This window comes from Nicotiana sylvestris, chromosome 12, assembly GCF_000393655.2.
Source record: "Nicotiana sylvestris chromosome 12, ASM39365v2, whole genome shotgun sequence".
Classification (NCBI taxonomy): Eukaryota; Viridiplantae; Streptophyta; class Magnoliopsida; order Solanales; family Solanaceae; genus Nicotiana; species Nicotiana sylvestris.
Window position 1 is genome coordinate 62,174,129 of NC_091068.1, and position 72,089 is coordinate 62,246,217.

A 72,089-nucleotide genomic window follows, 5' to 3' on the forward strand; every position below is an offset into this window, starting at 1 on the left:
GCCATGACATGGTGTTCTCGGGCTAAGAAGATGGTGCCTCCGAACGATGACGCCTTTGGATGAGTTGGCGATATTTCAGCCCATGAAGGATACAGTAGTATGATGCGAACAAGACAGAGCCCAGCCTTCCAAATTGAAGGGCGGAGCATAGCCCGTAAGAGGAGCGAGATAAATAGTGTTTAGGATAGCGCTTAGTTTCGAAGAAAATTGGAGGCAAAGTTTAGCCTCGGAAGGCAGAATGGTAGCCTTATGCAGATTGGAAGGCAGAATAGTAGCCTTATGCAATGCAGATGCAGCTGGAGGTAGAGCTTAACCTCGGAAGGCAGAATGGTAGCCTTATGCGGATTGGAATGTAGAATAGTAGCCTTATGCAATGCAAATGTAGATGGAGACAACGTTTAGTCTCGGAAGGCAGAATGGTAGCCTCGTGCAATGCAGATGCAGATGGAGGTAGAGCTTAACCACGGACGGCAGAAAGGTAGCCTTATGCAATGAGATGCAGATGGAGATGTCATTTAGTCTCGAAAGGTAGAATGGTAGCCTTATGCAAAAAATAAGATACAAATGACAATAGAGTTTTCTTAGCTGATAGTAGATTGCGGCGTTGTGATTACTAGGAGCATTATGACTACGGAGCATTACTTGTGTGTGCTGATAGCAAATGTTGGAAAGTGCAATTTCTGAGAATCATATTTTGAATAATGTTTGTCCCGTGGGCGTACAGTATGTCTAATGATTTCACAATCCTAGTGCCTGCATCCAAAGAAAAATCGTAAGTTTTGTAAGGGGGAGGTTAGTTCGTATCCCCGCTGGCTTTTGCTTGACTCTTTTGACTTTGATCTGGTGATATTGTCTGTATTATTGGGGTGGCGTTGCTAAACAAAGCAGTTTCAATAATAACATGCATGATTTTGTAAAAGTATGACATAAATTAAATATAGATTTTAGATGAACCAACGACTACGACGCAGTTCAGGACATTGCAACCTCTCCTGCTATGGAATTTTTAGGGTCCTCAAAATTCTGCCCTAGTTTGATGGGCTGACATTTTTGATTGTTGCTCGTGTGGCAATCGGCTGAAATTACTTTGGAATTTTGAGGGTCCTCCTCAAAATTCTGCCCCAGTTTCCAATTGCGGGTGGGGGGGAGGGAAATGAAATTTTATTGAATTGTGACAGAACCCATAGGGCTGCCAAAATATCCCCTCTTAAACGAGCATCGGGTCGGGCATAGTTTAGTTTACATCATATAAGGAAAGCATAAAGATTACACATAGTAACGCTTGACTGCATCTGAATTGATCGACTTTGGCCAGACTTCTCCGTCCATTTCTGCAAGTATGAGGGCTCCTCATGTCAAAACCCGGTGAACCATGTATGGACCCTGCCAGTTGGGAGAGAACTTCCTTTTGGCTTCATCTTGACGCGGAAAAATTTTCTCCAACACAAGCTGCCCTGGTGTGAACTGTCTTGGCTTGACTCTTTTGTTGAAGGCTCTGGACATTTTGTTCTGATAGAGTTGACCATGGCAGACTGCAATCATTCTCTTTTCGTCTATAAGGGCTAGTTTTGCATAACGACTTTTTACCCACTCTGTGTCGTCGAGCTCAGCTTCTTGTATGATCCTTAGGGAAGGAATTTCCACCTCAGCGGGAAGACAACCTCTATACCGTAAACCAGCATATAGGGGGTTGCTCCGGTTGATGTACGAACTGTGGTACGATATCCTAGAATAGCAAATGATAACTTCTCATTCCACTGTTTGTGATTCTTTATCATTTTCCTCAATATCTTCTTGATATTCTTGTTGGCGGCTTCTACAGCTCCATTCATCTGAGGCCTGTAGGCTGTGGAATTCTTGTGTTTGATCTTGAAAGTTTTGCACATAGCTTTCATCAAATCGTTGTTGAGGTTGGAGCCATTATCAGTAATAATTGACTCTGGAATTCCGAATCGACAAACAATACGGTCGCAGACAAAGTCTGCCATGACTTTCTTAGTCACTGCTTTGTAAGATGCTGCTTCGACCCATTTACTGAAATAGTCGATGGCTACTAGGATAAACTTGTGTCCGTTGGAAGCAGCAGGCTTGATTGGTCCAATAACATCCATTCCCCAAGCGGTGAATGGCCATGGTGAGCTTGTTCTATTAAGCACGCTTGAAAGTACCTTTATCATGTCTTCATGTATCTAACAGCGGTGGCATTTCCGGACATACTGGATGCAGTCCGTTTCCATATTCATCCAAAAGGAACCTACCCGGAGTATCTTCTTTGCTAAGACAAAACCGTTCATATGTGGGTCGCAAGTCCCAGTATGAATTTCCTCTAGTAGCATGGATTCTTCCTTTACATTGACAAATCTTATTAATCCTAAATCGGGAGTCCTCTTATACAGGATTCCTCCGCTATGAAAGAAGTTGTTGGACAATCTTTGAAGTGTGTGTTTCTGAGTAGGATTCGCAAGCTCCGGGTACTCTCCTTTTGCTAAATATTCCTTCATATCATGAAACCAAGGCTTTTCGTCTGATTCCTCTTCAACATGGGCACAGTAAGCTGGCTGATTATGGATTTTCACCGGAATGGAATCAATGAAATTCTTGTCGGGATACTGTATCATAGATGATAGGGTAGCCAATGCATCGGCGAACTCATTCTAGATTCGGGGAACATGCTGGAATTCCGTCTTCGTGAACCTCTTTCTCAATTCCTGTACGTGATACAGATATGGGAGTATATTGGAGTTCTAGGTTGTCCGTTCCCCTCGTACCTAATGTATAAGCAAGTTTGAATCTCCAATCACTAGCAGCTCTTGAACATTCATGTCAATGGCCATTTTGAGTCCTAAGATGCAGGTTTCATACTCAGCCATATTGTTGGTGCAGGGGAACCTAAGTTTGGCAGAGACTGGATAATGCTGAATGGTTTCTAATATTAGGACTGCTCCTATGCCAACTCCTTTGAAGTTTGATGCTCCATCGAAGAGCATTCTCCAACCGTCATAGGATTCTGCAATGTCTTCTCCTATGAATGATACCTCTTCATCAGGAAAATACATTTTCAGGGGTTCGTATCCTCCATCCATGGGGTTTTCAGCAAGGTGGTCTACCAGTGCCTGTCCCTTGACCGCTTTCTAAGTTACGTAATCAATGTTGAACTCACTCAACAGGATTTACCACTTGGCTAACTTGTCGGTGGGCATGGGCTTTTGAAAGATTTACTTCAGGGGATCCATTCTCAATATGAGATATGTAGTATAGGTGTAGAAGTAATGTCTCAGCTTCTGAGCTACCCAAGTCAAAGCACAACAGGTGCCTTCCAATAGAGAATACTGGGCCTCGTACGGGGTGAACTTCTTACTGAGATAATAAATTGCTTGTTCCTTCCTCCCTGTTGCATCATGCTGCCTCAAAATGCAGCTGAAAGCTCAATCTAACACTGCAAGGTAGAGTAATAAGGGTCTACCTGGCTCGGGCAAAACTAAGACTAGTGGTGTTGACAGGTACTCCTTGATTTCGTCGAAGGCCTTTTGGCAGTCATCGGTGCATTTGGTGGCAGCGTCCTTCTTTAACATCTTAAAGATTGGCTCACAGATAATCGTAGACTATGATATGAATCGGCTGATGTAGTTAAGCCTTCCCAAGAAACTCATCACATCCTTCTTGTTCCTTGGTGGTGGTAGTTTTTGAATGGATTTGACTTTTGATGGATCCAGTTCTATTCCTCGGTGACTCACAATAAACCCAAACAATTTCCCAGTAGGAACCCCAAATACACACTTTGCGAGGTTTAGTTTCAGGTTGTATCTATGCAGTCTATTGAAGAACTTCCTCAGATCTTTTATGTGGTCAGTGGGCTTCTTGGATTTGATGATAACATCATCCACATATACCTCTATTTCCTTGTGTATCATATCATGGAAAATAGTAGTCATGGACCTCATGTAGGTGGCCCCTGCATTCTTCAGGCCGAATGGCATCATCTTGTAATAATACACTACTCACGGCGTAATGAAAGCCATTTTCTCAGCATTTTCCTTATCCATCTAGATTTGATGATAACCAGTGAAGCAATCTACAAATGATTATAGCTCATGCTTGGCACAATTAACAATTACGATGTGTATATTTGGCAAAAGGAAGTCATCTTTCGGACTGGACCGGTTGAGATCCCGGTAGTCGACACAGACTCTGTCCTTCCCATCCTACCGAAATATTCTGTCATTGCACTTTTCCAGGATCATTCAACGTATTGCGTCTTCTCATTCTCCAAGCCATAATTTCGTCGTAGATTCAGCTTCCAGGGATGCATTAAATGTTCTTGTCGTTACGTTTTTTGAGGGCGATAATGGCATCGTCGGTTATGTTGCCCCCTTTTATATAAAGGGGGACTCTTGGGATCAGTCTTTTATCCAAGTACTTATCCGTTCCTCCTTTCTCGTTATCTTTATTCTTTGTCGTTCACCATGTTTGAGGCCCATGGCCTCAAGACTGTATGGCGGTACTTCTATTAGGAATGCCATGGCCTGTCTCATGGACCTTCTCTGGTCGAGCGAGATTTTGCCATTTTTTTATTGTTGTTGTTGTTGTTGTTGTCATCATTGGCTCGGGATGATGAAGCAGAGGGCTGATTTCCTCCGACCCGAGGAAATATTTGGATTATACACCGCTGCTTAAGAGGGGCTCGGACTATACACCGCTACTCACCTCCCCTAATTATCCGGTGCGGCTCCCTTTGTTTTCCATGGAGTGAGGTGGTACTATCTACTAACTGTTGCATACCACACCAGGCCAACGCCTCAAGAAGTGGCTTTTCAATAATAGCCTGGCAAAATCCATCCTAGCCAGATTTTTCACCCAGCCACTTCTTCGTTCCTTCCTGCCTCTTTTGTGTCACTTTGCTCTTCTTCATCACTTTCCTATTTGTCATCTCCCCTTTTGAATATACCATTCAGTGGAATGGAGATAAGACTCCCGAGGGGATCGTGCTTGGAAGATATTGTCTTTGAGGACGCGTGCCTGAGGAGATGATGCCCAAAAATGTTGTTGTCGAGGATGCACCTTTGAGAATAGACTAGGCTCTTAGGCTTTTACTATACGTACACTTTCCTGCTTCTTTGTTCCCATGTAAGGACCCCTCTTGGGATTTTGTAATCATATGTAAGGACCCCTCGTGGGCTTTTGTAATCGAATGTTTCATGAATACAAAAATATTTCTCCAATTTGTCTTCGATGCTTGCTATATTCTTTTATGTTTATAGAGACTCTAAATGTATGACTCTGTCTGCTGTTGCCAACATCAAGCCCAGGTGTGAGCATTCTTTCTGGCCTTTGGTCGATTAATATGGCCTTGCGCGGAACCCTTTGCGATCCCTTAGATCGAACCCAGATTGGGCCGATGAACTTAGGTCGCCGGGACATTGACTTCGAGTAGAATGAAAGTAACGTTTTGGGCCTTGGAATCATTGTTTATTACTTAAAATTTGTGGTAACCTTTGAGAAGAAATTTGCTCGGAGGCCTGTAGATAGAGACTGCCTTTGATCTCTCGAGGGTAGTCCCCGAGCGGAGGTCGGTCAAATTTGGACCACATAGAAACTCGCTTTGGGCTTAGTGTAAATAGCCTTAGGGCGCTGTAAATAGGTCTTGAAAGAGGGTTTGTCCGATCTCACATAGTACCCCGGGGCCAAGCCCATACGGGTGGAGTTTAAATAATTATTTCCTTGGAGCCTGATTCCCTTTTGACAAAAGACCCCCGAGGTCGGGTACCACCTCGGGTCTCGTAATGATACCATTGACTTCCTGAAGCCTAACCTTTCCTTTGATGGAGATCCTCGTGGTCGGGTACCATCTCGGTGCTGGCGAAGGCGTCGTTGGCTTCCTAGAGCTTAGCCTTGTCTTGATGGAAGTCCTCGAGGTCGGGTACTATCTCAGGACTGGCAATATTGCCGGCTCTCTGGAGCTTAACTTTCTTCTGGTGGAGATCCTCGAGGCCGGGTACCACCTCATGACTGGTGATGGTGCTTTTAGCCGGTTTTGAGGCAGGCGGATTGTCGTCATTTTTTCCATATATATACATGGATGTTTCTTTGCCTTTTAGGGGATCCCACCACTTTAAGTCATTGCCCTTCTTTTTCTTCCCTGGCCTTTCGTTAATCTAGCACTAACGCACTTGCACATATCCCCACTTTAGTTTTCTAATTTAATCATAGTCATGGCTGCTATGTCGGGGTCTATCCGATACAGAGGAGAGAGCTCCGCCTCCAGCATTCGGGGCCAATGAAAGTATGCTTTGCAGGTTGCTTCTTCGATAGGAGAAGAACATCTCAGGTTAGTGAGAAAAGACTACGGATGGGGGGAAGAGGTAGCATTACAGATACTTTCCCCGGGTGAGGGCATCATGAATCGTGCTGATGGATTCTTGAATGTGTACCATCGGAGCCTAACCTTGCGATGCCGATCAACCACGCCCTTTGTTGTTGACGATGAGGAAGATAGATATCGGGGGTGGATGAGTTGCTTCATCCGGGTGCGAGCCGCTGACATTATCCCCGTGGAAATCATGTCATTCCCTGAAGAATGGAACTATACTCGTAAGCGGTGCATTTCATGCTTTCTCAGTTCTGTCTATGACGAAAGCCTATTTCATAATCGTGCCTTCTTTTCTCTTCCCTCAGCGATTTCATGGGCGCCAGGCGATGTTCCTAATTTGCCAGGTTGGGTCCAAAAGTTGGCGACCTGCTCGACTTGTGACGAGCGCAAGTGGCGAGCTGTGTCCCGGGGCAGATGGGAAGCGAAACATCATGGTGAACGATGTGTTATACCTTCCCCTCCCTTCCTCCATTTGAAGAGGCATTATCCCTTTATGTGTATTAAGCTTGCTGTTGTAGGCATTGAAGAGCCGTTCAAGGTGAGGCCGCACTCCTTCGGAGAGTGCGAAGGGTTGCCAGCTCCTGGGATGAAGAGTGACAAAAATAAGCGAGAGATGCTTTTTCAGGGCGATGGCGCTCAAAGCAAGTCAAAATGGGACCGTGGCATCGGAATGGAAACATTGTCTGAGTCGGCCTTGTCTGCGGTTCCTAGTTCTAGAAAGAGGGTCGCTCCGTTGTTGTCGCCTTCCTTTTCCATCAGCATTACTTCGGGAGATACTAGAAACCCGGGGTCGCATACATCGAGCGACCGCGCTTCGACCGGGGTTGGATCTTTCAGGTCCGAAGGGACTGGATTGACAGGTGTGTGCTCGGCCTTCAATGAAGCCCATCGGCTTCACTTTGCGGTGAGTTTCAGCACAAGTCTTCTGAGCTTCGTGCCTTCCCTTCCTTATTGGGTTTTCATTTGTAGGCCTTTGACAAGCTTAAGTCTGGTCTGCTTCATTGTGAATCCAGATACGTAAATCTCTAGATGAGGAGAGATCCCTTAGGCTCCTTTGTGATGAAAAAGAAGTCGAGTTGGTACATTTGCATTATGAGGTGGGCTGGAGCTTGAATTACGAGAACCACCTGAGGAAGCAGGTAGTTTACTTTTCTGGGTGAGCGTGAATTTTTCCTCTTGGTTCTAAAGGCTAACGCGTAGTTTATTTCAGTTGCAGAAAAAGATGGAGGCTCTACAGCGCCTTCGAGATGAAGTTGTCCGGGCCAGGCGTGAGTACAATGAGCCGAAAACTCGGGCGGAGGCTTAGGCTTTAGAGGGGAAGGATGCCCTGGCTAAAGTTCTTGCTTTTGAAGCTCAACTTCACTTAGCTCGTGATAATGCTTCAGTTCAGACAGAAATGATTGTGAAACTCAAATCCGAGCTTTCGAAAGTCAGGGATGAGATCATTGATGCCTAGATAAAAGCTGCAATGAGTCGGACTAAGGCTGACCAAGAGATGGCAATCTATTCAAAGGATGTTGTCGATGCTCAAGTCGAGCTGACAAGGATCCTCGACAGCGAAGGGAGGATTGAATAATATGCTCACTATAAGTCTCGAAGAAAGACCCTTGAGGAGATCTGTGCAAGGGGTTTCACCCTTTCGGAAGAATTGGTGGTAGCAAGGGCGGACGAGCGTGATGCTCGGTTGCTTTTTCCCGACGCCAAAGAAAGCGAAGTTGAGGTAGGCAGGCCGTAGCCCCCGGGAGGGCATAGATTTTGCCGTCTGTATGTAACATTTTCGTAGCATGTTTGTAGATGGATATTGTGCTTCTTTGCATATGTGTATGAGAGGAAACCTCACAGCTTTATTTCTTTCGTATATTTTTCTGTCTTGATTTTGACTAGGCGAGCTAGTTTTTGCATTGGTAGGAATCCTTAGAGTAGTGATGTGGCCCCGGGGCTCATTAGACTGGTCCGCAGGCTCTTACGTACTTTCGCTCTTAGGCATATTTAGGCCATCTTCTTTGGGCGCAGTCCTTCAGTCGGGCATCGACTCAAGCTTATTTGGCCTTTGAATGGCTGAAATTTAGGCTGGCGACAGTGGCTCTTACACTTTTGGTCGATGCAACCTTCTAGTATGTGTGGGCTAGCGATAGTGGCCCTTACATCGTGGTCCAATGCGTCTTTTTAGTGAGGGATGGAGACAATAGATCTTACGTCGTGGGCCGATGCGACCTTCTAATGTGGGCTACCAATAGTGGCTCTTACGTGCTTGCTCTTAGGCATATTTATTTAACTGTTTTAGGTCCAATCTCTGAATTGGATTACGACTCGAGCTCATTTTGACCCTCAAGTTTTCAAGTTTCAATCTGGAGACAGTGGCTCTTACGTTTTTGGTCGATGCGACCTTTTGTGTGTGTGGCCCTGAGGCTCATTAGGCTGGCGACAATGGTTCTTACATGCTTGGTCGATGCGGCCATTTATGTACGCTTTTTTTCCTCTCGTTACGGAGTTTTGAAGTAATTTTTACCTGAATCGTCGTCCGTTCGGGAAGAACCTTGATTTTCGGTAACTTGCGGCGATGTTCAACCACCTCGGGAGGTTTTGCTCGGAGGCTGAGTAGCTCGAAGCCTGTGATTTGTAGCTGATGTGGTCGAAGCTCTTTTGCTTATGTTGTGGGTAGCCTATTTAACCGGTTCTTTCCGAAGTAGATTCGGAGTAATTGAAGGCCTGTGTGGGTTGATGATAATGGCTCTTACTCCTTGTAGCAATGGTCAAGCATCAACGAGTCACGTTAGTTCGGCTAGTACAGCCATGTGACCGGGGTCATTTGTGTTTGGCCAAAGCCTTTGAGTCCCGAGTGAAATAGTTTCGGCATCTATATCGAGGGTATGTCTTTTAGGGGTCTTACAAGTTCGATATATAGCCGAAACTTTAAGTCAGGTTTATGCCTTTAGTAAGGTCTTACAATTTTCTCATGCCTTTGAGGTCTTACAGGTTTTTCATGTTGTTGAGGTATTACAGGTTTTTCATGCCTTTGAGGTCTTACAAGTTTTTCATGCCTCTGAGGTCTTACAAGTTTTTCATGTCGTTGAGGTCTTACAGGTTTTTCATGTCGTTGAGGTCTTATAGGTTTTTCATACCATTGAGGTCTTATAGTTTTTCATGTCGTTGAGGTCTTACAAGACCGAATCTGCCCGCTCAGGGTCTTACGTCCTCGGGTTTTGATAAGTCGATAGAGATGGCGCTTGACGGCTGTCCCCGAGTTGTCGAGGGTTTCTTGACTCAGGATCCATTATTTTCAAACTTTGTATTGCCTCGTCGGGGGCTTATGATTTTGGAGATCCAGACCCTGAGGTCATGTGTTTTTTGAGATATTGATGCTAGTCCCCGAGTATTCGGGGTACTTTCTGGATTGGAGATGTTTTGAGATTTTCACGTTGCCTTATCTGAGGGCTTATGATTTTGGAATCTCAACCTGGAGGTCATTCAGGTGTTGAATCGTGGATGCCAGTCCCTGAGTATTTCGGGATGTTCGGCTGAGAAGTAGTTTTCACGGAGGTGCTGAGCTTCTTTTGGAGTGCGAGACGCTTGATAAAAGATATTCTTCAATTTTTTTATACAAGTGTACATGTTTTTGCTGCCCTGGGCCCAGCTATACGGACACGGTTCGTTTGACCGTTTGGCCCGGTACATCATTTTCCTATAAGAACCCCATTTGGCGTTTCTTGGATTTTCCGAGCGGATGGCCTTCGGGGGGAATGCCCCTCGGTGTTCGAGGTTGATTGCAAAAGAAGCCTCGAACACTTGTTGAGTCTCCCTTAGGTAGCGTGCGGATGTTGCCTCATTAAAAACCTTACCGGTAAAACCCTTTTCGGGATGAAAACTCGGTCGAAGGAAAAGACTACAATGGATGCTTTGAAACTTTAAGGTCTTCGAGCTGGATTAACGCTCTGACTGCTTCGATCGGGTGCATGCATAAGGGTTAGTACAAAATACAAAATGAAAAAGGAGATGATTATACCTTAGTATAGGATGTGTCGGCGACATTTCGAGGACCGATGCATCCTAGTTACTCGAGATGAGGACGTGGTATGGTCCTTTACTTTGTCTGATTAGGTTTAGTCGAAGGTCTGGCTTGATTACCCTTTGGCTCTTTGGCGAGCGGATGTACTAATATTGGTGCCACGTCATGCACTGCGAACATCTATCTTGTTGTATGCTTCTCACCGTTGACGGTTTTGATCCCATCCTGTGTCAGGAATATCATCATTTGGTATAGTATGGATGGTACTGCTCTCATGCAGTGTATCCACGATCGTCCGAATAAGGCGTTATACCTGATGTCTCCTTCGATGATATGGAATTTGGCGTTTTGGGTCATGCCGGCTATGGTGACTAGGAGGGTGAATTCTCCTTTCATTGTTTCACTTGCCATGTTGAATCCATTGAGGACTCGAGTGGAGGGCATGATTTGGTCAAGCAGTCCGAACTGCTCTATCACCCTCGACCTGATAATGTTGGCCAAGCCACTTGGATCCACGAGTACACGTTTTATTTGAAAAGAATTTATAAGGAAAGAGATTACCAGTGCGTCATTGTGAGGTTGAGACAAGGTCTTGGTGTCCTCTTTTCCAAATGTGAGGGCATCCTCAGGAATATATCCCCGGGTTTGCTTTATTCTGGTGATGAATATTTTTGTCCTTCTCATTACGCGTTACTGCGGGGCATCGACGCCTCCCAAGATCATATGGATGACATGTTGTGACTCATTTTCTTCATTCTTCTTGGCCGCCTCTCTTTCTTGAAACTAATTGTTGGCTCGGTTACTAAGGAATTCTCGAAGATGACCTTTGCTAAGTAGTCGAGCTACCTCTTCTCGGAGTTGGTGGCAATCCTTGATCTTGTGGCCGTACGTGTTGTGAAACTCGCACATTAAGTTATGATTCCTTGGTGAAGAATCCGATTGTAAAGGCCTGGGCCACCTGGCATCTCTAATTTTACTGATGGTGAACACGATGTCTGATACATCGACATTAAAGTTGTATTCTTACTTGTGAGGTTCCCCCGTTGGCCCTGTGTTCCTATCGAATCTTGATCAGTTGATGAGTCCCCGAGGATCTTTTCCTCAGTCTATCCTTCGATCATTGTGAGGTGGGTTGCGCCTCAGGGCGTTTCTCCTGTCTTCGATGTACGACTGATATCTTTCTTTATTTGGTTTTGGCTCCTTTGCTAGCAGCCTTCTTGGGTATACAGAGCCCGAGGGGGCTCCCAACTGGTCATCTTCAGCCCTGAATTTTGGTTGTTACCGGTTGTAGACGCCCGACCAGGTCACAGCTGGATACTCGATCAAATTTTGTTTCAACTATTTTGAAGCCACCGAGCTTTGCTCGTTCAGACCTTGAGTGAAAGCGTGCATTGCCTAGTCGTCGGAGACTGGCGGTAGCTGTATCTTTTCCATTTGAAAGTGAGATACAAATTCTCGCAGCATCTCGTTCTCCCTTTGCTTGATTTCGAAAACGTCGAATTTCCTTGTTGCTACTTTGATGGCACCGGCATGTGCCTTTATGAAGGAGTATGCTAGTATGGCGAATGAGTCTATGGAGTTAGGAGCTAAGTTGTGATACCACATCATGGCCCCCTTCGAGAGTGTTTCCCCGAACATTTTTAGTAATACGGACTCGATCTCGTCGTTCTTTATATCGTTGCCCTTTACTATATGCAAGTGTAGGCAGTAACGTGTTCATTAGGGTCTGAGGTCCTATTGTACTTTGGGAGTTCCGGCATTTTAAACTTCCTGGGAATGGGTTTCGAGGCCGCTTCCTTGGGGAACGACCTTTGTACGAACTTCTTCCAATCCACACCTTTCAGGATCGGGGGTGCACCCGGAATCTGGTCGACCCTGGAGTTGTAGGTCTCGACCTTCTTGTCGTTGGCTTCTATCATTTTTTTGCCCGATTCGATCCTTTTGGTGAGGTCCTCTAGCATTTTTACGATGGCGAGATCAGTTATCAACCCGTTATTGTTTGATCTCTCATGTACCTGTTCAGCTGGTGGAGCTGTCCCCGATGCTACCGTGCTGGGAGTTTTCTGGTGGCTTTGCAGTTGAGCAATAGCTAGATGTTGTGCCTGCAACATTTCAAAAATAACATGAAGGCTAACCTCACGTTCTTCCCTAGTCGGGGTTTTCTGAGCTTCTTGTGGATCTCCCTGACACACGCTCTTGTCGGTATGCGAGCTTATATCAATGTGTTGGGCGTCGCGCGAGACCGCCTCCACGGTGATTGGTTTAGGCACAATCCCAGGGTTTTGTGGTAGCACACCAACACCTGGAACATCCACACCGTTCTTCCCCTAATCCTCGAGATTGTTGTTTTTGCCTCTATTCACTGAATTAGACATATTGACCTGAAACGTGAGATCTTGGCCAAGAAAAAGCGTGAAATATAACTTGCGTTGAGTGACAAAACCATCAAGAAAATAATCACTATTATTTTTAGCCCCACAGTGGGCGCCAAACTGTTTACCGTGAAAATGGTGATAATAATTAAATTTGTTAACGGGACTCTAAAAATACGTAATCTATTTTTATGCTAGTTTGTTAAGCAGTTGATGCTAAGTATATGAGATTTAAAGATGAAATAGAGTTAAGGAGAAAGCTATAATTAAACCGACAGGCTAGCTGCTCGGGGCCTGAGGCTTGTCGATTCCGAGCATCGAGGTCGATCTTAGGGCTCGGCTACGAGCTATTGAAGGAAATTGGGGTAGGGATAGCAATTATGAGATAGTAGAGGGAGGCTCTTTATAGCTAATGATAAGCAATTAATGAAGAACAAGTACGAAGATAATAAATGAGAGTAATAATATCAAGAAAGTGTATAAGAGTGTAAAGAGAATATTCTTCTATATTTCTTGTGGAGCAGCTGGAGAAATAGGGTCTTACAAAGTGTCAAGGATCCCCTTTATATAGAAGAGGAAATCCCAACATAGTACAAAAGCATTAATGATAAAGAAATCGGGATAGGACAGCTAGCTAACTTCATGATGCAGGCTAAGACTAGGTTCAGACTAGCCTGATAGACTTTGTCGGCCCTGGCTGCACTCTTCTGGAACTCCCCATATCTTTTGGGGTCGCGTCCAACGTTATCCCTAGGTTAAGTCTCAATGGACCTCGAGGGAGGGTACTCGGTCCGTGGTCTCGAGCCTTCGAGGTGATCTTCCGAGATGCCTTTTCAACGAGAAATTGGTTCCTCCGATTTTGCCGTATACAAAACGCGTTTGGTGTGTGGAGCAAAGGCGAACTAGCCAAATATCGCTTCAATTCCTGTAAGGCGTGTTGGCATTCTGGAGTCCATTCGAAGTTGTTTTTCTTTTTGAGTAAAGAGAAGAAATGATGACTCATGTCTGATGATCTTGATATGAATCTGCATAGAGCCGTTATCCGCCCTGCCAGCCGTTGTACGGCCTTTACATTATTTATCACCGTGATTTCTTCAATGGCCTTTATTTTTTCGGGGTTGATCTCGATACCCCTGTTCGGCACCAAGAAGCCTAAGCATTTGCTCGAACCCACTCTGAAGGCACATTTCTCGGGATTGAGCTTCATGTTGTAGCTTCTGAGGATGTCGAATGTTTCCTACAAATGAGTCAAATGGTCCTCTGCGTGCAGGGACTTAACTAGCATGTCATCAATATAAGCTTCCATGGATTTTCCTCTTTTATGCTCGAACATTTTATTAACTAGACGTCTGTACATAGCCCCTGTGTTTTTTAGCCCAAAGGGCATTACATTGTAATAGTAGATACCATACTTCATGATAAATGAATTCTTTTCCCTATCCCCGGGGTTCATCTGAATTTGATTATACCCCGAGTAGGCATCGAGAAAAGTGAGGGTCTCGTGGCCAACCGTTGCATCGATCAGACGATCGATGTTAGGCAATGGGAATGAATCCTTAGGGAACGCATTATTTAAGTCTTTATAATCTACGCACACTCTTAACTTATTTCCCTTTTTGGGCACTACCACTACGTTGGCCAGCCATTCGGGGTACTTTATCTCTCTAATGGACCTTATTTTAAGGAGTTTCGTTACCTCTCATTGATGAATGTGTGTTTTACTTTGGACTGGGGTCTTCTTTTTTGCCTAATCAGTTTTAATCCGGGGTCGACACTTAGTCAATGGGTGGTTCACCTTATGGGGGTATCCTAATTTCGTGCCGCCAGCGAAATCTTTTCTCCTTCTCTTCTTTTTTTAAATCTTCATTCAATCGAAGGCCCTAAACATCATCCTATATCTATCACAATTATACCCTTATTTTATTACCAGGTCAGCATTTCATTCCTTCTAAATGATATTAATCTTAGACTCCTTTGAGTTCATTAAGGCTATAGTGAGCTTTGTATAACATAGAGAAACTATCTGCTCTTCTTGTTTTCATGGGCTTAATCCAAATAATTATCCATTCTCGTCACCTTTTCACTTGCCTTTCCTCATCCTTACTCATGTTTCTTTAAAACTTTGTCGCTCTACCATACATTAGCTTGCGACCTATACATATCCATTTATGAACTTTCCTTTAACTTGCTTGTACCATAGATTTCCTTATGTTATTCTGGAATGTCAAGCGAGACATCACATCGTCTCCAACTTTTCTCTATTCTTTTAACTGGATCTCTCAGTACTTAGAAACCATAGGCTAGAAGACATGTCGTTGGCGATGCCGCTATCATTCCCGCATGCTTATAACCTTCCATCCGAAGTATGAACTATTTACAACTTTCTGCATTTGAGTATCTCGTACGTTGTTCACTTTTACCTTATTTAATTAAAATCTCGTATCATATCTTTTATCTCCTTCATAACCTCCCTTCCACCTAGATGTAATTCACGTCCATAACATGAAGCTCTATTATAATACTCGCACCTCTAGTACATACACAATCGGGAATTTCGTAGTAACTTCTTGTGACGATGGTACTTCTTCTAACTGGCTTCCTTGTAGAGCCATTATAGATTATGGTTGTTGTGTTATTTCTCTTGAACATCTGATATTAAGAGTGATTCTGTCATGCTCTCCAGCACAACTTCTATAATTTTTCTAGGCCCAATAATCAGACTCGTGCTTTACTTAGGTGATGTAATTCTTTAGTATCCTCTTCCTTCTGATTAGCCTTTATGTAGGCTTAAGCTATCTTCCGATCTGTGGCTCATGGTATCAGTTATTACCTTAGTCTTTCATGGGCGTTATGGAATATCCATGATACAATCTTCTAACAATTCAATCCTTTGTCTATGCCCTGGGCTTAATTCTTTCTTTTAACTTATACCAGAGTCTTCTATGGCTGTATGATTGTCAACAAATATTTTGCCTGGATAATGCTCTAAAATATTTTGATCAAATAATTCTTTTGTTTCATCTTAGCTTTCTTTCAATGTAAGCTATTACTTTTCCTGGACTTTCTGCCCCCTCGTTGCGTCCATACTTAGCTTATCTTAGTGCCCACAATTGCCAGAGTTTTTATACAACTCATATGTTTTCGATTATTACCTTTAACTTTTACTTCCCATTCATTAGCCACGGTAGGTGCCACTTTCCTTCGGAACGCTTACAATGCTGTTGCGAGATTGTTGTTACACGATCATTTCCTCTTTAGGTCGTTGTGCTTAGGTTGAAGCCTTGTTTATTATCTCCTCAACTAGTCTTTCGTTGTAGTACTTAGGGAGAACCCTTGACTCTCGTAAAGTTGTGAGCTTATTACGGACCTTTTTTTTGTCATTACTTGCCTATAATCCTCTGTAGTTGCTTACTTCCATGCCCTTGTACTTGTATGGTTGCTTCTGAACTGATATTTTGACTGCCTTTCCTATGGCACTTTCTTTTATCCCCGTAACACTCATACGGTACCTTTAACTACCCCAACTCTTGTTTGAATATATCTCAAGTATTAAAATGATCTTCTCCGAGGCTGAATTCTCCATGTTGGGTTCTACTATGTTTATCTTACACAATCTGATGACTCATCTGTAACCTTCTATTTAGCCATAACTGAGATATTCTTGACCAATTACTAACTACTTGTTGGCCCATTCTCAAATCAATATTCCTCATAATCTTTCTTGGGTTATTTACTTCGTTTTAACTTACATCTCGCACTAGCTCCTTATTTATTAATAACAGCTAGGGCAGAAACCTTTTCCTCCTCTCTTTGACGTCGTGCTTGCACAATATTCTTGAATCGTAGCTTATCTATAAGATTTGGATAAGTGCCATCTCATTCCGTTTTCATTTATCTCATTCTTCCTTTATCATTCCATAGTCACTAGAACCACTTAATTCTGGCTTAATGCCACATTACTCCATATTCCCCTCTTTAGGGGTGTACTAAAATCTGAAGCCACGAGAATCTACCTATAAATGTTTTACCTGTTCATCTTTGGCATCATTTCTCAACATCAATGATCCTTACTCACTTTGCGTCAATCTTATGTACCAAGGATGACAAATTCTCTTACTCGCGAGGGTGACACTTAGCGTAACTAGCACATACAGTCGCTTAAGCTTAACTTTCCTCGCATTGCTTGCTTTAGGGAAGCATCTTCTAGAATGACCATTCTCTGAATTTCTCATGAATCTTCTTCTGTTGTCCATTCTATTATTGCCGGCACGAAATCTAAAATTCTCATGATGTCGACCATTATCAAATCACTAAATCCCTAATTCATGTTTACTTTATCGTGTTCACCAGCCCATATTGATCTCTATTATTTTGGGGTCTAGCTTTTCCTATTGGTAATCACGTTAGAGTCACGAACTTACTTCTTAAAATAAGGATATGACTTCAGGGCCTATACTTTTTTTTGTTGTCCTAAGGCCTGTCATCTCTAGTCTCTTCATTCACTTGACTAGACTCTGTAATACTGTCATTTCTTCTTTCTTTTTTTTTTCTACCGTCGTTATCCATGTATCACACTTTATTCATAATGCTTCCTTATCTCTCTTCTCATTACTCTGCTAATATTTCTGCATATCCTTTTTCTTGTGAAAACTTCAATACGACATTCTTTTGCTTTTAGATCTCCTTACTTTATTCATCGGCCCTTCGGGTTGCTCAACGTCCTCGCTCTACTAGGGACGAGAGTCACACTAAGGTAATATTTATCCCATCCAGGCTTTCAGTGCCTATCTTCTAAATTTTTTTTCATGCTAGTATTCACATCTAATCATAATATTATAGAGTGCACCATCTGGGTGTCTCACAAGAAGATCTATCGGCATATTTGTAATACCCTTCAAAAATGTCAACTAACACAAACAATTCATCCACCATTTTGTGTTACTCTAACCCAAGCCGGATCTTGATGTTCCATTTTTTTTCTTAAACTACACTTGTTAGCTCCTATAGGGTATAATTGAGATGGGTACGGCCAATTATACTACCTCATGTTACTATTGAATATAACTCAAAAAACATATATCCCTCTGCCTGAATTATAAACACTGTTAATCTTCATTAATTGGGCGCCTCGTACTCTTCTTTATCTTACTTTTTTTTCTTGTTGAAACTTGTATTTATCTTCTGAATCTCTCATTGACTTTTACCATTAAGGTGGATAGGTATTCTTGCCTTAAGGCTTCTTATTAGGAAGCTTACACCTTTCAGTATGCACATGATCTGTTGAAGACCTTTTATTTACTTATCATAAGCATGATACAAAGTCGAGTTCCTCTAATTCAACACTTCCACAGCTATATCTCTTATCGATAATCTTTCTGAACGTAGGCATCATCTTATTACGAATAAAAATAGAAGCTCGGGACTTGAATTCTTATAAGTGAGCTCTACCACACGACCTAGAGTAAGAAGAAAGAGTGACAGTCTTAAAAGTCCTGTAGCTCATGCTTATAAGTTTGGTGCACAACACACCCATAAACAAGACTCTACTAGACACGGCTTGTAGACATCCCTAGGAAAGAACTGCTCTGATACCACTTTTGACACGACCCAAAGCGATGGGCCGCGACGGGCACCCAGTACCTTACTCAACCGAGTACCAACATAATATATCTTTCTTATTAAATTATCATATACACATAACATACGGGCCTAATAGGGCAACATGATCTTTTATAAACTCAAAACATAGGCCGATAAGGCCATACAATCTTTCACGTACAAGACATATGTCTACAAGCCTCTATGAGTACATAAATGTCATAAAGGTCGGGATAGAGTCCCGCCATACCAAACAATACATGTCTAAATCATACTAACCAAATAAGGAACTCCGAAGCAAATGAATCACACCAACATCTTCCGCTAAGTTGATAGCCTACTTGGAGGGCTCTCGACCAGTCTATCGGGACCTGCGGGCATGAAACGCAGCGTTCCCAAGAAAAAGGGACGTTAGTACGAATAATGTACCGAGTATGTAAGGCACATAAATAAGTACATAAGAGACATAGAAGAAATATAGAGTACATGACTCAACCTGTAAGTCTGAATAACTTTGTAAATCATAAATTACTTTTAGCGTCATGCATATGCGTATGAATGTCATGTCGTGCATAGGTACATGTTTCATAACATTATCAGCCTCTAAGGGCATCCCATCATATCATATCGGCCACTGTGGGCAAAATCATCATCGTATACCAGCTGATCAGGTGGTGGTGCGTATATAATACCATAACCTTTCCCATATCACATATACATATATATACATATATATATACGCATATATAACGATGTTTGAGTACATACATATATATGCATATATAATGTCGTTTGAATCATATTTCAGCCACTGTGGGCAACATCATCATTATATACCAGCTGATCAGGTGGTGGTGCGTCTATAACGCTGTAACCTTTTCCCACATCCCATATACATATATTTATATATATGTGTGTATATAACGTCATCTGGTCATGGGTCAATGCACATGAATGCAATGCATGAAAAGTATGTCAATAAAATCATTTGGAATGTCATAAGACCATTTTGCCTCTTGAGCAATATCATAAAGTAATATCTTTTCAACTTTCGTATTTTTCTGAGACCCATGAACAGATGATAAAATATTATGACACATGGAAATTAAAGAACATAGATATTTCTATTACTTCTATGAGTAGAGTCACTTATGGAATTTGTGCATTTGCACGTTTTGTTCATATCGTATAGATCATGCCAAAAGAAAGAAGGGATAGCCTTAACATACCTGAGCCGATTCTCTTAAAAATCCCTCTAACACCCGTCTTTTGTGATTAAACACGTGACGGCAGATCGATGTAGGAAAAATCTGTATGATATTCTTAAATTTCTCTAGCACAAAGTATGAAAGAGATAAGTTGAAGAATCTGCCTCGTTCTTTAAGATGCAAGTTTGGAAATGTTTCTGAAAGTTAAGAGGATAGCCGCAAGCCGCCCAATACTCCAAAATGAAGTGACATAGGATGTAGCGCAAAGATGCTGAAATTTTATGCTAAAAATTAACTCTCTTGTTTTTGCTTGTCTTTTCAATGTCTACAATAGCGAAAAAGTAACAACCCACGTAGCTTGCAAAACAGAATCAAGAAAAGGTGTTTAGAGGATCAAGTTTTCCATGTAGGACTAAAATACAATATGTTGAATTGCACCTTTGGAGATTTCAGAAGAGCTAATTGATCGCAACCCATCAGATCAATTATTTTTATGTCTCAACGTAAGAAATTGCATTTTCTCTTTCTAAAAGTCCATTTGATCATGCCAAAAAAATCCCTTAACTCTTGCCACCTAGTTCCATGAAATAATGAGTCACACTTTGTATTTGATGAAGATTCATTGGGCTGCCACGTGGGGAAAGTATAGGATTATTCAACATTAGCCACTTAATTTCTTAATTAATTGGGTAATATCCCATTATCTATAATTAACCAATCACCCACCTAATTAAGAATTATCTCAAATTACTTAAAATACTACTCACTTTTAACATACCTTGTACACGTTGCTATCATGGTCATGTAGTACCTTGTATGGCACTAGTCTATAAATATCGGGTATTATAGCTTGGACCGTATTTTATCCCAAATTGACAAACTTCGAGGAAACTCATTTTCTTCGATTTGCTTGCCCTCTCACCTTCATGAATTTACTTCTTTAGTGGTTGCTATAAATAGCATAAGTACGTTAACATCAACATGATCTCATCCCCGAGTCTTACATCGGTTAACTGAAAATGTAATTTTAACGTACGATACTTCAGGGTGCAACATCGTTGTGACTTAATACTGCGAAACTTGACATCACCGTAATGTAATACTTCGGGATGTAACACCATCGTAACATTTTACTGCAGAGCAATAATACTGCTGGATTTAATATTGACGTAATATTGCGGGGCGTAACACGGTGGGGCAGCCCTGTCTCGTGGGGCTCCACTGCCTCGTGGGACAACCCTGCCTTATGCTCCCCTCGCTCGTGGGACAGGCCTACCTCGATGGAAGTGCTCTGGCGCCACAAAAGCAGGGACGTGTACTATGCTCTCGTCCTCTCTAGCCTGATGCAGTGTCCGAGCAGCCCGCTCTGTAACCTGCCGGCGATACTCGTGCAAAATGGTTGCTCCCTAGCTGGCATGCTGTTGCATCTGCAGTCCCAACTGGTGGAATAAATGTAGGTCAATAGCCTGCACAACATGTAAAATATAAATTACAGAACGCTAGGTCACAGTTACAAGTAAGAATACCAAATAACATACTATTGCCTCGTGCCTCCCGGCGTATGGAACGTACCGACCGCCAGTCGGGTAACGCCGCGGTAGCAGCCCATATAATCATGCTCAGTATCTGGCCAACTCGGTGAAGGGGTGCGGAATTAGGTCAGATCGTCAGTCCCAAGTATTGACTTGCTCCTCTAGCCATGCCAAATATGCATCGTCCACCCAGGATCGATCATCCCGCTGGTAGTGTGTGGTCTGCAAGGTGGGCTGTGTCGGTGCGAGTTGCGGACTGCCAAACTGACGAAGTACCTGCTCGATGGCATGATGCTCCAAAATATCAAGGCAGATCAACGGGACGGAAGAGCCCCACATAAGTCGGCCGCCCGAGCAATAATCGGGCAAGCTAGCTATCAACGCGTTGCTATATGGCGGCGAGATGAACTATTAAGTAACAACAGAAAATGAGAGTATACTTAATACATGTGAAGCTATGACAAGTAAACTTAGATATACATTTACCTGTGCGCCCTCCAGCAAATCCAAGATATCCCTGCACAAGGAGAGATTATGTCGAGCCTCGTACTCACGCGTATATCCCCGCCGGAGAACCCACCTCCTAGCTAGAGGGAGAAACGGAGGTTATACATCCGGAGCTAATGGTGGTAGAGGTGGCTGCAACTGCAGGAACCGCTCCTAGGCCCAAACCTAACATAAAATTTTATGTAAAATTTAAGATATATTTTTACTAGGTATGTTAAAATGAATAGAGTATTCGAATATGTTGTCACCTGTAGTAGCAGCAAAAATCCAGCAATGTCACGCTGGGTGCCCATGCTTGCCCGACACATCTGCCTATACAAGTAGCCGAGAACAGCAGCACCCCAGCTGTGCTGGGGTAAATCATCTACATGCTCAAGATGTTGAAGAAATCTCAAGCTGACTAGGTTCCCCGAAGCGTTCGGGAATAAGACCCCTCCAAACATAAGTAATAGTCGCAACCTCGTATACTGGTGAATGTGCAGATCATCTGTCTCTATAGTGATGTCGGGGTGAAATAACTCCAAATAATCTCGAATAATCGACAACGAAAAACGACTGGTCCCAGCAAGTACATTCTCATCCTGTGGCCGGAAACCAGTGAGCTGCTACAGCATGTCCAGGTACTGCACACATGTCATCTCTCTCATGCCATGCGGCAGAGCAACAGGGCGTCCGTCAACGGGCAGCCCATATAAAACCCCTACGTCCTACAGTGTGATGGTGGCCTTGCCAATGGGCAGGTGGAATGTGTACGTCTTTGGTCGCCACCGCTCTATCAGTGTCGTGACCAAAGACCAATCGAGCTGCAGCCGCCCGATCTCCAAAATCCTATAAAAACCTGTCTCCCGCAGGCATGTGACTACACGGGGATGGAGAACTCTGTCATGCAGAAAGTCCCACATGTCGTCCACTCTCCTGACGCGGAGAGTCTGGGTCAGTAACTCTCCCTCCCATATGTGGACGGACCTATGATCGCCCTGCAACGGCAGTAGCTCATCGCTGGAAGGTCCGGGATGAATAGGTGGCACCTCCATGTCGTCTACTGTAATTAAACAACATTAATTACATGTTAGTTTTATTATTTTATATGTTTGTTTGTAAATTAAATAATTAATTTTTATAATTAAATATTCACATATGGGTTCCAGGCTCAATATTTGCGGCCCAGTAGCACCGATTTATCCTGAATTCTTCTATGTGCTGGTTTTATTATTTTACATGTTAGTTTTATAATTTTATATGTTTGTCTATAAATTAAATAATTAATTTTAATAATTAAATATTCACATATGAGTTCTAGGCTCTCTATTTGCGGTCCAATAGCACCAAGATATCCTAATTCTTCTATGTGTTAGTTTTGCTGTTTTACATGTTAGTTTTATAATTTTATATGTTTTTTTGTAAATTAAATAATTAATTTTTACAATTATACAATATTTAATTATTAAATATTCACATATGGGTTCCAGGCTCGATATTTGCGGCCTAGTAGCACCCAGATATCCTAAATTCTTCAATGTGTTAGTTTTACCATAATTTTATATGTTAGTTTGTAAATTAAATAACTAATTTTTACAATTAAAAATTCACATATGGGTTACAGGCTCGATATTTGCGGGCCAATAGCATCAATTTATCCTGAATTCTTCTATGTATTAGTTTTATTATTTTACATGTTAGTTTTATAATTTATATGTTTGTTTATGAATTAAATAATCATTTTTATAATTATACAGTATTTAATTATCAAATATTCATATATGAGTTTCAGGCTCAATATTTGCGGCTCAGTAGCACAATATATGTTGACTATAATTGGACAGAGTTTGTGTTTGATCTATCAGTTATTTTGACGTATATTTGAGTATAAGAGATACTTGAACTATAGGGAAACTATGCTAAAAGGCACTACATTTTAATACGCTAAAAGGCACTATATTTTACTACGCTAAAAGGCATTACATTTTACTACCCTAAAAGGCATTACATTTTACTACCCTAAAAGGGCACTATATTACTAGTCTTTAAGCAAATAAATAGTATAAACCAGTTAAAAAACAACAAATACATTTTAATCACAAAACATTCACAAAAATACATATAAAACAGTTAGTGATGCATTTTACTTTTACAAGAACACAAATCTCCAACTTCCTAATTATTTGACTCTCTACAATGACCTCTCCATCGTATGCATCTTCATCTCCTATTCCACCCAAACCACCTGACATACACATGAATTCATACCCAATATCATCCAAAACACAGTAAAACTCATCCTCCATCAACTCAGAGAATGATATGAATATTGATACAACTGATAAGTTGGGAACTCCAACCCAATCTGCCAACAAAACATACATCTCTACCTTGCTTTCCAATGATATTACACCATCAACATCTACCCTAAGTGCTCCGCTACACCACCCTATAGTGTTTAATGATGAATGGAAGCTCCCACTGACCCAACCATTTTCATTCCCCTATCTACCGAAGAAAAGGCTATAATATATAAACTATGGCAACATGCAGTTATTATAAAATTATATGTACGAAAAATTGGACATCAACTCCTTAGGCAAAAAATATATGCCTTATGGAAACCAACTGAAAATCTACCACTTATAGATTTAGGATCTGATTTTTTTCTACTTAAATTCCAGAAAGAGGAGAACAAGATTCATGCTATACAGGATGGACCTTGGTTTGTACTCAATCATTTCCTATTTGTTCGCCAATGGGAACCAAAGTTCATGGCCTCTGAAACAAAGATAAATTACTCTGTTATTTGGTTGTGTTTACCTGAACTACCAACTGAATTCTATGATTTTTAGATACTATAATAAGTGAAAAACAAAATTGGGAAACAATTAACTGTTGATATATGCACCTCTTCAACAACACGCGGAAGATAAGCAAGATTATGTGTTGAGGTACCTTTGGACCAACCATTACGAACTCATGTCTATATTGGAAATCACAAGCAAATTATATTGTATGAAGGATTAAATTTGCTATGTACCAAATGTGGTCCGATGAGGCACAATCAAGGAGTTTGTACTTATTTACTTAAAGAAAATAATCATGATATCAATATAATGAATCAAACTATGAACATTAACCCTCATACTACTACCACTAACCTACAAACTACTAATAAATGGAAGATTGTGCAATTTCCTAAGAAGTCAATTAGGAAAATGAACTCCTATAAAAGTAATCAAACCCAAGAAATGCCCGCGTTGTTAGCAAATCCAACAGGTCAATCAGGTATGCATGATAAAGATTTAAACTTGTTACCTACTCCTAATACTCTTCCTTTTATTAAATTATCTATTAATCATATTAACACTTGTACTAATCTCAATATAACTGAACCTACCTCTACATCTTACACTCTTAACAATAATAAATTTGTTAAGCTGTTTCAAAATGACTCTAATGATGATCACTCCTTAATTAGCCAACCGTCAAACCCTACTTCATCTCCTCCAACATCCACTCAAGTATCACTACAGCCAATTACTCACTCGGCCCAATTAGAAAATTGTCACACAACAACCCCTATCACAACACATGCAAAGATCCACGTTGCTAATTCCCACATGCAAGAAATACCACCTTTCTCCAACACTACTACCAACTCAGACACAACACATAGCCTACAACAAAATACACCCAATACAAACAAAAGTGAATCAACCATCCCAAACAGTAAACTATCGAACTCCCAAAACACTACTATAGCTCCCATGCAAATAGCCCATCATGATGCCTCTACTATCATCTCTTCAGCCCCGCCAAACACACACTATCCAACTCCATCAATCAAACCGCCTATACACTCAGATTGTTGCTTCTACAATTCATTGTTCAAATCCGGAACAAATACACCAAATCAATCCTTCCCTTACATCTCTCAATTTCCAAGATGTATCCACATAATCTCAATCACTTAAGAATCCCATCCACCAACCCAACCAGGCAGAACATCCATCGGCTACAACAAAATCAAACTCCATCTCCATACTCCTTTCCTCCCTCACACTTGATCATGGAGCCAAACACAATTATCTACACTGCCCAGACACCTCCGGCAACGCCCACTCCAGTCTCTTGGATAGAGATAGGACTTCAAAACTATGCATTAACGTTCACAATGGAGGTCAACCAACAAGAAGTCACCATTTTAATCAACAATCCAAGGGATCTTGCTCAAATAGTTGTAAAGGGAATGCAACTAGGGACGAATACGTAAGGAAGGTACCATTGGTCGATCATGCAAGAACCCCACCTTGAACCCTATCACTCACTCAATCTCCCAACACCATATTGGGATCCCACTCACCTTTATCCACACCGCATCCAACTACCATTCTACCCTTCTCCAACTCCTACAACCCCTTAGATTTAACCATACGTGCTTCCAGAACCACATCTCCCAATATTGGAACCAATAGCACCTCCAACTCCCACTCCCTCACCAACCCAGTCACCACCCCACCATCCCAATTCACCCGAACAAGACATGAACTTCTAGGCAGAACTCGAAGCAGCCATCGTTTACAATAGAGAAACACATCCCGTTCATGCATATCTAGACGGTATCAAAGTGTTTGTCCATAAGGAGGAATATGAAATAAAAATATACGTAAGGTGTCCTCAAAGGATAATGAAGGTATCTTTTCGGATAAGGCCCACAACAAATCCAGACATAGGCAAATATGCAATACTCCTGCTTCCCACCTTTCGTCTTCGCCCAGGAGAGAGCAACAGCAGTTGGGGGAATCCAAGGAGCAGTCACATGCTCGACTCAGACAACACTAATATGAACTTTATCATTTGGAATTGTAGAGGGGCCCAATCAGCTGACTTTAGAAGAAATTTTCGCTATTTACTCGACTACAACAGACCCTTTTTGGTTTTTCTTTTGGAAACTCACTATCAAACTTAGCAAAACTTGAAGGAGGACTTCAACTTCAATGGATTGATCGAGGTAGCTGCCATAGGACAGGCTAGGGGGAATAGCCATTTTATGGCTCTCAAATGTTCTTAATGTTGAACCCGTGGCAACTATTGTACAGGAGATACATTGTCATATTTAGGTGCACCCTTTTCCTATTAAATTTTTATTCATGGCCATATATGCTAGTACTAAGTTAGTAAATAGAAAATCCTTATGGGAAAATATAATGTGTGTTTATGATAATTACAAAGGTCCATGGATCCTAGGGGAGATTTTAATGAAATAACTCATGTTGCTGATAAATTTGGTGGCCTTCCTAATAATAATTCACGTTCAAATAAACTACTAGACTGTTTCAACTATTGTCATTTAGTAGATTTAGGTTATAAAGGAAGTCGTTATACCTGAACTAATGGGAGGCATAATGGGGCTACTATACTTGATCGTATTGTTGCTAATTATAACTGGCTTTATCACTTCCCTGAAGCAATGGTGAGACACCTCCCACATACCCATTCAGACCATTGTTCCATTAAACTTGAACTATAACATAGGCCTTTTCCTTGTAAAAATATTTTTCGATTTGAAATAATTTGGACTATGCACCCTTCTTTCCCTTCTGTTGTTAAACAAGCCTGGACGGATAATTTACATCTAATAACAGTTATAAACCAATTTACTACTATAGTACAAGAATGGAACACATCAACATTTGGTAACATTTTTAAAAGGAAAAGGGAAATACTTGCTCGATTAGGTGGTCTTCGATCTTCCATTCATTATCCAACTAGTATCTTCCTACAGAACCTAGAACATCAATTACAAATGGAATATAATCAAATCCTAAGACTTGAGAAGGACTTTTGGAAGTTAAAATCCCGTATTACTTGGTTAAACAATGGTGACGCAAATACAAAAAATTTTCACCTAACTTCTATAAATCGTAAAAGACATACCGAATTATAGCAATTCAAGATCAAGGGGGAAATTAGATTACAAATCCTCATCAAGTAAAAGAGAATATTATTCAATTTTATCATAATTTGTTCACTACAACAAAAACTGTCTCCTACTCAAAACACAATGTCCTTCCTTGTAATGTCCTAACAAGAGATGATCAACATTGCTTAATACATCCTTTACAAGATGATGAAATTACGAATGCTGTAAAATCTTTTCAACCTCTAAAGCTCCTGGACCTGATGGTCTTCACCCATTATTTTACCAAAAATATTGGGACACTATAGGAGACTCTGTTAAATATTTCTACCATCAAGTTTTTCATGATTACCACATTGATCATTCTATTTACACAACTTTCATATGTCTAATCCCAAAAAGTGGTAATGCATCCACGATATCACAATACAGACCTATCAGTATTTGTAATACCATTTACAAGATTATTACAAAAATTATTGTGAACAGATTAAAACCAATACTGGAGGGAATTATTCATCCTAGTCAGTCTAGCTTCCAGAAAAATAAAAGAGCTGCTGATAATGCTATAATTGTACAAGAGGTCATTCATAATTTTCAAAAAAATGAAGGGTAATAAATTAAATATGCTTCTCAAGCTAGACCTTAAAAAAGCTTTCGATAAATTAGAATGGTCTTTCATTTATAACACATTAGTAACCTTAAATTTTCCCAAAGATATTATTAAATTATTATGTCCTGCATTACTACTACTTCTACTTCAATTTTAATTAATGGTAATCAAACTGATTATTTTACACTCACAAGAAGCATTAGACAGGGAGACCCCTTATCACCATATCTATTTATTTTATGCCTAGAAATGCTATCAAGAAGCATAAACACAACAGTTGATTATCAGGCGTGGAAACCAATTTCCTTAGCAAAAAGGGGTCTCAACTATCCCATTTGTTATTTGCTGATGACATTATCCTTACATCTCAAATTACTGCTACGACATGTCAATCAATTGTTCATACCCTCACTCAGTTTACACACCAGTCGGGTCAAACTATCAATTTTGAGAAATCCAAAATCTATTTTTCAAAGAATTGCAAACCTCCTATCAGACAAACTATTCTTCACCTATTTCATATGAATGAAGGGAAAAGTTTTGGAAGGTATTTAGGTTTTTCCATATTTATAAATAAACCATCAAAAAGGGATTACCAATTTCTACTGGACAATTTCAAAAACAAACTAGCAGGTTGGAAGATAACTTTTTTAACAAAGGCAGGAAGGGCTACTCCAATTAGATCTACTTTAAACCACCTTCCTAATCATCTGATGCAGTATATAAAAATACCTACTTATATAATTACTTACCTTAATCGGTATCAACGAAATTTTCTTTGGAGTACAACACCACAAAAGAAAAAACTTCATTTGATTAAGTGGTTTACAGTTACACAGCCTCTTTACCAAGGGGGCTTAGGTATACAAAACCTGAGTATCAAGAACCAGGCATTACATGCAAGTCTTGCATGGAGATTGTTTAACAACCCACATCAACTGTGGGCACAAGTGTTATTACATATTAATCTATGTCCACAACATTTGATAAAAGTCCAAGGTTCCTATACTTGGCGTAATATTATGAAATGATGGTCATACTGTCGTTTAGGGTATAAATGGAATCTTACGACGGGACAACATGTTATGTTTTGGACTGATCCCTAGATCATCCAAAATAACACATTCCATAACTATATATATGGACCTCTACCACAAAATAAGGACAGAAAATTAGTTTCAAATTACTACTATAATAATACTTGGCACTTAGACACCTTACCTTTCACTTTACCAGCACGGTTACATTCTTTAATAACCAATATTTATATGCCTACCACACCTGCAACGTGTGATCAAATATACTGGGCTCTAACAGAAAATGGTATTTTTACAACCAAATCTATATACAATAATTTATTAAAAATTACACATCCTATTAGCATACCCCCATCACAATCCTATAGGTGGATTTGAAAACTCCACATTCCACAAAAAATTACTTTTTTCTTATGGCTATTTTGTCATGATAGACTTCCAACAACCACGTATCTCGCACGACTAAGTATCATTAATTCAGCCGTATGCCAGCAATGCAACATGAGCGTTGAAACAATACTCCATTTATTTTTTGAATGTTCTAATGCTAGACAGCTTTGGATTGCCCTAAGAGTCCCAACTATTATCACTAGCTCTCCTACGTCGCAACATACTAATCTAAGTTGGCTATACCAACTTATACACATCCCCGCATTACCCACCCCTCATAATATTCCTTATACAACACTAATTTCGTTTGCTCTGTGGCACCTTTGGATAGTAAGAAATAAATTAATACTAGAACACCAAAAATCCACTCTCAATATATCTTTTATTATAAAAACAGCTGCTGAGTTTTACTTCTTAATAAATTCTTCTACAAAACATCGTTCTTTGACACCCCTTTATATAAAATGGCACCCACCAAACCAAGCCACTTATAATCTGAATATTGATGGGTCTTGTTCTCCGAATAAGGGCAAATATGGCATTGGTGGTGTGTTTAGAAATATACAAGGAAACTGGATTATAGGATTTGCAGGAACTGCAAAAGAAGGAACAAGTGTTCAAATAGAACTTCTTGCACTCCTCATGTGACTCAAAATTGTTGTACATCAACATCTTACACCACTCATCATTGAGACTGATGCCCGTGCAATAATAGATATGTTTAACTCACCTACAATGCAATATACTAATATTATTAATGACTGCAGGTTCTTACTCTTACAGCTGGATAGTCCACCACTACAAAACATCTACAGAGAGCAAAATTGTGTTATTGATAGCCTAGCTACATATGGAGCCATGCATTCAAAGGAGCAATGCATACTTTTTGGAAGACAACCACCTTTTGTTATGCCTTCTTACCAACAAGATCAACAGGGCACGTTACAATGAAAACTAGTTAGGAATGACTCTAGGGCTTCAGCATAATCACTCTCTGGTTCAATTATTTTGTATAATAGTAGCACCTTATCTAGGAGTGTGCCATCTACTAATAGTAGTATGCTGTCTACTTTTAATTCTAGTACTAGACATGGTAGCTTTGTATAAATGATGTCTCTTATGCATCTACTTAACATGTGTGATGTACCTGTTTAAGCTTATATGATATAAATTATCTTTCCGACCAAAAAAAAGTAATTTATTAATATTTTTATTAACAAATAATAATGATTTCGCAATTTTTACATATTTTTTTTAGAACATTAATATCTTAGTCCGGATAAAAATAACATACCAATTTAATCACAAAAAAACAGAACAACATGAAACACATTCAAAACAATAATATGCATTATTTATACGAGTTTCGTCATAAATTAAATCAGAATACCTCGATTTATGTTTTTTGGAAAGTTGAAGAATTAAAAATTTGACTCCGAAACAAGCAACGCACAACAATGCAAGGCTTGGCTAGGATGTGAGGCCAACACTCTTTAGTTTTTGTTACGACCCGGATTTTTCGCCCTTGGAAGTCGTGATGGCACCTACTAATATGAGCTAGACAAGCCGATTGTTTGAACAAATTATCTTTTTATATTCTTTGACAATTATGAAGCAATACCGTGTAGACATCGGAATTTACAATAAGCGGAAGAAATGCAATAAACTATCTGAATATGTATCCAATACAACTGCTTGAGCATCGACTACCCAGGACTGGTGTCACAGTTTCATAGACGGCCTAAAAATACTACATACAATGTCTGAAAGATAAAAGATACATTGTTTCTGAAATAAGTAAAGGAAACAGGATAAAAGAAAGATAGGAGCGGGACGTCTGCACGACTACCTCGGGTCGCTTATGTGGACTGAAGATAGCACCCTCGCTGCGGTCCAAGCGCTCCGATATCAATATCTGCACACATTGCAGAGCGTAGTATCAACACAACCGACCTCATGCGCTGGTATATGCTTAGCCTAACCTCGGCAAAGTAGTGACGAGGCTAGGACCAAACTACCAAATAAACCTGTGCCGTTAAATCATATACAGCGGAAATAGGAGCAGATAATTACAATTAAAATTGGGCGGGGAAAAACATGTTGCGGGGAGTAACAGGTAACAACATAACGACAGTAGAGAAACATAAGGAATGCCACAAATCAATTACCAGCAAAAAAATAAGGAAATAGAAGAAACAGGCACACACATAATACCGTTGCAGGCGTGCAACCCGATCCCATTTCACATATTACCATTGCAGGCATGCAACCCGCTCCCATTTCACATATTACCGTTGCAGGAGTGCAACCCGCTTCGATTTCTTATATTACCGTTGCAGGCGTGCAACCCGCTCCCATTTCACATATTACCGTTGCAGGTGTGTAACCCGCTCCCATTTCTTATATCAACACCAATCAAAAAAAGGGTCCCGGCAAGGGATCCATAATATCAAAACAAACATCCCGAGAAGGGAACATTAATATGACAATAACATCACAGCAAGGGAACAATAATGATAATAATATCCCGAAAAGGGAACAATAATGATATTAACATCCCGGCATGAGAACAATAATGATAATCCTCATATGAAGCGCAATAAACCACAATGGAGTCATAACAATTACAATACAAGACTCACGGGCATGCTTGACACTGACGTATAGATACTCGTCACCATGCCTATACGTCGTACTCCACAATTAACACGTAGAAAACAAGACACGACTCTTAATCCCTCAAGCTAAGGTAAGACCAAACACTTACCTCGATGTCACGAACACAATTCAAGTTTCAACTATCGCTTTACCTCTTGATTCCACCACTAATTCACTCGTATCTAGCCACAAGTTACTTAATTACACCAATAAACGCTAAGTGAATCAATTCTAATGCATGAAAATAAGTTTTCCAAAGTTTTCCCCAAAAAGTCAAAAATCGCCCCTGGGCCAATATGATCAAAACCCGAGGTTTGAACCAAAACACGATTACCCATTCCCCTACAAATTTATAATTTGTTTTTAAATCGGACCTCAAATCGAGGTCCAAATCTCCAATTTTTGAAAAACCTAGGTTCTAACCAAAACACCCAATTTTCCCCATGAAAATCGTTGATATTTGAGTTGAAATCATGTGAAATGATGTTAAAGATTGAAGAAAACTAGTTAGAAATCACTTGCAATCGATTAGGAAGAGATGTTGCCTTTGAAAAATCGCCCTAGAGAGTTTATGTTTTGAGAAGATGTGAAAAATGGTTGAAAATACATCTAAGTTATGAACTTACAGGTTGCAGGTATTGCAATTGCGAGTTCGCAATTGCGAACCCAGACTCTGCTAAGCTCGCATTTGCGAAGTCGGAATTGCAAAATTACAGTCGCATTTGCGATAGCAAGCCCAAATGGGAAGCATCGCATTTGCGAAGGGAAAACTCACATTTACGAGGAAGGGCTGGCCTGGGCTGTTTGGAATTTGTGACTCAGCCCTCGCATTTGCGAGCCGGGCTTCGCAAATGCGAAGCATGCAGACCGCAATGAAACAGCTGAAGCCTGAAATTTTTCAAATCTAAAATCCACCCCGTGGCATATCCAAAACTCACTCGAGCCCTCGGGGCTCCAAACCAAACAAGCACACCAACCTAAAAACATCATACGAACTCACTCGTGCATTCAAATCACTAAAATAACATCAACAACTATGAATTTAGCATCAAAATCATGCAATTCCTCAAAAACTTCTAATTTTCCAATTTTCTCAAATACGATCCGATTCACGTCATTTCAAGTCCGTTTCTTACCAAATTTTATAGACTCATCTTAAATCACATATAAGACTTGTACCAGGCTCCTGAACAAAAATACAGGCCCGATACCATCAAAGTTTAAACACATTTCACTTTCAAAAACTCATAAATATTCCAGAAAATAATTTTCTTTAAAAATTCATTTCTCGAGCTTGGGACCTCGGAATACGATTCCGGGCATATGCCCAAGTCCCATATTTTCCTACGGACCCTCCAGGACCGTAAATCACGGGTTCGGGTCCGTTTACCAAAAATATTGACCGAAGTCAACTTAAATTCATTTTAAAGTTAAAATTCATCATTTTTAACAAATTTTCACATATTACCTTTCCAGCTACACGCCCGGACCGTGCAAGCAAATCGAGGTGATGCTGAAAGAGGTTTTTAAGGCTTCGGAATGCAGAATTTATTTCTAAAACAAGTGATGACCTTTTGGGTCATCACATTCTCCACCTCTAAAACAATCGTTCGTCCTCGAACGGACATAAGAAGGAAGTACCTGAGTCGGGGAAAAGATGGGGATAACGGCTCTGCATATCGGACTCGGTCTCCTCGATCGACGCCTCAGCAGGCTGACCTCTCCACTGAACATGAACAGAACGGAAACTCTTCGATCTCAACTGACGAACTTGTCGGTCTAGAATAGCTATCGGCTCCTCCTCATAGGACAAGTCCTTGTCCAACTGGAGAGTGCTGAAATCTAACACGTGGGATGGATCGCCGTGATACTTCCGAAGCATGGACATATAAAACATTGGATGCACGGCTGATAAACTCGGCGGCAATGCAAGTCTGTAAGCCCCCTCTCCCACTCGATCAAGAATCTCAAACGGGCCAATGAACCTAGGGCTAAGCTTGCCCTTCTTCCCAAATCTCATCATGCCCTTCATAGGCGACACTCAAAGCAATACCCGCTCACCGATCATGAAAGCCAAATCACAAACCTTGCGGTCAGCATAATTCTTTTGCTTGGACTGAGCTGTACGAAGCCTATCCTAAATAATCATGACCTTGTCCGAGGTATCCTTAACCAGATTCGTACCCAACAACTGAGCCTCCCCCGGGTCGAACCATCCAATCGGTGACCGACACCACCTACCATACAAAGCCTCATTAGGAACCATCTGGATACTTGACTGGTAGCTGTTGTTGTAGACAAACTCTGCTAAAGGCGAAAAATGATCCCACGAGCCTCCATAGTCAATGACCCAAGCTCGAAGCATATCCTCCAAAATCTGAATAGTCCACTCGGACTCCTCGTCCGTCTAAGGATGAAACGCTGTGCTCAACTCAACCTGTGTGCTCAACTATCGCTGAACTGCCCTCCAGAAACGTGAGGTAAACTGCGTACCTCGGTCCGAAATGATAGACACGGGCACACCATAAAGACGAACAATCTCCCGGATATAGATCTCATCTAACCTCTCGGATGAATAGGAGACTGTCATAGGAATGAAATGCGCCGACTTGGTTATCCTATCAATAATGACCCACACTGCGTCGAACTTCCTCCAAGTCTGTAGGAGTCCAACGACGAAATCCACAGTGATCTGCTCCCACTTCCACTCGGGAAGCTCAATCCTCTGAAACAAACCACTAGGTCTCTGATGCTCGTACTTAACCTGATAATAATTCAAACACCGAGCCACATACGCAATGATATCCTTCTTCATCCTCCTCCACCAATAATGTTGCCGCAAATCCTGGTACATCTTCATGGCGCCCGGATGAATAGAGTACCGGGAACTATGGGCCTCCTCTAAAATCAACTCTTGGAATCTATCCCCATTAGGCACACAAACTCAACCCTGCAATCTAAAAACTCCATCATCTCCTAAGGTAACCTGCTTGGCACCTCCGTGCTGCACCGTGTCTCTAAGGACACACAAATAAGGATTATCATATTGTCGATCTCAGATATGCTCCAGTAAAGAAGAACGAGCGACTGTGCAAGCTAACACATGGTTGGGCTCAAAAACATCCAACCTCACGAACTGATTGGACAAAGCTTGAACATCCAAAGCAAGCGGTCTCTCAACGACCAGAATATAAGCAAGATTGCCCATACTGGCTGACTTCCTACTCAAAGCATCGGCCACCACATTGGTCTTTCCCGGATGATATAAGATGGTGATATCATAATCCTTTAATAGATCCAACCACTTTCTCTGCCTCAAATATAGCTCTTTCTACTTGAACAAATACTGCAGACTCTTGTGATCCGTGAACACCTCACATGCCACGCCACACAGATAATGCCTCCAAATCTTCAATGCGTGAACAATGGCTGCCAACTCCAAATCATGAACCAGATAGTTCTTCTCATGAATTTTCAACTACCACGAAGCATAGGCAATGACCTTACCATCTTGCATCAACACCTCACCAAGTCCAATACGAGATGCATCACAATAAACTGTATAAGGCCCTGAACCTGTAGGCAAAACCAACATTGGTGCCGTAGTCAAAGCTGTCTTGAGCTTCTAAAAGCTCGCCTCACACTCGTCCGACCACCTGAACTAGGCACCCTTCTGGGTCAACCTGGTCATCAGGGCTGCAATCGATGAAAACCCCTCCACAAACCGATGATAGTAGACTGCCCAAAACGAAGAAACTCCGGATCTCTATAGCTGACGCTCGTCTAGGCCAGTTCTTGACTGCCTCGATCTTTTTCGGATCAACCTGAATACCCTCTGCTCAGACAGCATGACCCAGGAATGCAACTGAACTCAACCAAAACTCGCACTTCGAAAACTTGGCATACAACTAACTATCCCTCAAAGTTTGAAGAACCACTCTAAGATGCTGCTCATGCTCCTCTCGGCTACGGGAATAGATCAAAATATCATCAATGAAGACTATCACAAACAAATCCAAGTAAGGCCTGAACACTTAGTTCATCAAATCCATAAAAGTTGTCGGGGCATTTGTCAATCTGAATGACATCACCAGGAACTCATAATGCCTGTACCGAGTGCGGAAAGATGTCTTAGGGATATTGGATGCCCTAATCCTCAACTGATGGTAGCCAGATCTCAAGTTAATCTTCAAAAACACCTTGGCACCCTGAAGCTGATCAAACAAATCATCAATCCTCGGTAATGGATACTTATTCTTGATTGTAACCTTGTTCAACTGTCAGTAATCGATACACATTCTCATCGATCCGTCCTTCTTCTTAACAAACAACCTCGGCGCACCCCAAGGCGAAACACTAGGTCTAATGAAACCTTTTTCAAGCAAGTCTTGCAACTTCTCTTTCAACTCTTTCAACTCAGGCGGGGCCATAAGATACGGCGGGATAGAAATGGGCTGAGTGCCCGGAGCCAAATCAATGCAAAAGTCAATATCCCTTTCGGGTGGCATACCCGGCAGGTCTGAAGGAAATACCTGAGGGAACCCACGAACAACAGGCACAGAATCAATAGAAGGAACCTCGACACTAGAATCACGAACATATGCTAAATAGACCAAACACCCCTTCTCAACCATACGCCTAGCATTTACATAAGAGATAACACTACGGGTGGAATGACCAGGAGTCCATCTCTCTCTAAACGAGGCAAACACGGCAAGGCTAAGGTCATAGTCTTGGCATGACAGTCCAAGATAGCGTGGTACAGTGATAACCAGTCCATCCCCAATATGACATCAAAATCAACCATGTCCAGAAGTAACAAATCTATACAAGTCTTAAGACTCCCAATCACAACTACACACGAACGATGGACTCGATCTACCACAATAGAATCACCCACCAGTGTATACACATAAATACAAGCACTCAAAGAATCACTAGGTATGACTAGATACGGTGCAAAATAAGATGACACATAGGAACATCTAGACCCTGGATCAAATAGAACTGAAGCATCTCTGCTACAAACCAGAACAGTACCTGTGATAACTGCATCGGAAGCCTCAGCCTCAGGCCTGGCTAGAAGAGCATAACATCGGGGCAGGGCCCCACCACCCTGAACTACATCTCTAGGACGGCCTGCTGCTGGTTGGCCTCCACCTCTAGCAGCCTGAGCTCCACCTCTAATACCTTTATCTCCACCTCTAGCACCTCTACCCCTGCCTCTAGCTGGCTGGACGAGCTGTGGAACACTCGATGCCTGAACCATGGCACGGGAACCCTGATGCTGAGAGATGCTCGATGCTCGAGTGCAATACCTAGCAATGTGCCTCGTATCGCCACAAGTAAAACAAGCGCTCGGCTGCTGGGGCTGACGACCCTGAAAACTCTGAAACGACGGTACATTGATAGGAGCTGGTGGTGCACTATAGGACTGCTGATCAGAATACTGCATATGAGAACCATGGCCACCTAAATCACCGTGAGAAACCGGAAGTGCTAACTAAGAAGGCCTAGGAGGATGGCCTCTATCAAAAGAATCTCTGCCTCCAGATGAGGTGCCACTGATTCTGCCTAAATGACGAGGCCTCTTGTCAGACCCCTGACCACCTCCCCGTGATAGAACCATCTCAACTCTCCTGGACACATTGGCCGCCTCTTGAAATGAAATCTCACTTCCCGTCTCCTTGGCCATCTGAAGTTGAATAGGCTGGATAAGTCCCTTAATGAACCTCCTCACCCTCTCTCTCTCTCGGTCGGAAGTATGATAAGAGCATAACAAGCCAAGTCGGTGAATCTGGACTCATACTGAGTAACGCTCATAGAACCTTGTTGGAGACGCTCAAACTGTCTCCGATAGATCTCTCTGAGTGATGGGGGGAAACTTCTTAACAAATAGCTGAGTAAACTACTCCCAAGTCAAAACTGGTGATCTGACTGGTCTAGCCAAACAATAGTCTCTCCACCAAGTCTTGGCGGACCTAGATAAGCGAAAAGTAGCAAAATCGACCCCATTGGTCTCCATTATCCCCATATTCCTAAGAGCCTCATGACAGTTGTCTAGATAATCCTAGGGATCCTTAGAAGATGCACCGCTGAAAGTAGTAGTGAAGAGCTTGGTGAACCTGTCCAACCTCCACAAAGCATCGGAAGACATAGCTGCTCCATCACCTGTCTAAGCTACCACACCTGCTAAATTGCTCGAACTGGCTGGACTGCTGGAGTCTGAAACTAGGAAGCCATCTGCTTCGCAGTGCAAGTAGAAGAAGTCTGGGCTCCTCCAGCCTGAGAGACGGCTGGTGCTATAGGAAGCAAGTCTGCCAGGGTGACACTCTCCATAAGGCCTACTAGATGGACCAGAGCATCCTGGAGTACTAAGGTAGCAATAAACCCCTCTGGGACCTGAGCTGGGCCCGCCGGAACTGTCTAGGCCAGAACCTTATCATCAAAGTCAACCTGAGGCTCCGCTGCTGGTGTTGTTGCTCTTTGCTAAGCTCTACCCCTACCTCGGCCTTTAGCACGGCCTCAACCTTGCCCTCTGTCCCTCATGGGAGCTGCTGCAAGAGGCTCGGGCTGCTGATCGGTGGATGAATAAGCACGTGTTCTCGCCATCTGCGAAAGAACAGAGTAGAAATTCAATTAGCATTGAGAAACCAAACCGCACGCCAGGAAAGAATAAATGGGAAGTTTTTCCTAACTCTGTAGCCTCTAGGGATAAATACAGACGTCTTCGTACCAATCCCTCAAACTCTACTAAGCTTGTCTGTAAACTGTGAGACCCATGTAACCTAGAGCTCTGATACCAACTTGTCACGACCCGGATTTCCCGCCCTCGGAAGTCATGGTGGCGCCTACTAATATGAGCTAGACAAGCCAACTATTTGAACAAATTATCTTTTTATATTCTTTAACAATTATGAAGCAATAACGTGTAGGTAGCGGAATTTACAATAAGTAGAAGAAATGCAATAAAATATCTGAATATGTATCCAATACAACTGCTTGAGCATCGACTACACAGGACTGGTGTCACAGTTTTACAGACGGCCTAAAAATGCTACATACAAAGTCTGAAAGATAAAAAATACTCTGTTTCTGAAATAAGTAAAGGAAATAGGATAAATGAAATATAGGAGGTGACGCCAAGGCTCGCGGACATCTGCAGGACTACCTCGGGTCGCCTGTGTGGACTGAAGACAACACCCTCACTGCGGTCCAAGCGCTTCGATATCAATATCTGCACACAGTGCAGAGTGTAGTATCAACACAACTGACCTCATGTGTCGGTAAGTGGCTAGCCTAACCTCGACGAAGTAGTGACGAGGCTAGGACTAAACTACCAAATAAACCAGTGTAGTTAAATCATATACAGTGGAATAGAAGTAGATAATTACAATTAAAATTGGGTAGGGGAAAACATGTTGCGGGGAGTAACAGGTAACAACAAAACGGCAGTAGAGAAACATAAGGAATGCCATAAATTAATTACCAGCAAAAAAAAAAGAAAATAGAAGAAACAGGCACACACGTAATACCGTTGCAGGCATGCAACCCGGTCCTATTTCACATATTACCGTTGTAGGCGCGCAACCCGCTCCTATTTCACATATTACCGTTGTAGGCGTGCAACCCACTGCCATTTCTTATATTATCGTTGCAGGCGTGCAATCCGCTCCCATTTCTTATATTACCGTTGCAGGCGTGCAACCCGCTCCTATTTATTTTATCAACACCAATCACAAAAAGGGTCCCGTCAAGGGATCAATAATATCTAAACAAACATCCCGGCAAAGGAGCAATAATATGACAATAACATCCTGACAAGGGAACAATAATGATAATAATATCTTGGCAAGGGAACAATAATGAAATAATATTCCGGCAAGGGAACAATAATGATAATCTTCATATAAACTACAACAGAGTCATAACAATTACAATACAAGACTCACGGTCATGCTTGACACCGACGTATAGATACTTGTCACCATACCTATACGTCATACTCTACAATTAACACATAGCAAATAAGACACAATCCCTCAAGCTAAGGTTAGACCAAACACTTACCTCGATTCCACGAACATAATTCAAGTCTCAACTATCGCTTTACCTCTTGATTACACCACCAATTCGCTCATATCTAGCCACAAGTTACTTAATTACATCAATAAACGCTAAATGAATCAATTCTAATGCATGAAAATAAGTTTTCCAAAGTTTTACCCAAAAAGTCAAAAATCGCCCCCGGACCCACATGGTCAAAACCCGAGGTTCGAACCAAAACCCAATTACCCATTCCCCCACAAACCCAAATATATAATTTATTTTGAAATCAGACCTCAAATCGAGGTCCAAATCCCCAAATTTTTAAAAATGTAGGTTCTACCCAAAACACCCAATTTCCCCCATGAAAATCATTGATTTTTGAGTTGAAATCATGTGAAAAGATGTTAAAGATTGAAGAAAACTAGTTAGAAATCACTTTCAAACGATTAGGAAGAGAAGTTACCTTTGAAAAACCGCCCTAGAGAGTTTATGTTTTGAGAAGATGTGAAGAATAGTTGAAAATGCGTCTAAGTTATGAACTTATGGGTTGCAGGTATCGCAATTGCGATCAGGGTTCGCAATTGTGAACCCAGGCTCTGCTAAGCTTGCATTTGTGAGGCAACTTTCGCATTTGCGAAGTCGTAATTGCGAAACTACAGTCGCATTTGCGATAACATGCCTAAATGGGGAGCATCGCATTTGCAAAGGGAAATCTCGCATTTGCGAGGAAGGGCTGGACTGGGTTGTTTCGCATTTGCGACTCAGCCCTCGCATTTGCGAACTCCATTTGCGAGTCAGGCTTCACAAATGCGAAGCCTATAGTCCTGCAATGAAATAGCTAAAGCTTGCAAATTTTCAAGTCTAAAATACACCCCGTGGCCTATCCAAAATTCACCTGAGCTCTCGGGGCTCCAAACCAAACATGCACACCAACCTAAAAACATCATACGGACTCGCTCGTGCATTCAAATCACTAAAATAACATCGAATTTAGCATCAAATACGATCTGATTCACGTTATTTCAAGTCCGTTTCTTACTAAATTTCACAGACTCATGTTAAATCACATATAAGACCTGTACCAGCTCCGGAACCAAAATACGGGCCCGATACCATCAAGGCTTAAACACATTTCACTTTCAAAAACTCATAATATTCCAGAAAATAATTTTCTTTAAAAATTTATTTCTCGGGCTTGGGACCTCGGAATACGATTCCGGGCATATGCCCAAGTCCCATATTTTCCTACGGACCCTTCGGGACTGTCAAATCACGGGTCCGGGTCCGTTTACCCAAAATGTTGACCGAATTCAACTTAAATTCATTTTAAAGTCAAAATTCATCATTTTTCACAAATATTTGCATATTGGCTTTCCGACTACATGCCCGGACTGCGCATGCAAATCGAGGTGATGCTGAAAGAGGTTTTTAAGGTCTCAGAACGCAGAATTTATTTCTAAAACAAGTGATGACCCGCAGTTTTTGTGGGACGGGTGGGGTCCACTTGAGTTTTTTATCGAGGTTGGGGGGGAGGAGTTTCTGTCGAGAAGAACGTAGGGGAAAGGGAAGGGGACGGTATTTGAAGAGGCAAAGCATGGTTGTATAAGGCGTTTTAGTAAAATGCAGTATTGAACCACGTTTTAAGTAAACGTTCCTTTAGCTTCCAGGTAAAACGCGTTTACAAAAGGCGTTTTAATAAAACGCAGTATTGAAACGCGTTTTACCTTAACGTCCCAAACGAACGTTAAGGTAAAACGTGGTTCAAAACTTCGTTTTACATATTTTGGTCACTAAGTTTTTTTTCCACTTATTTATGTATTTTGGGTCTAAAAAGACAACATCTCGGTTCTGGACTCCTCCTACGTATCATAGTTCCTTGGGAAAAGAAAAAGATGAAAAGATAAACTGATGAAGGAGAAGTTTAATTTTCTCCAGAAAATGGGCAGCATATGTATTACATTACTTAGATAACATCTTCTTAAAGTGAGTTGCTTTAACGGAAAATGGTTAATCTTATTTTCTTTTCCATAGACAATTTTAATGATATAGTAGTCAATAGTCGTAGATGTAAAGAAAGAAAATCGAAAGTTTAATGCAATTATTCAAAATATAAATTACAGTCAAAATGAAAAGAAAGAGAAATTAATTAAAGGAAACTGCAAGATAGCACATTGATCTCTAGCAAAAATTATTGGCCGCATTAGAAGCCGGAGGAATCTCAAAATGCCAAATCCTTCCTACACCTTTGACCAAATTTTTCCTACACAAGAAAAGCTCAGCATAAATCTTCTCAACCTTACGATCCACATCATGTAAGTAGACATGTGTGACACCATTTCCTTTCCTGTTTCTCGCCATAACAGCTGCCGAATAAATAGCTGCCATTCTTCCTGGTGCTTCTGCAAAATACCCTCTTGGAGCATCTATCATAATCACATCCCATTCCTTATTATATACTTCATCTGATAACATGTCTAACGCTAATTTACAGCGATGATTGCCACGTAAGAATGATTTTTTCGCTGAACAATCTGGTTCCTTATGGTAATGTTCTACTAGCTCATCTGCCTCCGATAACATTGTCCGATATTTCACGGTGTCAGCGTGAAGGAACGGGGCATCTTTTAGTATGGTTTCCACCCATTTTGGATCTTCCTCTAGGAACAATGTATTGCCACCGGAATTAAACGATGCCCACATTAGAGAATCATGGCCTAGACCAAATACAAGGAAATTACATGGAGTTTTGTTTTTCAGAACATCAAAAGATACCCTGATTTCATCGATTGTTTGTTGAGGTATCACTCGCGATGTCGCATAGTGTAAAATGGCATCGAGCTGGAGTTGCTGCGGATTCGATCTCTTGCCATTATCGAGAAATTTCCCCATGTTTGGAGCTTGATTATTGCAGAGGATGGAATTTTCTGACGTTTTGAAAAACATGGAAATGAAAAGTGCACCTCCTATTAAACCTACTAATGCTATAACGAGGCACCATGATTTCTCTGGCTTGAAATGGCTATGACTCTGTTTTTGCATGTTTTTTGAAGGATGGATTTGGAGGAAGAAGGTGTGATATCAAGTATGAAACTTGTTTGTCTAGGGAACAAAAAATTAAAGGCTTTTATAAGAGCTTTTCATGAGAGTACTGCCATGCACGTTGTCGACGTGATTAGTCATGGATATATAGATATTCGTATTGCAACAAATATTAGCATCCATTATTTTTGTTTCCAACAATAATTATATAGGCGGGCCAAATTATATATTCTTTTTGTCTTAGTTTATGTGGCACTGTTTCAATTTCGCGAGTTGAATTTTCGATTTTAACCGTGAATTTCATATATAATCTTTAAAATTTTAAAAATAAAATTTACATATTTAAAAACTATATAAAAAATACTCTATAAGTCACAATAATTAATGTTCAAAATATTTAAAAATTACAGTCAAAGAAACTTATTTGGCTCTCAAAAGCCTAACAATACCATATAAACTGGGATGGAGGGTGTATTAAGCTTATGTTTTAACGGTCAATGAAGCTCAGATCTGTCAATCTGACATAGGCGAATACTTAATGAAATTGGAAAATGATGAAATATCGGGGCAAATGAGTAGGAATAACTTTAAAATGGACTATTTTTTAATTAAGACAACAAAGTAGGAGGGGGTGGATTTGCAATAACACAGCTTACATGTTACGTACATAAACATTTTCTAGTGGCACGATCAGATTAAAGAATTAAATTATTACTCCGTAGATCGAACCTATATTATTCATCAAATAGCTCCTTATCTTCGACGAAAAACAAAATTAACTATATCGGGAGAATCACACCATTTTGTCAAGGAGCTATTGAATGAGTAATTATTAAGTACTTTTCCGGGTTCAAAAAGATTCATATATTTTAAATCTCTTGCTCAACCCCATTATAGCCTAATAGGAAAAGTCTTCATTCGTTTCCTAAAACATTCGGTTAAAGCACCTGACCAAACATAGGGTTTATGTCACGATCCCAACTTCCCGTCTTATGATGTCGTGATGTCACCTAATTTTAGAGATTAAATAAGCCTAACACATGCTCATTATTAATAGAATTTAACTAGCTTAACTGCAATACTTTATATAATATATGTAACAACAGAGTTGAACCAACAACAGTTACTTAACCCCAAAACCGATAGTACAAGTCATACAATTTTCTAAGAGTCACTAGAAATAACAATACATCACTATCTCGGACTAATAGGAAACAGTGGAAATAAAGTGTAACAAAAGGTGACTTTGGAGCCTGCGGCCGTCCAGCATGTGTACCTTGAAGTCTCTAGTCGTAGAGGCATAAGTCTCGAAACCAACTCAATCAAAAGTACATAGATCTGCACAAAAATGTGCAGAAGCATAACATGAGTACACCACAGTGGTACCTAGTAAGTATCAAACCTAACCTCGGTAGAGTAGTGACGAGGCCAGGTCAAGTCACTCATCGGACATGTAAACCTGTGCAGGATATGACATAAAGCTAACAAGGAAATGATATCAATATAAGGCCAATAGCAGAAAGATTTCAAATTACGATCAACAGTGAAAATAAGGGAGCACGAATGGCAACGAGAAACAACCAAGTAATTAAGCAACAACATAGCCGGGGTACAGATGAATTAATATAAATGGGTTCAAGTAAGGGAAACCGAAGACAACTCAATCAATCAAATCATTCCTATTACACGAATTTCAATAAGAATTATACACGTGGCACCTTGTGCTCACATTTTCCAAATCAGTTTCGCACGGTAAAATCCATGTGCTACCATGTACATAGTATCTGTGTCAATATCAACTAAGATGATCGATGAATAATTTAAACACAATTAAAACTTAAATACAGTAAAGCGTCAAATGAGATATTAAGCTTAATTTAAGATTCAAATAAAGTAAAATAAAGGAGACATTGTGCAAATAGAGTATCAGATGAGCTTAGTTTAGAAATAAATGAGATGAAGTAAAATATTGCTTTTAAACAAAGTAAAACATCAATTAAATTTAGCAAGTTAAATATAAAATTTGTTAAAGTAAAACATGATAATAATTTTTAAGTAATTACACAATAATAAGGTGATGAGTAAATTTGAGAAGCCAATTAAAGTAAAATATAATAACTATTTAAATTAGTAAAACGCTGAATGAGATACGAGTTTATTTTTGAAAGAAACACAAGTGAAACACCTTAAGAATTCTTTCATTTAAATCCACTAAATTATCAACAACTCAATCGGATATAAGTTAATGATCCCGAGCACATAAATTCACCTTGACGATCAATTTATCAAGAAACAATAGAGGCGTAAATTTGACATATTGAGGCAACACAACATATTGCATAGAATGCATGACTCACACAAGAAGTCAATATCGTTCTTAGAATACTGACTGTTAATCAAATACGATCAAAATACGAAATAACAATAACCGTCCTAACATAAAATGTACCATGAGAATCACAACCGGAAATAACTTTAATATCACAACAATTTCGACATCTACATCCGTTGCGACGTGCAACCCGATCCCATACAATAATAAACATATTCGTTGTGGCGTGTAACCTGATCCCACACAATATCATCATTTATCAATATCATAATCCTCCCTTATTCCACCATATCATCATTATCATTACTGTTGCGGCGTGTAACCCGCTCTCACAATTTACAACCAACTACGGCGTACCAAACAATCAAAAGAAATAACGTGGCTACACAAAGATGTCACAACAGATGAAAAAGTTACATGATAACTCACGAAATCAAATAGCAAGGAATGACAATCCATAAACGAAGACACAATTTCTGAGAATCAATTAACAATTAAGGCATGTAGCAGATAAAGCATGAATTAAATAAGTAATTGCAATTAACAATTAGCATATAAGGGTGAACTTGACAACAAAAGATAGAACATGTACTAACAACTTCAAGTAAAGCACGTAAGAGAAATCCTAAAGACAGAAGGTATAACATGAAATGATAACTATAATTAATTGCATGAAAGAAGCCTAATGGTCTAAATCGATCGAATACCACATAAAAGCCCATGTACACACTCGTCACTTTGTGTACACGCCTTCAACATAATTCAAACAGTACCATCAATCCAAAACCTAAGGGGTAGTTTCCCTCACACAAAGTCAGGCAAAATACTTACCTTTATTCGGCCAAATCAATATTCAAATTAGCTTTTCCTTTACAAATTCACCTCCGTTCGGCTCAACCTAGCCAAAGACGACTTAAATACAACACACAATGCAAGAGAAAACATTTCCAATTAACAAAGCTTTGATCTTTATACAATTTCTAAAAAGTCAATAAAAATCAACCCTAGGCTCGTCAAAACTCGGGTCCAATGGTAGGTCTTGACTACCCATAGCCCCACGAGTCCATATACGTGTTTTATTTCCAAAATCGAGTCCAATTCGACTCTCAAATCCCAAATTTTTATTTTTTTTCAAAATTTTGACAAAATTCCCAAATTTTCCCCTTAGATTCTCATGAATTTGATGTTAAACTAATGTACAATCACGAAATATAATTAAAAATTGAATAGAGTCACTTACCCAATATTTTGGTATGAAAATCCGTCCACAAAATCGCCTCCCATCGAGACTAGGGTTCAAAATATGGTAAAAAGAAGCTAAGTCCCGAAATGAAAGTCTTAATACCAGCCTCAAATGTCGCATTTGCGATATCCGGATCGCAAATGTGACAAGAGCTTCGCAAAAGTGAAGGCTGACCAACTCTATCAAAGTCGCAAATACGACACAAGACTCACAATAGTGAGCTCAGAGTCTTCGCAAAAGCGACAATTTGTGTTGCAAATATGGAAGCTACCTAATCGCAAATGCGATGAAATTGTTCGCAAATGCGAACTTTCCTGCCCTAGCCCATCATCGCAAATGCGGACATCGCAAATGCGATGAAAACCTCGCAAATGCGAGAACAGAGACACCAGTAAAGCTGAACCTTTTTTCAAACACTCCGAAACGCATCTGAAACTCATCCGAGTCCTCGGGGTTTCGAACCCTACATCCACACAAGTCTTAAAACACAACACAAACTCACTCGCGCGATCAAAACATCGGAATAACCTCTAAAATCACGAATCAGACGCCAAAACACATGAAAATCACAATGAACTTAAAGAACTTCTAGAATTGCAACACATATCTGAACCACATCAAATCAACTCCAAATGACATCAAATTTTGCAAGCAAGTTCCAAATGACGAAACGGACCTATTTCAAGTCCCGAAACTAAAATCCGAACCCGATAGCCTTAAAGTCAAACCATGGTCAAACTTAGAAAAATTCCAAACCTTTAAATTGCCAACTTCCGTCAAATGGTGTTGAAACATTCTAGAAACCTCCAAATGCAAATCGGAGCATACACCCAAGTCCAAAATCACCATCCAGACCTAACGGAACCATCGAAACTCTGATCTTAGGTCAAATACTCAAAGGTTAAACATTGGTCAATTATTTCAACTTCGAGCTCCTCAAATGAGAGTCACCCCTTAAAATCATTTCCGAACCACTCATAAATCAGAGCCGATGATGCACGCAAGTCATAAGACACTATGTAAAGTTATTCATGACCTCAAACTGTCAAACTGGACGCAATTACTCAAAACGATCCGATGAGTCGTTACAATTTAAGTTATATTTACTAGTACCGCAAAAACATCGAATTAATAAAAATTAAAAACGTATCATCAGCGATCACTGTTGAAACCGATGACAAAAATGAACAACGACATGCTACAATATTGACTTAAACAGAAAATGCTAACTTTATTTATGGATTGGCTTATCCTTTTCATTTCTACTGAGATATGAAGATTCTTTCGTTTTCAGCTGTATAATTAATTGGAGTACGTGGTATCTTTGTAGTCGTGAGTCAGGTAAAAGACTAAAAAACCATCTTGGGAGTATATCTATATATTTGTTTTCATTTACATGTACGTATTAAAATTTGTCTTGGGAGTTAACCTATATTTATTTTCCATTACATGTAGTACTTATTAAAATAAAACATGTTCTGAAAGTACTTTAATTTTCTTGAGCTAAAAAATCTAAACCACCGACACCGATTAAACCGCCGACTACTGTATCGAGGCATAGTCGTTTTCTTGGATGAAATTAATGATGAGACTGCTTTTGCACGTTCAAGAGCGAAGCTTGTTTTGACTGGTAAAAAAAAGGTGTGATACGAAGAATGAAGGTGGTGTGATATGACTCATTAGAACGGATAATAAGTTAAAAGTAATAAGTGCATGTTTTAATATAATATATGTATTTAAAAAAACAATACTTTTAATATATTCTTTATGTGAGCACGTGATTTTTGCCCTATATGTATTACTCCAACAAATTCAAAACAAAATAATTTCTTTCAGTGTTTGCAATTTTGTTGGATTTCGTGGCATTTTCTTTTAATTATTTGCATTTGTCTGTGCACGTTTATTTTATTTAATTCATGAAAAATACAAAAATATATTGCATCTGCATTTAGGATTTAATTTTATGTTTTAGATTAATTAGCAAATTAGTTTGTTTTATAAAAAATGAAAATCGCAAAAATAATTCATTTTGCATTTTTTACTTTTAATTTTGAATTGTGCAATTTTTCCCTTAAATTTAGGGTTTAATTAATTATTGTAAATACCATGATGAGTGATTAATCTATTTGGGTAGGTTAATTTAGTTTGAAAAATTATTATTAATTAATTTAGGATTTATTTTGATTTTAGGAAAAGAAAAGAATTGTGGATTGAAAAAGGAAAAAGAAAGAATGAAAGAAATCTGGGCTCAAACCCGATTTTGTTGCCTCAGCCCAAGTAATAACCACCCAATACCCGGCCCAACCCACGCCTGACCCGGTCTGGATTTCCCCCCTAAACGAAACGACACTGTTTCATTAAGATGGATCTGGGCCGTTGATATCGCCTGATCCAACAGATCAGAACTGGGGGGGGGGTTCAATATATATATGTCCAAGCGCACCCTACCCCCCTCATTTCATCGTCCCAATACCCCCGTCTTCACAAACCTGCCCCACAAACCCTAGTAGCCGCCCCAGAATTCCTCCACCATCCGGTGGTGGCGCCACCTCCAAGCACTACCAAATTAACACCATGAACTCCCTTACACCTCCCCATCCCAAATCTCCAAACAGTTCCTCTCAAATCCCCCTCCCTCACCTCGAATCTCAAATCTAAGGGCAGCACCTAAAACCCTAAAAATTCCCAAATCCACCCAGAATCACACCATGCAACCCCTCATCTCCTTCCTGCCTCAAATACGAGTTTGTTTCATTTCAAACTGGCCCGTCAGTGGTAGAGCAGAGGTCCGGATAGCCAAGTCTCTCCCTAGGTTCCTTTCTGGCTCAGCAAGGTCGAGTGAACCCAAAACCGTCATTAATCGTTTGTCTTTTGCTAAGGACAGACGATTAATGACCTTCAAAGGTTCACTTTCTTCTCCAAGGTTTGTTCGAGTTCATGCAGTTCTTGCCGAAGTAGGTTTGGGATAATTTCGTTTGCGTCGATTGGTTTCCTTTGATCTTTTCTGTTTGTTTGCTTGGTTGTTTGTTTTTCTAGTTTTCGTCCTTCAAAAATTTCGTTTCTTGCTTAATTGTATTATGTTTTGGTTGTAAGTTCATTAGTTAGCTTGTTTGCTTAATTGTTAATGACAATCGGCTTCGTAAGGTTTGAGTTTAATTTGGTTTCAATTCGTGAGATTTTCTTCTTTCCGCTAGGTTTCATTTTACGTTTGTGAATTAATTTTGGAACTAAAGCATTGAGATTAGTCAAGTATAGTTCATCGTTCGCATTAATTCTTGTTTCAAGAACATTTTCTGAATTCATATTTATGTGTGAAGGATATTCAGGCTAGTTCTTCATAATTTCAATAGTTGTTTTGAATTTCAATCTGTTTGAAAGTGTTAGCTCGTTTGTTTACTGTTATTGTGATTGTGAGCATTCAGAATTTAAGGGGGATAAGTGAATAATTGGGAACTTTAAGAGGTAATTTTGGAGATTATTTTAACTTGAAGAATCTTTAATAACTGATGGGAAGCTTCCTAAATGGACAGTTGCCCAAAATGGTTAGGGAAAACAGGCTGTAAATTGAAAATATCTGAAGGAAATGGACAGCTGTCCAAAAATCAGTTTTAAAAGATGCCCTGTGAGGGTATTTTGGAAAAAATCTGACTGCCTTGCCTTGGAAGGCACACAACAGACCCTCAACCTTATAAAGGAAGCGTTCTTCTCATTCAACACACAATTTTTGACACCTTAGAGAGACTGGACAGAAAAAGAAATATACTGAGTTGGAGAAGTAATTGATTTTCTTCTGATATGTCCTAGAAAATGTTAGAAATTATTTGAATTGGTTTTGGTTTTGACTCCCTGAATCCTTGTTACTCTGGAAATTTTCCTGAAAATAGTTTCCAAGTCGTGCATTTGCCCGGAAACCTGGCTTTAATTTGGGTTTAGAAGCTTGGTTTGAACTGTTTGAAGCTGATTTTTGGAAGTTTGGGGGTGGGTTCAATTGTGCAAGAACTGTTGTATTGCTGCTGATATTGTCATGTTGCTACTGATCCCTCATTTTCTCTACTTTCTTTGTTTTCCAGGTATATTTTGGGAACCATAGACAACATGTGAATATGAATCTACACTTTGAGTATGAAACACTTGAGATGCAAGTTATATTTCAAGTTTACTTCTACTATTTCATCTACTGCTATATTATTAAGTCTGTAATCATATATTATGCATGTTTAGTATAGCCCTTTCTCACATTGCTGAATATCGTAAAGTGAGTTTATGTCTACTTGTCGGTTTGATTCTGGGGGAGTATGAGTGTGAGGTTTAGATTCAAGTAAATTAAAGTTCATATCATATAGTTTCGAAATGCTGAAATGGTTATTTGGACAATGTGTGTTATGGGATAACTATAATGGTATGTCTGTTCACCTGCGGAATTGTTCAATTTGTGATTGATTGTTGAACTTACATAGGCTAGTTTGTTCTAGTTATGGAATCCCATGGTATCCTATTAGCATGAGGTTTTGATACTCGTTGTTCAAATAAAGAGGCCATACGAGTCTAAGGCAGACTTAGGCCCAAATCACGTTGAGATTGCTTTCTTTTCTTTTGAAACTGTCAAGTTAAAAACTAGTATTTGATATGTTGATTCGGCAAAATGTTTAAAGTCTTTTTCTTGTTGGTTTTCTTTTGTTTCAACATGAATTTCCCTTAAGTCCTCGCACCCCAACTCCTACTGGCTGGGAATGAGGCCTGCTTCATTTCTTTAGAAGGTTCTTTTTTGGTTAAGGTTAGATAACGTGAGTTACTATAACCAATGGTCTTGTTCACAATGCAAAGTTATAAAATTGTAGATTCGGTGATGTACCGAATTATCTTTAATCATTTGTAGCATGTCTTTCCAGTTAGCTTTTCTTGAGAACCTTTTCATGTGATCAAGCTTTTGGATCATCGTAGGGGTGGGCAAACTTCTAGGCGCGTAAATAAAATCATCGTGACTATGGATCCGGTTCCCATGGAATGGTCATGATACGTAAGTCTAAAATTCGGGTATGCATTTGATGTGATCCAATTTCCATTCTCAACAACGTTAAATAGAACGTGTCGCGAACCGCGGGTGCATTTTATGTGACGTAGTTCAAGGTGTGTTTTAAATAACGTGGAATCTTCCTAAAAATAATTAATCATGGGTGTACTGAAAGGTGTAAACTTCCTGATAAGAAGCCTTAGGGCAAGAATGTCTATCCATCTTTATGGTGAAAGACAATGAGAGATTAAGAAGATAAATACAAGTTTCAACAAGTAAAAGAACCAAGATGAAGAAGGGTAAGAGGCGCCCAGTTAATGAAGGTTAACAGCGTTTATAATGAGGTAGAGGAACATAAGATTTTTGACTTATATTCAACAGTAACAAAGGTATATACAATTGGTTTCACCCCATTCCAAATATGCCCTATGGGGATTAACAGAAGTAGTACGAGAAGATATGATGAACGAATTGTTTGCGTCAGTTGACATTTCCGAAGGATATTGCAAATATGCTAATAGATCTCTTTATGAGACACCAGATGGTGCACTTTGAAATAGTACAGCCAGATATGAGTACTACAAAGACATGCACTATAAGCCTTTAAGGGATAAATATTACCTTAGTATGGCTCCCGCACCTAGTAATGAAAAAAATGTTAGGCAACTGAAAGAGACAAGGGATGGAGCAAGGGGAGCCAAAGGCAAAAGAATGTTTTGTTCGAGTTTTTTAATAAAGCAGTAGATATAGCTAATTAGCGGGATATAAGAAGAGAGTTAATGAAGCATTATGAGTAAGATATGATACACGGATAATAACGGTAGGTCAAAAAATGATGACAGCATTACAGAATTTACAGTCAAGTGAAGGGAAAGATAAAAGATGACATGCCTTGAGACAATGAAAGAATATAGGCCATAGAGTCATATCCTCATTTTGAGAAATAAGTTCGCAACTCTAGCGCTATTACCAAGAGGAAAAGTTAGACCCTAGAATAATAGAACCAGTATGAATTGGTGAACAAGATAAACAAAATATGAATAAGGAACAGAGTGATTTGATAATAGTCAACATCCTGAGAATTGCAGATTGCATTTCGGCAATAACAGAATGGACGACAGAAGAAGCTCCATGATAATTAAGCCAGTTATAACAGTTGAGCGACTGTGCTAAAACCACGGAACTCGAGAATGCCTAACACCTTCTCCCGGGTTAACAGAATTCCTTACTCGGATTTCTAGTTTGCGGACTGTTAAATAGAGTTAACCCTTTCCTCAATTCGGGATTCAACCGGTGACTTGTGACACCATAAATCTCCCAAGTGACGACTTTGAATTTTTTAACAATAAATCCCGTTGCGATTGTCCTTTAATTGGAAAAACTCCTTTAGACCCTTTCCGGGGGTGTAAGGTAAAAAGGAGGTGTGACAGCTCTGGCGACTCTGCTGGGGATCGAACCCAGAATCTGTGGTTCAGGGTTCAAGAATTTGAGCTTAGAATAATTGTTATAGTTGGCGTTATCCATTATCTGAATTTGTTACATGATTTGGGCCTAATGTGCTAATTGATTGCTTTTACCGCTTTGATATTCCGTGAACTGTATATAAATTGTTGCAAAATCCTTCCTCTCTTTGAGTCTTCTAAATCATGAAGAAGTGTGCACTTCGTATGTTCTTTTCTGTTAGAGTCATATTCCAAATTTATAACGAGGTCGGACAAGTTGCAAAGGCGGTAAAGCTTCTGTATTCCGGGTACGTTGCCCCCCTTCGGCTCGAGCTGTCCGCTCGGGTAAGCCAGGTCTAGAACAATAAACCCCAAGATTTAAACCTAGCAAAACACAGCTTCATGCCAGATCCCTAGTAGGAACGTTTGTTTGCATCATGTGCATTTTGACTTTGGAGACTCAATACAGGGGTTGGGTCTGTCTAGGACAGGTGCACCCGAAATAAAAAGACCATCCTAATGCATCCTACTTGCTACTTGTGCATTTATTTGCTTCGGAATTGCATGCTGACCGGCTTATGAATATTGGGAAAGGTTGAGGAAAGAGAAATGGCAGTATGAGGGTTAAAGAGAGTTAATCGCCTATTCTGAAAAAACCCAATGTCCAAATAGTGTCGAAACTCTGCCGAATTTTCGAGAAAATAAAAAGAGGGAAGAAAGGGACAAAAGTTTTTTTGTTTCAAAATAGATTGTTTTATTTATCAATGGAATGAAAAAAAGAGAGAAAAAGTTTTTGTTTTCAAAAAATAGTTTTCTTTGCCAATGAAATAAAAAAGAGAGACTCTTGTTTTCAAAAATAGTTTGTTTTATTTGCCCGAACTACGCCAGTTTGATTCTCATAGGGTGTGAGATACGTAGGCAACCCCCATCGGGTCCAACTTCCTTTTTGCAAAAATAGCCCAAAAGCCCAAAAGTTTTACTTTGATTTGAAAATAATTAGGGTGATTCCATTCTTGTCAGAAATAGCCGAATGTCCCTAAAAGGGCACCGAAAGACTATTTTTGCAAGAACAACCACTTTTGTCACTTTCAAAGGTTTTGGCCGGTTAGCTGACACAGCCTTAAAATTTTCGTTTTTGAAGTGCTGAAAGGCCGTGTTGGCAAGGCCAGATGTTTTATGGAAATTTTGGAATTGGTCATTTCTCTTATGTCAAAACGAGTCATGGTTTTCTTTTAAATTAAAATCACCTTAATAAATGTGCAGGATGAGCACAAATCAAAATAAACCTTTCTCAGTCCGTGAAGAGATCCCTTTGGAGTTACATATGTGGTGGCATGATTTGGGGGACGACAACAGAAAAATTGTGACAAAAGCACTGGGCGGTCTTATTGGGCTTTTGAAGGTCAAGCCCAGAAAAGATGTGATTGAGGCCTTAATACCGTTTTGGGACCCAGCACATAATGTGTTCTACTTTGCGGATTTCGAGTTAACTCCTATGCTAGAAGAGATAGCAGGCTATGCTGGTTCCGAAGGGAATCTCAGAAGTCAATACCTGATAGCACCAAGAATAGTGACCCCCACAAATATTTGGACTTGTTAAGCATCAGTCGGGATGTCCGAGACAGAAATTTGGCCAAAGGGTTTTGTACCTTCTACTTTCTGTACCGACAATACGGGAATCCACGTAGCTTCAAAACACCAGATACTGGTCTTACTCATGCTGGAAATTAATACAAGTGGGAAGCTCGGAGAGGATTATCTTTTATAGTGGCGTTCCTGGGTATTTTGGTTTGCCAGAGAAAAGATGGGAACATAGAGATGGGATTAGTAAGGATAGCTGACTTTATGGTGAAGAAGGAAAATGGGACTATAGTGCCGTTGATCTTGGCAGAAATTAACCGAGCTCTTACTCGTTGTCGAGAAGGAGCAAAGTTCTTTAAATGGTGCATTATGCTGTTACAAATATGGATGGAGGAACACCTTTGCCACCGTCCCGGATACCTGAATTGCGGTATGATCGGCCTCGAGTGCATCGAAAAACATGAAAAGCGAGTAGAGGGTTATGAGTTTCCAGATGGTACGGAAGCATGGCATGCTCATTTGAGATCTTTGACCGCAAATAAGATCGAATGGACATTCGGATGGCTCTCGGTCAACGAAGTAATCTATATGTCGGGTGAGGTGTGTTTTTTGCTGTTGATAGGTCTGTGGAGTATCCAGCCTTATGCTCCGCACAGAGTCTTGCATCAGTTGGGCCGGTACCAGACCATCCCACACAATGAAGAATTGAGTCAGCAAGTCATTGAGTTAGACCCAAAAGCTGCCTTCCCAGAAGAAAAAGTGCGTCGGGTTTGGCATCAGTGCAGATTCTTAGGACCTAACACGCAAGTACGAGACCTATCCAGAGGCGAGGTGGAGCCCAGTTATATTGCTTGGTATGGTAAAAGATCTCGAGTTCAACATGAGCCTGACAGGCCCACAAAGAGACCCCATGTCCAGCAATTCACCGACGGAGCTCAGGTACAATGGGATTGGCTGACCAAAGAAAACGAGTACAGGGCTACCATAAGCAAGTTGGAAAAGCAAGTCAGAGAACTTCAATTCGATAATAGCTTGCAAGTGGCGGCGGATGAAGGAGAAAAGAAAAAACTAGCCAAAGAAAATGAGGCCCTTTGAGCTCAAATCCAGAAATTAAAAGTAGCAGCAGAAAATCCAGTCCGAAGTGACAAAGATGAAAAACTCATAGCTAACCTGAGGCAGAAAGTAAATGACTACAGTTTTGATTTGAATAAAGAAGAAAGTGAATTAGCCAAGGCTCGAAAGCAATTGGCTAAAAACTCAGATGAACGAGTACGCTTGGTTAAGCAATTGAGAGAAAGGTATGACGATGAGGTCGCAGGGTTAAAGAGAAGGGTCATCGCCGCAGAAAACAAAATGATCAAACAGGCAAAAGACTTTAAAGTTGAAAGGGAACATTGTTATACAACATTGGCGCAATTAGAAATAGATTTGCAACAACTTCAGGAGCAAAATCATGTGGCTGAGCAAACTTTGGAAGCCAGGGCCCAGCAGATTGGGCGTTTGTTACAAGAAAAGGGCGCCATAAGAGAGAGAATTAGAAGCATTGCCGACTACATCGTTATGAAGTGCCACATCTGTGAGGATATGACTCGCACTACATTCTTTGCAGTGGTGATGACCTTTGTTAAACAAATAATGAACGACTTGGACCGACTTCAAAGGGATCTTGCACATAGGCCCGTGGCGAGACCGAATGATGTCCCGCGGGCACCAGGAGCTTTGATGTATTTGTGATTTTTTGTTTGAGTCTGTATTTCCTTTTCTGTCGGAGTCTGTAAGTTATGTTGAGTTTGTATTTTCTTTCTGTTTTTGAGTCTGTATTTCTTTGGAGTATGACAGTCCATTCTTGGAGTCTGTATTTCATCTTTGCATCAAAATCTGTTAGTCTTTTGGAATTTGTTAGTTTTGAGTTTGTAATGGAGGCATTTGTTGTTTTATTTTATGAAAACTAAAAATCCCATAAAAATGTTTTATTTCGCACTTATCTACAAGAACTACGCTTGGTCTGATTCATGCGGGGTCATGATACGTAGGTAATCTCCATAGGATTCAACTGTAACCAAATAAAAGAGAGTAAAGAGAAGAAAAAGCAGAAAAGCAAAAGAGAGAGAAAATAAGAAATAAGAGAGAGTAAAGACAAAGAGAGAACAGAGGCAGGAATGAAAGGAAAGGAAAAGAAAAGAAAAGAAAAGGGGATGTTTGCAATTAAAAGAAGGAACATGCCAGGATGACGCATGCAACCAATCAAATACACAATAGAGACGGTTAACTGTTTAGGTGCATTCATGCCCAATGTGCGGTTACCAATCTGTTAAAGCCTAATCGCTAACAAGGTTGTTTGTTTGATGTATTAAGTCTAGGCAGGTGGTTAGTTGACTGGCATTCTAGCAACTCACTCCTACAACACCCGATCGAAAGACAGGCTGAATATGGTCGACCAAGAACCGGAAACAAGTATTGTCGACCCGTCGAAAGAGGTGGAAGAAATGGACAATAATGCAATGAGGGAAGAAATGTATAAGCTGAAACAGCAGATGGCTGAAATGTACCAAGCTTGGGCGAAAGGGCATCCACCACCAGTTTATCCTGCCAATCCTGCTTATATCCCACCATCAGCCCAACCTCCGGAGCCTCCCACTGTGAACTCATCTCCAGCCTTCCCCCTCTACCAACAATGCCATGGCACCACTTCCCATACTTCTCAAGCTCCACCACCCAAACAAGTTTTGTATCCTCCCCCACCAATTACACCTATTTTTGTGGCACCTCCACATTTGCACAGATCTTCCAATGAACCCTTGTTTCAAACTCACGACAACAAGTACTCTCCCCCTGAACCCACCTTCAAAGTTCCAGAACCATATCCTTACACTCCTCATCTTAATATCCCGGCAGAGGCCGAGAAACCGCCCAAAAATCCCGAGCATGAAGAGATGATCAGAAAGGTCAAAAGCTTAGAGCAATCGTTCCGAGATATGAAGGGTCTGGGAGGCCAAGTGAGTGTGGCCTATAAGGATTTATGTCTGTTATCAGATGTTCAGTTGTCAGCGGGGTTCAAAATGCCCAAGTTTGATCTGTATGATGAGCATGGCGACCCGGTAGCACACTTAAGAGGATTCTACACCAAGATGAGAGGAGCATGTGGAAGAGACGAATTGCTGATGGCATATTTTAGCCAAAGTTTGAGTGGGTCGGTGCTAGAATGGTACACCAGACAAGATCATGCAGGTGGTACACATTGGACCATTTGGCCCAAGCCTTCACCTGTCATTTTCAGTATAATCTTGAAATCATCCCAGACCGTCTGTCATTAACGAAGATTGAGAAGAAGCCCAGTGAGAGTTTCCGGGAATATGGGTTCCGTTGGAGAGAGCAAGCGGCGAGGGTTGACCCTCCGATGAAAGAAATCGAGATGGTTGATTATTTCTTGCAGGCTTTGGAGCCCACTTATTTTGGTCACTTAGTGTCAGCGGTGGGCAAGTCCTTTAACGAAGTTATGAAAATGGGAGGCATGGTTGAGGAGGGACTCAAGTCCAATAAGATCATGAGTTACTGATCAATCAAAGCAACCACCCAGGCCATTCAAAACAGTACTGGGGGTGTACCCGGAAAGAATAAGAAAGAGGATGTTGCAACGATCGAGTCGGCAGCTTGGGGTGGATCTAGGAACCTTCCACCATTCTACAACCAGCCTCGACCCTATCCCCAAACATACCCCCACACTCCATATAGCCCACCACTACTACCCACCGCCAGATCCCCATTTTTCTGTCTATCATGCACAAACCTATACCCAACCTCCTGTTCACGCGCAATGGCATGCACAAGCTCCACATAGTCCCTACCAAGCTCCACAAAATACCCATCCACCCCCAAAAGCCTACAAAACCCCTCCTGGAACAGGTTTTCGACCCAATCAAGCCTTTAAGAATAAAAGGTTGCAGAAGTAGAAGACTTTCACTCCATTGGGAGAATCATATACCAGCCTATTCCACAGACTGAGACAGTTGGTTATGTTGAATCCGATCGAGGCCAAAATGCCAAATCCCCTTCCTAGAAATCTTGATCGCTCGGTGAGTTGTGAGTATTGTTCAGGGGCCATGGGCCATGACACAAAGAAATGCTGGAATCTAAAAATAGCTGTACAAGAGCTCATTGATACTCATCGGATCGAGGTTCAGGCCCCAGAAACACCAAATATCAACCAGAATATGCTACCAGCTCACCATGAGACCCATATGATTGAGTTGATACATAAGGGAGGGGAGGCTAAGAAACCCTTGTAGACGGTGATAATGATCCGCTCCAGTGAAACCAGTTCAAAATAATAGGTAACTAGTGGGAAATCAGTGGTCAGTTGAAAGGGGCAGACAATAAGCCAGTTGTGGCAGCCGGGAAAGGGTCGTTAGGCGCTGTTATAGTGAAACCAGAAAAAGCTAAAGTGGTGGTACCTGGGGTTACAAGTAAACCTGTTGTGGTCGTGAAGGGTGCTCGCGCAGAGCCTATTATCATAAAACCAATAACTCAACTTCCAATGATCAACAGAAAGGTGGTCCCGTGGAACTATGAACAAGTGACAGTAACTTACAAGGGGGAAGAGGTCAGAGAAGAAGTGTGTGAGACCCATGGATTGACTTGATCGGGGAGATGCTTTGCCCCCGAAGAGTTGAGAAAATCTAAGACCTCAAAGGATAATCCAGTGTTGGTGAAGAAAGCAGTGCTGAGGAAGAAGCAGAAGAATTTTTGAGAAAGATGAAAGTGCAAGACTATTCCATTGTGGAGCAGTTAAGGAAGACACCAGCTCAGATCTCGCTCTTGTCATTACTGATCCATTCAGATGAACACCGTCGTGATTTGATGAAGATCTTGAACGAAGCCCACATTTCTGACAAAATCTTAGTATACCACTTGGAAAAGATAACTAACAAGATATTTGAGGTAAACCGAGTCACTTTTTCTGATGATGAGTTACCCATGGAGGGTACCGAGCATAATAGATCCATCTATCTGATGGTGAAATGCGAAGACTCCGTGGTTACTCGGGTACTGGTTGATAACGGGTCTAGCGCAAACATCTGTCCTCTCTCCATATTGAACAAGCTGCAAGTGCAGGATGAAAGGATTCATAAGAACAGTATTTGCGTTCGGGGATTCGATGGTGGGGGGAAGGATTCAGTCGAGGACATAGTGCTTGAGCTCACAATAGGGCCAGTCGAATTTACTATGGAATTCCAGGTGCTCGATGTGGCTGTTTCGTACAATCTGTTGTTGGGACGACCTTGGATCCATGTTGCCAAAGCAGTCCCGTCTACTTTACATCAAGTGGTCAAGTTTGAATGGGATCGACAGGAAATTGTTGTACACGGCGAAGATAATTTGTGTGTGCCCAACGGTGCCATTGTTCCGTTCATAGAGATTCACGATGACAAGGGACCATGGGTTTATCAGGTTTCCGACACAGTATCGGTAGAGAAAATTCCGGAAGGAAAGTGCGTTCCAACTCCAAAGATGGCTGCGACATCAGTTATGGTAGCTGTTGAAATGTTGAAAAATGGTTTCGTACAGGGCAAGGGTTTAGGTGCATCCCTGTAAGGTATTGTGCGACCAGTTTCTCTTCCAAAGAATCTGGATACTTTTGGTCTTGGGTTCAAACCCACCGTTGCAGACGTGAGAAGAGCTAGAAAAATGAAAAAGAAAGCGTGGGCATTGCCAAAGCCAATCCCGCGTCTGTCTAGGTCATTCGTCAGGCCGGGTATTAGAAAGCAACTGTTGTCAAAGGTTCCTGGACCACTGATTGGTGCCGATGGAGATTTGGAGAAGGGGTTTGAAAGGTTGTTCGCCGAAGTTAACATGGTTCAGGTTAGGGAAGGGTCCAGAAGGGCAGATGTGCAATTCGTGGGACCACGTGCAAAAGTCAACAACTGGGAAACTACTCCTTTTCCTATCCGGAGGGAGTCTTGGTAATGGGTTTTGATTTTCTTTTAGTTGTCTGGATTATTCCAGGGTCTGCAATTCAGATATTATGTTCCGTCCAATTGGATGTGTTAAAACCCTGTTATCTTTATATTCAATGAAATGTAATTGTTCCTTTTCCTTCATTTCTTCTAATTTTATTTTTGATTTCTTCTTTTGTACAGTTCTTTTTATGCTGATATCAACGACTTGACAAGCGTGAGGAATCTTCGGCCCAGTTTTAAAAGCCAATCTAACTCTGAAATAATAATACAAGAAATTGAGTGTGATGACGAGTTGGAATTTGAGGATGATGAGGCCTATGAAGAAATTAGTAAGGAACTAAGTCATTTTGAGGAAAAGCCCAAACCTAATTTGAATGACATAGAAACAGTTAATCTAGGGGATCAAGAAAATGTACGTGAAAATAAAATAAGTGTCCATCTGGAACCTCAACTCAGGGAGGAGATAATTAAAGCATTGTTCGAATATAAAGACGTTTTTGCATGGTCCTATGACGACATGGCAGGTCTAAGCACTAATTTAGTGGTTCACAAGTTGCCCACGGACCCGGCATTCCCTCCTGTCAAGCAGAAGCTGAGAAAATTCAAGACGAATATGAGTGTAAAAATCAAGGAAGAGGTCACCAAGCAGTTCGATGCCAAAGTCATTCGGGTCACCCGGTATCCTACCTGGTTAGCCAATGTTATGCCTGTACCGAAGAAGGATGGCAAAACCAGGGTATGTGTTGACTATCGGGATCTCAAGAAGGCAAGTCCAAAAGACAATTTCCCGTTTCCGAACATCCATATCTTGATTGACAATTGCGCCAAACATGAGATTGGTTCTTTTATGGATTGTTACGTGGGTTATCAGCAAATCTTAATGGATGAGGAAGATGCAGAAAATACGGCATTCATCACGCCGTAGGGAATGTACTGCTATCCGGTCATGCCATTCGGTTTGAAAAATGCTGGGTCAACCTACATGAGGGCAATGACAACAATATTTCATGATATGATACACCAGGAAATCGAGGTGTACATGGATGATGTGATCGTGAAGTCTAGAAAGCAGTCTGACCATGTTAGGGATCTGAAAAAGTTCTTCCGAAGGCTTCGCAGGTACAATCTCAAGCTTAATCCTATAAAGTGTGCTTTTGGGGTGCCGTCTGGAAAGTTGTTGGGGTTTGTAGTCAGCCGCCGGGGCATTGAATTGGACCCATCAAAAGTCAAGGCCATCCAGGAATTGCCTTCTCCGAAGAACAAGACCGAGGTAATGAGTTTGTTGGGGAGATTGAATTATATCAGCAGGTTCATCGCTCAGCTCAAGACAACTTGTGAGGCTATCTTCAAGCTATTAAAGAAAGACACTGCGGTCAAGTGGACAGATGAATGTCAGGAGGCGTTTGATAAGATAAAGGGGTATTTTTCAAATCCACCCGTGTTGGTCCCGCCAGAACCAGGGCGACCGTTGATTCTATATTTGACAGTATTGGACAATTCATTCGGTTGTGTATGGGGTCAACATGATATCATTGGCAGGAAGGAGCAGGCCATCTATTACCTCAGCAAGAAGTTCACATCCTACGAGGTTAATTACACTCATCTTGAGAGGACATGTTGCGCCCTAACTTGGGTGGCATAGAAGCTGAAACACTATTTGTCATCTTATACTACTTACCTCATATCTCGCTTGGATCCATTGAAGTATATTTTTCAGAAACCTATGCCCATATGGAGGCTTGCAAAGTGGCAGATCCTGCTCACAGAGTTTGACATTGTCTACGTGACTCGGACTGCAATGAAAGCACAGGCCTTGGCAGACCATTTGGTCGAGAATCCGGTTGATGAAGATTATGAACCTTTGAAAACTTATTTCCCTAACAAAGAGGCGATGCATGTTGATGAGTTGGAACAAGTTGAGAAGCCGGGATGGAAACTTTTCTTTGATGGGGATGCAAACATAAAGGGTGTGGGAATAGGAGCAGTACTTATTTCTGAAACAGGGCAACACTACCCTGTTACGGCTCAGCTTCATTTTTACTATACCAACAATATGGCTGAGTATGAGTCGTGCATTATGGGTTTGAGGTTAGCTGTGGATATGGGTGTCCAGGAAGTCTTGGTCTTGGGCGACTCAGACCTCCTGGTGCACCAGATTCAGGGAGAATGAGAAACACGGGATTTGAAACTCATACAGTATAGACAATGTTTGCATGATCTGTGCCAGCTGTTTCAGTAGATCGAATTCAGGCATACCCCGAGGACCCATAATGAAGTTGCCGATGCTTTGGCCACTCTGGCGTCAATGTTACATCATCCAGATAAGGCTTATGTGGATCCTTTGCATATTCAGGTCCGTGATCAACATGCTTACTGTAATATGGTGGAAGAAGAACTGGATGGGGAGCCATGGTTCCATGATATCAAAGAATACATTAGGATGGGGATATATCCGGTACAGGCCACTGGTGATCAGAAAAGAACAATTCGACAATTGGCAAGTGGATTTTTCTTTAGTGGAGGAGTATTATACAAAAGAACTCCAGATCTTGGATTGTTAAGGTGCATATATGCCAGATAGGCCATAGTTATCATGACTGAGGTACACTCCGGAGTTTGTGGACCTCATATGAGTGGGTACGTTCTGGCAAAGAAGATTCTCCGACCAGGTTACTACTGGCTCACTATGGAGCGGGATTGCATTAGTTTTGTGCGTAAATGCCATCAGTGCCAAGTGCATGGAGATTTGATTCATTCTCCACCATCTGAATTACATACAATGTCTGCACCATGGCCTTTTATTGTTTGGGGCGTGGATGTCATTGGGCCAATCGAGCAGGCAGCATCGAACGGACACAGGTTTATCTTGGTAGCCATTGATTATTTCACTAAGTGGGTTGAAGCGAAAACGTTCAAATCTGTGACCAAGAAAGCAGTGGTTGACTTTGTGCATTCAAATATCATCTGTCGGTTTGGGATTCCGAAGGTGATCATCACGGACAATGGCGCTAATCTCAACAGTCATCTGATGACGGAAACATGTCAGCAGTTTAAGATTATACATCGCAATTCCACCCCATATCGCCCTAAGGAGAATGGAGCAGTCGAGGCAGCCAACAAGAATATAAAGAAGATACTTCGAAAAATGGTGGAAGGTTCTAGGCAGTGGCATGAAAAGCTGCCATTTGCATTGCTGGGTTATCGCACTACTGTTCGCACTTCAGTAGGGGCTACTCCCTATTTGTTGGTGTATGGCACGGAGGCAGTAATACCCGCAGAAATTGAAATCCCATCACTTCGGATTGTTGGTGAGGCAGAAATTGTTGACGTTGAATTGGTCAAAACCCGCTTGGAGCAATTAAGTCTGATTGATGAAAAGAGATTGGCGGCAGTATGTCATGACCAATTGTACCAACAGAGAATGGCGAGAGCATATAACAAGAAGGTACGTCCACGGAAGTTCGAAGTGGGTCAACTAGTGTTGAGACGTATCTTGCCTCATCAGGCTGAAGCAAAAGGAAAGTTCGCCCCAAATTGGTAGGGGCCATTTGTTGTATCCAGAGTATTGTCCAATGGCGCATTATATTTGACAGATATAGAAGGCAAATGTGTAGAAATGACTATCAATTTCGATGCAGTCAAAAGATACTATGTATGATTCCCTTGTTTGATTGTACTTGTTTGTATTTGGCATATTTTGAAGATTGAAATGACGAAGGTGTTTTGTTCTGCTATCTAAACACTTTATCCCTTGTCACCCTTTTTGAGCCTTATTTATTTTCTTTAATACCCCTCTTTCGGGATAACGACACAATTCAGAAATGCAAGTGCGAAGGATAAGTAAGTGAAAGGAAAAAGAAAGAGTGAACAAGAAAGGAAAAGAAGAAGAAAAATGAAAAGAGAGAAGAAAGAGAAAGAAAAGAAAAGAAAAGAAAAGAGAAAAGCAAAAAATAAAAAAGAGAGAAAAAAAAAGAAGAATAACAGAAGAAAAAGAGAGAAAAAAAAGAAAGAGAGAAAAGAAAAATCACAACAACGAAGTAATTTCAATGACATGAATTACGTCCGACCTGATTCCTTTTAAGGATACGTAGGCAGTCTCACGGTTCGGTCCCATAAAAACAAAAATCCAAAAGCCCCCAAACAAGAAATTGGGGCAGAAGTTGTGGATGTTGTAAGAAACTCGATTCCGAAAGTTGTAATTTTAACCCATTTGAATTTTTTTGAACCTTTTTATACCCTTTCTTTCTAACCCTGTCCAAAAGCCCACATTACGTTCCAAAGAAAGACCTTCTGATCAGTCTTCGAGAAAGGCCAAGTCAAGCAGGTAAAGGTAATACATGTCAGGGGCAACACTCTAGTTCAAGCATAAAAAAAATAAAAAATAAAAAATAATAAAAATGAGAGAGTCTTATTGGTGAAAACCCTCGCAGGCACCGTAAGGCGACGGGAGTTGAGAGAAATAAAAAATGAGAGAGTATTATTGGTGAAAACCCTCGCGGGCACCATGAGGCGGCGAGACCTGAGAGAAAGCAAAGAATGAGAGAGTCTTATTGGTGAAAACCCTCACAGGCACTATAAGGCGAAAGTGAGTTGAGAGATGAATGTATGAAAGAGGCCTGCTGGTGAAAACCTTTCAAGGCATCGCAGGATGAACAAGGTCAAGGTTTGGGTAAAGTAATCAAGTCATGGAAATTCTGAGGCAACAAAGTACGGCGATTGAAAGTTGTTTGGTTGGATAGATTGGGCCGATTAATCCGAAATGCATGTCATGATCCTCGGTACCAGCTGTTCCACTCAGATAAGTTTATTTTTCTTTTTCCCCTTTGTAGCAGTCATCTGGTTTTGGATTCTTCTTATCCTTAACCTGCAAAGTCATTGCATTTTATTTTCTTTTGGGTTTATTTGTCTAAGATGTTTCAATGTCAGTCTTGTTCAAAGCAAGTGAAAAGAAATTCAAAGCTCACTACCAACTTCCAAAATTGCAAAGCATAGCGTGGTCAGAGCGTACTAAGGATAACATGATATGAGAGAGGGTACAAGGAATCACCAGAAGTTTCATCGGTGGAATGGTTTGGTAATGCCATGGGAGATGCAAAGGTTCGAATAAAGGGGTCAGAGGTGTGAAACAACAGCAGGGGTATATAACACTCGGCTCGTCAAAAGTCATGGGGTTTGAAAGTCAGTCAGAAAGTCAAAGCGGTTCAGGGCCAGTTCAGAGAAGCCAGTCAGAACAAACATTGCAGCAAAAAGATCTTTAGCAAGAATGCCATCAGCTAACCACCACTTTAAACTAACAAAATTTTCTTTGATTGAAACAGGGGAAGAAAATTCGTTGGATTCAGAGAAACTATCCGTGGAGAAAGGCAGTCACCAAACAGGTTTGATTTTTGATTTTTAGGACCCTCCTGAAAAATGGGACCTAGTTTAAATGTTCACAAATAGTATAATCTGGCATAAATGCATCCAGAGGAATATAAGTTGGTTTAGAAGTTTGCATGTTCGAGATAGAATTCAATTAGGAGTTTTTCAGGACCCTCCTGGATAATGGGACTTAGCTTTAAGATTTTTATTAGATAACAATATTTAGTGTAAAGTCTGCTGTAGGGTAGTATAATTCAGCCATAAAAGTTGTCACTCTTAAGATAAAATTTGACCTTTGATTTTCAGGACCCTCCTGGATAATGGGGAGTAGTTTAAATATTCTCTTAGATAGCAAGATTAGCAGAAGTCACACCTGTAGAAGATATAACTTAGATTTAAAATTGTCGTTTAGTTAAGAGTTGTCAGGACCCTCCTGCATAATGGGACCTAGCTTTAGAATCCTTGGTAACATTTGGTAATATGATTCAGTTTAACACTCACATATGTGCCCAGTTACCAAACTGGGGCAGAAAATTTTTCTTTGTTTTTGTCTATTTTGTTGAAATCAGGTACCCGCTTGGAGAATAGGGAGAAGACATTCAAGCGCAGCAGTCAGGAGCCCGCCTGGAGAACAAGGGAGTACAATTTAAGTTTTAGTTTTCAAATTCTTTGTTTCGTCTATGTTGAAGTCAGGAGCCCGCCTGGAGAGCAGGGAATACATTTCAAGTTAGCAGTCAGAAGCCCGCATGGAGAGCAGGGAATACTTTCAAGCGCAGCAGTCAGGAGCCCGCCTGGAGAACAATGGAGTACAATTTAAGTTTTAGTTTTCAAATTCTTTGTTTCGTCTATGTTGAATTCAGGAGCCCGTCTGGAGAGCAGGGAATACATTTCAAGTTAGAAGTTAAGAGCCCGCCTGGAGAGCAGGGAATACTTTCAAGCGCAGCAGTCAGGAGCCCGCCTGGAGAACAAGGGAGTACAATTTAAGTTTTAGTTTTCAAATTCTTTGTTTCGTCTATATTGAAGTCAGGAGCCCGTCTGGAGAGCAGGGAATACATTTCAAGTTAGAAGTTAAGAGCCCACCTGGAGAGCAGGGAATACTTTCAAGTGCAGCAGTCAGGAGCCCGCTTGGATAGCATGGGAATACATTCACGTTTTAAAGTCAGGAGCCCGCCTGGATAGCATGGGAATACATTCATGTTTTGAAGTCAGGAGCCCGCCTGGATAACATGAGAATACATATCAAGTTCAGCAGTCACGCCCCACCTGAAGAAGGGGAAAACATCGCAGTTTACAATTCAAGGTGGCAACAAATGAATGTCTCCGGGAGAATGAAGGACAACAAGGCAACAAGAAACACAATAGCAAGTTTGAAGATATAAATAGGACTTTTGTAATCCATAGACCATAGTCTAGTCTAGCTTCTTATTTTATTTTGACATGGTGTAATAAGGGGGTTCAGTAAGCAGTAGCAACAACAGCAGTAACAGCAAAATCACAGCTTCATGGTAGTCCCAGCTACCAAAACTTCTCGAACTACACTGACCTGATTCCTTTTTTAGCCAAGGATATGTAGGCAACCTCGGAAGTAGGGTGCGGTCAACTCTTTCAAAAATGCTTCCCACGGAGTATCCAAACGGGCAAAAATCGCTCGTATCCGCTCACTTTATCTTTGCACGAAAACTCTTCGTGTTTTCGGGCAAAGAGGGGCAGATGTGAGTACGTGATTTTTGCCCTATATGTATTACTCCAACAAATTCAAAACAAAATAATTTCTTTCAGTGTTTGCAATTTTGTTGGATTTCGTGGCATTTTCTATTAATTATTTACATTTGTCTGTGCACGTTTATTTTATTTAATTCATGAAAAATACAAAAATATGTTGCATATGCATTTAGGATTTAATTTTATGTTTTAGATTAATTAGCAAATTAGTTTGTTTTATAAAAAATGAAAATCGTAAAAATAATTCATTTTGCATTTTTTACTTTTAATTTTGAATTCTGCAATTTTTTCCTTAAATTTAGGGTTTAATTAATTATTATAAATACCATGATGAGTGATTAATCTATTTGGGTAGGTTAATTTAGTTTGAAAAATTATTATTAATTAATTTAGGATTTATTTTGATTTTAGGAAAAGAAAAGAATTGTGGATTGAAAAAGAAAAGAAAGAATGAAAGAAATCTGGGCTCAAACCCGATTTTATTGCCTCAACTCAAGTAATCACCACCCAATACCCGTCCCAACCCACGCCTGACCCGGTCTGGATTCCCCCCCCCCCCAAATGAAACGACACTGTTTCATTTATGATGGATCTGGACCGTTCATATCGCCTGATCCAACGGATCAGAACTGGGGGGGTTTCAATATATATATGTCCGAACGCACCCTACCCCCCCCCCCCTATTTCATCGTCCCAACACCCCCGTCTTCAGAAACCTACCACCCAAACCCTAGTAGCCGCCCCAGAATTCCCCCACCGTCCGGTGGCGGCGCCACCTCCAAGCACTACCAAATTAACACCATGAACTCCCTTCCACCCCCCATCCCAAATCTCCAAACAGTTCCTCTCAAATCCCCCTCCTTTGCCTTGAATCTCAGATCTAAGGGCAACACCTAAAACCCTAAGAATTCCCAAATCCACCCAGAATCACACCATGCAACCCCTCATCTCCTTTCTGCCTCAAATACGAGTTTGTTTCATTTCAAACTAGCCCGTCAGTGGTAGAGCAGAGGTCCGAATAGCCAAGTCTCTCCCTGGGTTCCTTTCTGGCTCAGCAAGGTTGAGTGAACCCAAAACAGTCATTAATCGTTTGTCTTTTGTTAAGGACAGCCGATTAATGATCGTCAAAGGTTCACTTTCTTCTTCAATTTGTTCGAGTTCATGTAGTTCTTGCTGAAGCAGGTTTGGGATAATTTCCTTTGCGTTGATTGGTTTCCTTTGATCTTTTCTGTTTGTTTGCTTGGTTGTTTGTTTTTCTAGTTTTTGTCCTTCAGAAGTTTCGTTTCTTGCTTAATTGTATTATGTTTTGGTTGTAAGTTCATTAGTTATCTTGTTTGCTTAATTGTTAATGACAATCGGCTTCGTAAGGTTTGAGTTTAATTTGGTTTCAATTCGTGAGATTTTCTTCTTTCCGCTAGGTTTCATTTTACGTTTGTCAATTAATTTTGGAACTAAAGCATTGAGATTAGTCAAGTATAGTTCATCGTTCGCATTAATTCTTGTGTCAAGAACATTTTCTGAATTCATGTTTATGTGTGAAGGATATTCAGGCTAGTTCTTCATAATTTCAATAGTTGTTTTGAATTTCAATCTATTTGAAAGTGTCAGCTCATTTGTTTACTGTTATTGTGATTGTGAGCATTCAGAATTTACGGGGGATAAGTGAATAATTGGGAACTTTAGGGGGTAATTTTGGAGATTGTTTTAACTTGAAGAATCTTTAATAACTGATGGGAAGCTTCCTAAATGGACAGCTGCCCAAAATGGTTAGGGAAAACAGGCTGTAAATTGAAAATATCTGAAGGAAATGAACAACTGTCCAAAAATCGGTTTTAAAAGATGCCCTGTGAGGATATTTTGGAAAAAATCTGAGTGCCTTGCCTTGGAAGGCACACAACAGACCCTCAGCCTTATAAAGGAAGCCTTCTTCTCATTCAACACACAGTTTTTGACACCTTAGAGAGACTAGAAAGAAGAAGAAATATACTGAGTTGGAGAAATAATTGATTTTCTTCTGAAATGTCCTAGAAAATGTTAGAAATTATTTGAATTGGTTTTGGTTTTGACTCCCTGAATCCTTGTTTCTCTGGAACTTTTCCTGAAAATAGTTTCCAAGTCATGCATTTGCCTGAAAACTTGGCTTTAATCTGGGTTTAGAAGCTTGGTTTGAACTGCTGGAAGCTGATTTTTGGAAGTTTGGGGGTGGGTTCAATTGTGCAAGCACTGTTATATCGCTGCTAATATTGTCCTGTTGCTGTTGATCCCTCATTTTCCCTACTTTCTTTGTTTTCCAGGTATATTTTGGGAACCACAGACAACATGTGAATGTGAATCTACACTTTGGATATGAAACACTTGAGATGCAAGTTATATTTCAAGTTTACTTCTACTATTTCATCTACTACTGTATTATTAAGTCTGTAATCATATATTATGCATGTTTATTATAGCCTTTTCTCACATTGCTGAATATCGTAAAGTGAGTTTATGTCTACTTGTCCGTTTGATTCTGGGGGAGTATGAGTGTGAGGTTTAGATTCAAGTATATTAAAGTTCATATCATATAGTTTCGAAATGCTGAAATGGTTATTTGGACAATGTGTGTTATGGGATAACTGTAATAGTATGTCTGTTCACCTGCGGAATTGTTCAGTTTGTGATTGATTGTTGAACTTACATAGGCTAGTTTGTTCTAGTTATGCAATCCCATGGTATCTTATTAGCATGAGGTTTTGATGCTCATTGTTCAAATAAAGAGGCCATACAAGTCTAAGGCAGATTCAAGCCCAAATCACGTTGAGATTGCTTTCTTTTCTTTTGAAACTGTCTAGTTAAAATCTAGTATTTGATATGTTGATTCGGCAAAATGTTTAAAGTCTTTTTCTTGTTGGTTTTCTTTTGTTTCAACGTGAATTTCCCTTAAGTCCTTGCACCCCAACTCCTACTGGCTGGGAATGAGGCCTGCTTCATTTCTTTAGAAGGTTCTTTTTTGGTTAAGGTTAGTTAACGTGAGTTACTATAACCAATGGTCTTGTTCACAATGCAAAGTTATAAAATTGTAGATTCGGTGATGTACCGAATTATCTTTAATCATTTGTAGCATATCTTTCCAGTTAGCTTTTCTTGAGAACCTTTTCATGTGATCAAGCTTTTGGATAATCGTAGGGGTGGGCAAACTTCTAGGCGCGTAAATAAAATCATCGTGACTATGGATCCGGTTCCCGTGGCATGGTCATGATACGTAAGTCTAAAATTTGGGTGTGCATTTCATGTGACCCAATTTCCATTCTCAACAACGTTAAATAGAACGTGTCGCGAACCGTGGGTGCATTTCATGTGACGTGGTTCAAGGCGTGTTTTAAATAATGTTGAACCTTCCTATAAATAATTAAAAACGATTAAAGAGTTAAAATTTGCACATAGGTTCAAATGTATTAAAATCAGATAATTAAGCCAGTTATAACAGTTGAGCGACCATGCTAGAACCACGGAACTCGGGAATGCCTAACACCTTTTCCTGGGTTAACAGAATTCCTTACTCGGATTTCTAGTTCGTGGACTGTTAAACAGAGTCAACCCTTTCCTCGATTCGGGATTCAACCGGTGACTTGGGACACCATAAATCTCCCAAGTGGCGACTCTAAATTTTTTAACAATAAATCCTGTTTCGATTGTCCTTTAATTGAAAAAACTCCTCTAGACCCTTTTCGGGGGTGTAAGGTAAAAAGGAGGTGTGACACTTTACATGCATACACACTGTTCAAGTTCAATATAGTAGATGCATTCATTATGGATGCACCCTCACTTCATAAAATATTGTGATGTTAAGTTGGAGCCTAATATTTAGCATTAGATCTATTTACCTCGAAAATACAAGTAACAATTAAACTTGATTTGTAATTTTAAAGACATGTGATTTAGTTCAATACTAATTACTAATAACCAAGAAGTATGTACACGGCTAAAATCGGACGCTCCGATTTTATGATCGATATGATATTCCTTAACCCAGTAGGCTCGAGGCACCGATCGAGGTTCGATCCCGAGGGTTCCTATGCTCGATCTTGGGGTAGCACAAATCGATGGCTATCATGGACAAGCGAAAAATTCCCAAGGCACATGCTCAAAGCTGACAATGCTTGCAAGAATAGTACAAGTC

At 40.6% G+C, this 72,089-nt stretch overlaps 1 protein-coding gene across 1 annotated transcript; it reads right to left on the minus strand.

The window, feature by feature from the left end:
• Window positions 1–42,310: 42,310 nt before the first annotated feature.
• On the minus strand, window positions 42,311–43,437 carry LOC104224980 (arabinogalactan O-methyltransferase 2). Its single transcript, XM_009776719.2, has one exon. The coding sequence runs from the start codon at window positions 43,279–43,281 to the stop codon at window positions 42,421–42,423; it is 861 nt and encodes a 286-aa protein (XP_009775021.1). The 5' UTR covers window positions 43,282–43,437; the 3' UTR covers window positions 42,311–42,420.
• Between the last annotated feature and the right edge of the window lie 28,652 nt (window positions 43,438–72,089).

Excerpts from the sequence above, each read along its gene's own strand:
- LOC104224980 (XM_009776719.2), bottom strand. The coding sequence starts at position 43,281 with ATGCAAAAACAGAGTCATAGCCATTTCAAGCCAGAGAAATCATGGTGC.